Source organism: Xenopus tropicalis, chromosome 1, assembly GCF_000004195.4.
Source record: "Xenopus tropicalis strain Nigerian chromosome 1, UCB_Xtro_10.0, whole genome shotgun sequence".
Lineage (NCBI taxonomy): Eukaryota > Metazoa > Chordata > Amphibia > Anura > Pipidae > Xenopus > Xenopus tropicalis.
In genome coordinates, this window is record NC_030677.2 from 43,308,894 (window position 1) to 43,380,982 (window position 72,089).

The following is a 72,089-nucleotide window of genomic DNA, read 5'->3' on the forward strand; positions in this document are numbered from 1 at the left end:
CAGCATTAAGTACAGGACAGCCGTGCACCCACTGGCACTGCTTTCTTTAATCCACAAAGCACTTTTTAATACATACGTATGCTCTGGACACAATGAGGACCAAGGCATTAAATTTTGCCCCCTTAGTTCTAGCATTCTAGGGGAATTAATAACTGAGGCATGAGAAGCCTGTGGCATGGCTTTGGGCTTTCCTGTTTATCAACTACACACCCCCTGCAAAATAATAGGCCCCACTATGGTTATGCCCTTCATGTGATGCAGAGAAGTAAGGCACTGCCTAGTCACACAAAGCAATTGCTGTGCTGAGGAACAATGTAATTGTTGGTAGGCTGGAGACTAAACAAAAATACAACCATCAAGAAATAGCAGGCAGGTTACTACTACTACTACTACTACTAATAATAATAGCAGTAAATACAGCTCAATTATTATTTATCCACTGTTATTATGTGTTCCTCACAATCTGGAATTACCTTAAGTGGCACCAATGCAATGGTTTCATTTCTGTGTACTTTGAACTGTAAATGAAAGGAAACAAGAGCACCGCTGTAGGCAGAGGAATATTTTATTCAATTTTTTCCCTTAAACCAAAATAGTTGAAATGATAAGATATGGTGCCTACGAATTACATCGATTTACAGTCTAAAATATGACTTCTCAGAATTTCTTTACTTGAATTTTTATGTTTTAATTACTTATATCTTCACTGAAATCCTGTTCTTTATTTTTGCAAATTAGCACTTCCCCGGATGTAGAAATGGTTTATCTATGTAAGTAATTATCTGCTTTCATGTTAAAACACCCTTTTATTCCTTTTATGTAAAAGTGTTTTTCTCACATATTTTGTTATTTCATTTGAATCTTTTCAGCAGGGAACGTTCCGATGTTCTGATTGGTGACAGGGTGCTTGACCCTGTAAACATTCTTCTAATGATGACAAGTTTATCCTGGCAAGTTCTACCTTAAGGTTGAAAAATGAGGGCCTTGTAGATAATATTCCATGAGAAGATTTGGTTCAAGCTCGTTGGAGCCCAAGAGGGAAATGCCAGTGGCATACATTATCTTAAATGTTTCTAAAGCAATTTGTTAGTTTTCTGCTTTCCATTGATTCTCGTGTCATCCTTCCAGAAAAGTCAATTTCCCCTCCCTCCTTTATGTATTATCATGCTCATAAGCTCACAGCAGGCGCGGTGCTTCCTCAGTAATATATCCTCCATTAGACTGTCACAAACTGCAGGTTATTGAGATAAGGAAGGTATACACCCTGGAAAGCAGTGATGTATTCAGAATGGGGATAGACCCTTTATCCAGAAACCCATTATTCATAAAGCTCTGAATTATGAGAAAACCATCTTCCATAGACTCCATTTTATTCAAATAATTCAACATTTTAAAGTTGATTTCCCTTTTCTCTGTAATAATAAAACAGTACTTGATCCCAACTAAGATATAATTAATGCCAACTGAATGCAACACAATCTTTGTATGTTTATGTTATGTTTACATGATTTTTTTTAGTATACTTAGGGGCACATTTATCAAAGTACGATTGGTTCTGAATACAGGTATAGGACCCGTTATCCAGAATGCTCTGGACCAAGGGTATTCCAGATAAGGGGTCTTTCTGTAATTTAGATCTCCATACCTTAAGTCTACTAAAAACATTAATTAAACCCAATAGGATTGTTTTGCATCCAATAAGGATTAATTATACCTTAGTTGGGATCAAGTACAAGGTACTGTTTTATTATTACAGAGAAAAGGGAATCAGTTTTAAATATCTGAACTATTTGCTTATAATGGAGTCTATGGGACACCGGCTTTTAATAATTTGGAGCTTTCTGGATAGCGGGTTTCTGGATAGCGGGTTTCCGGATAACGGATCCCATACCTGTACAAAAAAAATTGTATTTTTTCTATTTTAGAAAACTGTGCGTATTTTCTGCTAATTTGCTCAACTTTTCTGTACTTTGCGACAAATTTTACATAACAAAATCATATTTTTCGGATTCGTTAAAACTTCATTATCGTGACTTTCCTTGGGCCAGGTTGGTTGGTTGGCTGCAGAGTGCCATTGATTCCTATGGGAGGCTTCCAAAATCATGCACTGAAGGATCAAAGTCGGAAAGGTTTTTCCCGCCACTTACGATTGTTCAGAAACGAATATATTGGATAGCCAATAAGATATTATCGTGACTATTTTGATTTTTTCATAAGCATTTTCGGACATTTCCGTTCATCAGTAATTATCGTATCTAATCTGAATTTTACCCATTTCGGGATTCAAACTCGTACTTTGATGAATCTGCCCCATTATGTATGGAGATCCAAATCACAGAAAGATCTGGGAAACCTCAGGACACCCTCTGGATAACAGGTCCCATACCTGTACAAACATTGTTGGGAACAGCGCTGGAGAATGGATGTGAAAGCAAAAAACTAAAGGTGGTTTCTCATTGGCTGATCTGTCTAATAAAAAAAAGCTTATGTACTATTACACTATTAATTCAAAGCTGTACTGAAAGATCCAGAAGGAATGGCACACCATCATCATGCCACAAAATCAATTTTGTTATACAGTACTGTGTTCTAGGAATATAGACTAGCAAGGTGTTGATATAAGCGTTAGATTGCTGCAATTTAATTTCTTTTAAATTTCCTCATGTTTCATGCACGGTACTCCAATATAATTCTCGCCACCCCATTATGTTTTTGTAGGTCACACCATACATTTGAATTTTATTTTCTTTGGGGGTCCAATAACAAGACCCTAGCATAAATGTTTTGGAAAATACATTCATTAAAGGGGAACTCCACCCAAACACAACTTATGCTTTTTGAAAAGAAAAAATAATTTCAAGCAAGTTTGCAATATACATCAATTAAAAAATATGCAGCCTTTTCATGGTGTTTAATGTAATAATATGGTTTGGAACAGTTCCCTAAGCCCCGCCCCCTGTTCTCCTGCTGATCTGGCTGACTACTTTGAAACTCAAATAAAATGTAACAGTAGTTGACTGTCCTCAGCCTGCCTTCAGCCTGCATCCTCCAAACCCCAAAATCCCCTGCACAGGTGATGTCAATAAGGACAGGGACATCACAGAGCAATGCTTTGTTGGTTATGTAGTTCCTGCATGCTGTTTGTAACTTTTGGAAAAGTTGTTACAATTTGCTACATCAATGTTTCAGTCCCTCCTCCTCTGCCAGGATTTAAAATGACTCAGAAAGAGAACTGTTTTGCAGCTGGATTTCAGCATATTCCTACTTTTTGGAGGAACAGATTACAGTAATAAGTATATTAGGGGGTTTTAGTGTTGTGTGGGGCTCTTTAACATGGTTGCTTTTCTAAGCGATTGTGCCCCCCGTCTTTTTGTAGCGCTGCTCTGAACCCCCCTATTTTTCCATTAACTTTGACAGGGAAGATTTTCAAACTGCTGCCACACTTACAGCTTTGAAGCTACACCCCCCAAACTTGAATAACATAATCATGGGGTCACGCCGAATAAAACAGCAATATTTGTTGGTTGACCCAAAGTGGGAGGGGCCAACAACAGCCAATCAAATTTCACCCATTGACTTTTATAGGGAAATTGAAACTGCTGCCAATCTTACAGCTTTGAGGCGACATTCCCCAAACTTAAATCACACAGTCATGGGGTCAGCCTGAATGAAAATATGATGATATGATGATCGACTTGGCAGAAATCCAACCTGCTGCCATTCTCACAGTACTAACCCCAGGGTCCCCAAACTTTGCAGGGTTAGGTACCAGGTAATTGCGGTTCAAGGTTAAAAAAAGCGGGTGGAGTCACCAGCAACCAATCAGACTTTACCTATTGACTTTCCACCAACAGCCAATCAGAAGTTTATTGGTTTGATGCCAGAGTTCCCAAACTTTGCACAATCAGTCACTGGGTGACTACGTACTCTAGGTTCAAAAAAGTGGGCGGGGCCACCAAAAGCCAATCACATTTCTTTCATTGTTTTCAGTGGGAACATTTTAATTGCTGCCATTCTCACATGTTTAATGTCAGGGTCCCCAAACTTTGCATAGTTTGTCATTTGGTGACTACATTCCAAGTTTAGAAAAGTGGGCGGGGCCAACAACAGCCAATCAGATTTCACCTATAGATTTCATACGTTTAAATTTAAACTGCTGCCATTCTTTAAATATTAATACTAAGGTCCCCAAACTTTGCAGAGCTGGTCACCAGGTAACTGCGGTTCAGAGTAAGAAAAAGTGGGTGGAGCCACCAACAGCCAATCAGATTTTACCTATGGTTTTTGAATGGGGAAATTTAACATGATGCCATTCTCACAGTATTAACACCAGGGTCACTAGGGAACTGCATTTTTAGGTTTTAAAAACTTGACTTTCAGTGGGGAAATTTAAATTGCTGCCGTTCAGACACTATTAAAACCAGGGTCCCCAAATGTTGCACAGTGGTTTTTACTATATAACTGTGCTCCAAGGTTAGAGAAAGTGGGTGGAGCCAACAACAGATCAGATTTAATTCAGTGACTTCATGTTTTTCAAACCAACATAAAGTTTGTTCTCAAACTTCCCTTTCTAGTTTTAAATGATTTCTAAGTGCACTTAAGATGGAGATCAAAAATTATAGAAAGACCCCTTATCCAGACAACCCCAGGTCCCAAACATTCTGGATAACAAATTCCAAACCTGTACTACATCTTTTTCCTGTTATCACACTGTTTATGGCCCCAAACAAGTCATTTGCTTAAGAGCGAGCTTACTAAATAGTCCTCTTTTCAAAATAGTATTTCCGTAAAGCTGTTGCCTCCAATTTTGCTCTTAATGATGTCATGGAATAATCTGTAAAATATGGCACTTGACTCAATTTTCCACTCTCTACAGCTCCATTTGTTATAGTCTTGGCAAATACAAGGAGATGAAGTGCTTCTCCAAGCTCAGCCTGTATTAATGCGTTGAAAGTCTTAGCTTAGTTCCATGACAAGACACTCTGTGATTTCATTATGCAATTGTAAAGCCCACTCACAGCTTTGACAGACATGGCTGGTTCTGCCAACAGAAGTGTTAATTAATTTAGATAATTGCTTTAGAAGAATAAGGCAAGTCAGACACACATGCAGGTCTGTGAGGTGTTTAAACATTATGAGTGAAAGAGTGAACCCCAACCAAAGGAGTGCATTAGTTCCTACGAACCTCCTGCCCCACCCTGTGTCCTGTAGGTTGAATAAAAATACACAGAGCAGGACCCTCCTTGCAGTAGATTTCTATAGCTTTACCCCCAACTACATACCCTATACCATAAAGGTTGTAATGTATGATAAATGAAAGACAACCCCTCTCTTTCCTTCCATCCTATGCTCCTTAAAGTGTAAGCCAGTGGATAAAGTAGAGGGCCATCAATGACACTTAACCCCAATTATGAACCCCTATGAAAAATGGTCATAATACATCATCCAATGATGCCTCTTAGTCAGTAGCTATTGCTGCAGGGTGTCTCCATCCTACTTATTGTTCCATAGCAAAATGCAACCAATATCTTTACTAATATAATTGCTGAACAAAAGAATATGTGCATGGATCGCAAAGGCCCAATTATATCACACACACAAGTTTTACAATCTACTGAATAATGATGAACATTACATTGTGAACTACAAATTTTAAATATCTTTTGTGCTTATCTGATCTATATTTCCCACCAGTATCCATGCCTAGCTCTACTTTTACAATCACAGCTACAAGTTCACTACTGTGTTTTTTCCGGCAACCTTTTCTGTTCTCAATAATTTGATCAAAAACTGTAAAAATGCCGAGCAAGTTGTTTATAAAACTTCATGTAATACTGTTCAGTAACTTCTGCTGCCCAACGAGTATTTCCCAGATGTATCACCGTTATGACCTTCTACAATTCTTCTTCAGTGACAGATCTCCTTATAACATCTGTTCCTTTCTTAGCTACTAGCAAATCAATTTTTTGACATAAGCATTTTATAGACAGCAAACAGACGTTTTGATATAAGGGGATTAGAATGCTAAAAAGTATGGCAATAGGTAATAAAATAACAACAACAATAACAATAATAGCAAGTATTATTATTAATATTAACATGTATTTATAAAGTGATAATATATTCTGCAATACTTTACAATAGTAAGGTGTATAATAAATAATATAATAAATCATACAGATTATATACAATACTGACCCATAGTGAAGGTAAAGAGGGCCCTGCTTGTTGGAGCTTTCAGTCTTGAAAGAGAAGGGTACTGAACTGGTACCATTTAGCACCTCTATTTGTAAATTCAGCCCCACTGAGTATGTTGTAATTCACTTAGCTGGTATAAGTGGCTTATGTTGTTTCATGAAGAAATGCTAGGCTAGGTGAGGGTGAGTTTCTTGTATTTTTGGAGACTGTATAAAGGCTAAAAGATTGGGATAAAGTCTGATGGGAAGTGAAATGGAGTTCCAGAGAAGGTGAGTAACTCTAGCAAAGTCTAAAGTGGGGCACAGTGGTGGATTGCTTTAAACATCAGGGTCAGTGGTTTAAAAGAAATCCTTATTAGTGGCAGAATCTATTATAGAAAGTGGTATAAGGGCTCGGCAGAGAAATAGTGGTTGATAATGTGCATGATCCTGGCAGTTCCATTTATTGTAAACTAGAGTGGGGACAGTCTCTGAAGAGCAGACCAGTTAATAAAGTTGCAGTAGTCAATCTGTCATAATATGAAATTGAATTAGAATGTTGGTGGCAACTTGTGTGATGAATGAATGCAAAAAAAAAAAAGGTTAAGTGACTGATTAGTTAATAATAAGACATTATTAAAGGCAAAGGCAGGATCATACATATCCCCAAGGCACTGGGCCAGGGAAAATGATTTATAGTTATATTAACTGTGATAGAGATTTCTGGGATGTTATGGGTGCTGGTGGTGAGGCCATTACTGCCTTAGACATGTTTGTTAAGGTATTCCTGGAACATTAAAAAAGATATGTGACATGAGACGTAAGAACTGGGATGAAGCAAGTAAATGTGAGATACATTTGAGTATCACCAGTGCAGAGGTGGTATTAGAAACCAAATGAATCAATTAGTTGGCCAGGGTATAGTGATGAGCGAATTATTTCACCAGGCATGGATTTGCTGTAAAATTCTACATTTTGCCATTTTTTTGTGAAACTGAACTCAAAAATTTGAGAGTGAGGAAAAAGTTGTGTTGCGTCAAAAAGGTCATGGTCACATCAAAAAGGTCGCAATCACATCAAATAAGTCACAGTCGCATAAAAAAAGCAGACACTGCAAAATAAGTCGTGTGTATCAAAAAAGTTCTGCGGTAGGCGCATTTCCTGGGTTTTTTGGGGGAAGTGAAATGGGACAGATTTGCTCATCACTAGTCAGAGAAGGAAATATTAAAGGAAAATAAGGGACCTAGGACCGAGTCTTGAGGAACCGCAACAGAAAGAGGGAACAATAAAGATAATACTCCACTGTAAGATGCATGATAAATAGATGGATGATGATTGATAGATAGATAGAGAGATAGATAGATAGATAGATAGATAGATAGATGATAGATAGATAGATAGATAGATAGATAGATAGATGATAGATAGATAGATAGATAGATAGATAGATAGATAGATAGATAGATAGATAGATAGGATTTCACCAGATCTGTATAAAGCTGGTTAACAACATCATTTTGGCTAAAGTTGCCATTCTAGGGCAAAGGAAAATAATAGTAGAAGCTGCATATTTATAAATTACACCACATCTGTCACAGGATGCAAGGAGTGTAAATGCACTTGTAGGCCCACATGATGGATTTGTTTACTGTGCTACAATCCTGTAGCCCTTCAACTGGTTTATTACAGTTCCTGATATACCTGGCAGCCATGGTGACAAGTAAGGAAAGATCTATAGCAGCACTGAGACTAGGGGGTAGCTAGAAAGGAAGAAGAAGCAGTGTGCATTTGTTTCTCGGGAAGCTGTTAAAAACTCACGCTACATTGATTGGGAGTGCAGGCTAGCTCTTTTGATTGAAGCATTCTCAGCAAGAGGCAAAATAATTTGCCAGGCATGGATTTGCAGCAAATTTCCACCTCTCACCTTTGGCAGATTTTTTTTGCGAAACAGACGACAAAATTTGCCACGTTAAATTAGTTGTGCAACAAAAAATTGTCGCCCGCGTAAAAAACGTGCACTTCATGTTTAGGCGAAGCGAAACAGAACAGATTCGCTCATGACTAGTTACAAAGATCGACAAAGCCATGATACATACATACTAAGAGAATGTCCTACATACCTTTAAACAGGTCCATTTATGTAATCATAGAGAATGAAGGGAAGAAAAGCAACAGAGTGGGAGAGTTCTTACTTCAGAGAGGAACTAGTGTATTTCTAAAAAGTGGAAGGAATTAAGGGAATTCAATAAAGTTGAAGAAAAGTAAAAGCAACATTATCTTAAAGATATGGCTATAAGTTAAAACATGAAGAACTTTAGGAAGAAATCATTTGTTTTTTTTCTTTGTATAAAAGTTTGCAATTTGTTTTGTTTGAAGTTTTGTAATGATAATTGTATCAATAAAGATTCCCTTCCCCAACAAGCCCCACTTTTTGTTCCTACAGCTTGTTCTACATCAAATAAAGTTATCCTAAGTGAGGTGGTCACCCCATCTTGGAGTGTTGGAGAAGTTTGCCTGTCATAGAAGCTGATGCTACGGGCTGATTCTAATACTGATTCGAAATGCACTGGTTTCTGAGCAGTATACAGTATATTGTGAGTGGGTCCCTGAGCTCAGGTAATTGACAACAGCACAGAGCATGTGCCCTACTTTTCTTAAGCTTTAGTTCTCCATTAAAGAGATTTTATGCATCATTTACAGCCTTTAAGGTAGTATTCAAAGTGCAAGAAACGGGTGCAAAAATGGGCCTGTTTTGCACTTTGCACACTGGTTTCCCTATTGCAGAATTCAAAGGAAGAAGTGCTGTCAGAATTAGCACAAAGCAGAGCCATATTTACCATAAGCACCACATGGGCCTGTTCCTAGGACAGCGTGGGTGCTTATATGGTAAAAACAAATGAGAGTAGGCACCCTAGGGTAGCACCAGAACAAAATACAGCCCTAAAACTAAGGGACATACTCTTGAATTCTTTCTCCAGTCTGTTGTAAATGAACCCTTTTGTTTTACAGGGACAAACTCTTCTGAAGGCTTTCTCCCTCTCTCTTGATGGGCTCTCAAAATGGGCCCAAAGATATCTTTACATAGTAACATAGTAAGTTAGATTGAAAAAAGACACATGTCCATCAAGTTCAATCTTTCACCTCCATTTTAACCAGAAATGTTTCTGGAGTATGTAACATTTTCACACCTTTTTGTGATCTAAGCATAAAATCTGGGCTTAACAGCAATTTGGACACTCATTATTTTTTTTACAATTCTGTTTATTGAGAAAAATGCATATAATGTACATACATAGATTAGTCAGTCATCATGCTTGTACAGGTTTCTCAAGGTTGGTTTAATACAAAACTAAATAAACAAACAATAAACATGACATTCTGCATTTCAATGTGTTTACCCTGTATTTATTTCGGGTGGTCCTATTTTATGAAGTGAGTTGTGCTTAACCATTCCTCGGTGAGGTGTGGGAAAAGTGCCCTGCGTAGTGCTTGAGAGTTTTGGGGAACCATGAGGGGGGTGGGGGGGTGCCCTATGCACATATAGGGGAAAGGAGGTGACAAGGTAACTGATTTCCCCGTGGCATCTACTCACATTCATCTGTGCTTAACCAGTCACCCCATACTTTCTGGAATTTTTCAGGGCAGTTCCTTCTCATGTATGTTAATTTGTATAGGGGGTATGCCTTAGTGACTACATTCATCCAGAATGCTATTGAGGGGCCTATGTCTGATTTCCAGTGTAGGGCTATAGCTTTCTTAGCGTACATCAACAGGATTGAAAGAAGGGTGCGCTGTTGGACACTCATTATTTCAATGTGGAACAGATCACAAGAGCATTTTGCCAGTTAAATACAATATACTGCCATTCCATTTACACTTTTATGCTGAAGGAGTAGAAATGAGAGATGTGCTCACTGTTTATCTTGCAGATCCACTAAGTCTGTATGTTCCTAGGCAGCAGGTCACATCCCACATTTAAGAGAACAAAAATCAATTTTGCATCACATCTACTTGCCGGGCTCTTGAATATAATCAATAGCTAAATGTATTACAGTATTTGCTGATTGATTAGAATGTATATCAAAGCCATTTACTTTCTTTAAAGAGAAACTAGGGAATTCTACCAACAAGAGAAACATGAAACAAAATATGTAATTAAGTACAATGATTTCAGCTCTAAATGATTTAAGCACATTTCAGTTTTGTCCATAATGTCTGAGGCAGCGACACATGTTTCAGGTACGTATCTCCAATGTTTGATGGAACAGAAGGAAGAAGGATAAGAGAGGTTTATACAGTTTGCTATAATGAAATGATGCGGTCATGCTCTGCAGTTGCAAAGCTTTATTGACATTGTACAAGTCATTAAAAGATTTTTAAAATCTGCTGAGAGCATAAAAACGTCAACTTTAATAATACATCTGATTACATAGTAATACCCTTTTGTCTTCTCAAAATCTGTGCAAATACAGCTCTTTCACTGTATGTCAGCTGGAATCCCTGGAAGTAATAGAAAACATTCTACTTTTAATGGAGCATGAGTTATGAATTTATCTTTTGAGACATCTTAATAATAGAATTAGCAATGTAGCATTGCCTTAGCTGTTGGTACCATAATAGCTTTAGGGACAATGGTGCAGATAGGCTTTTGTTGAGGGTTAAGGGTAATCCAAAAGATTATCAATTTTATTTGCAATCTGGTTGGTCTTGTACATGACTGTCCTCTTTGATCTTACATATCTAATCCTCTTAGCCATAATTCACTGCATCATATTGAAAAATGTAAGTGATGCTGCCACAGTGATCATTATCACTATCATCAAGTATCATTAGTGATGAGCGAATTTTTTTACCAGGCATGGATTCGCAGTTAAACTTCGCATTTCGCCATTTGTGAAATATTTAGGGAAAATTCAGCAAAATTTAGTCATGGAAAAATGGGAGACTTTCCTTGGGCCAGGTTGGAGCTGCAGAGTGCCATTGAGCCCTATGGGAGACTTTCCTTGGGCCAGGTTGGAGCTGCAGAGTGCCATTGAGCCCTATGGGAGACTTTCCTTGGGCCAGGTTGGAGCTGCAGAGTGCCATTGAGTCCTATGGGAGACTTTCCTTGGGCCACGTTGGAGCTGCAGAGTGCCATTGAGCCCTATGGGAGACTTTCCTTGGGCCAGGTTGGAGCTGCAGAGTGCCATTGAGCCCTATGGGAGACTTTCCTTGGGCCAGGTTGGAGGTGCAGAGTGCCATTGAGCCCTATGGGAGACTTTCCTTGGGCCAGGTTGGAGCTGCAGAGTGCCATTGAGCCCTATGGGAGACTTTCCTTGGGCCAGGTTGGAGCTGCAGAGTGCCATTGAGCCCTATGAGAGACTTTCCTTGGGCCAGGTTGGAGCTGCAGAGTGCCATTGAGCCCTATGGGAGACTTTCCTTGGGCCAGGTTGGAGCTGCAGAGTGCCATTGAGCCCTATGAGAGACTTTCCTTGGGCCAGGTTGGAGCTGCAGAGTGCCATTGAGCCCTATGGGAGACTTTCCTTGGGCCAGGTTGGAGCTGCAGAGTGCCATTGAGCCCTATGGGAGACTTTCCTTGGGCCGGGTTGGAGCTGCAGAGTGCCATTGAGCCCTATGGGAGACTTTCCTTGGGCCGGGTTGGAGCTGCAGAGTGCCATTGAGCCCTATGGGAGACTTTCCTTGGGCCGGGTTGGAGCTGCAGGGTGCCATTGAGCCCTATGGGAGACTTTCCTTGGGCCAGGTTGGAGCTGCAGAGTGCCATTGAGCCCTATGGGAGACTTTCCTTGGGCCAGGTTGGAGCTGCAGAGTGCCATTGAGCCCTATGGGAGACTTTCCTTGGGCCAGGTTGGAGCTGCAGAGTGCCATTGAGCCCTATGGGAGACTTTCCTTGGGCCAGATTGGAGCTGCAGAGTGCCATTGAGCCCTATGGGAGGCTTTCCTTGGGCCGGGTTGGAGCTGCAGAGTGCCATTGAGTCCTATGGGAGGCTTCCAAAATCATGCAAAGTCTGAAATGTTTGCCCGCCGTTTACGAGCGCTCAATATGAAAAAGTTGCGACAATATACGAGCAAATCGTAACGGCTACGAAAAAAGTCGCAACAATTCGCGCAAGTCGCGACAATTTATGAAAAAAGTCATAACGGCGACTAAAAAATCGCCAAAAATACGAAAAAGTCGCAAAATGTTCGTTTCCAATTCGAATTTTTCCCATTCGGATTCGTGGATTAGTAAATGTGCCCCTAGGTATCATTTCCCCAATTTATCAAGTCACCCCCAGCTCAACATTACTAAACAATGAGGACCTCTTTTGGAAGTAATACTGGAACAATTTCTACCATCGATAAATACGTGTTATCACCTTAAATATTGCTTTATTTAAAAGAATTTTAAATAGTAGAATTGTAATTCTACAATTAATTCTGTCTCCACAATGCAGATATCAGTATATTTGGCACATTTATCAATGCAATATGATTGTACATCTCTAATTCTGTTACATGTCTCAGACCCATTCTCCATAATGCTCGAGACTTCTGGTTTTCTGGATAAAATTTGGCTCTCCATTCCTTAAAAAAAATATTTAAACATTTAATAAATCCAATAGGACTGTTTTGCCTCCAATAAGGGATTTGTTATATATAAGAAAATAGAAGGTACTGTTTTATTATAAAGAAAAAGGAAATAATTTTTAAAAATCTGAATTCCTTGATTAAAAAGGAGTCTATTGAAGATGGCATTCCCAAAATTTTGGAGCTTTCTAGATAACGGGTTTCTAGACAATGGATACTATGTATGTATTGTGTTTACAGGTTGTTTGTTTCTGCATGTCTGATGAATTAGAGGCAAATCATCACAAACAACATTATTCATGTTTATCCTGTGAAGTTGTGTTTTTCTCCCAAATCTAAAAGTCTAATGGTTTTTGTTTAATTCATGATCACATCGCCTTTAGCATATGCACTGATGGGATTTTCTAAACCTTAATGGAATGCTTTTGTTACTAGTGACTGTCATTTGTTTCACTGAAATATTACATTTCCCATTGGAAAATTTCTGGTGTTGGAGAAATTCCTACTTAAACTTTCATACATATGATTTTGCTGTTGATATATAACTGAGGATATTTAAAATGACTGCTTTGCGAGTGATACTTTAGTAAAGCCATTTTATGGGCAGAATTGGCCTTTTTACTTTTTGCTAGCCTCAGTAGAAAATAGTTCTGCATTACTAAGTGAAAACCCAAACAAAGGGGCTGGTTTATTAAAACTCATGTTCAATTTTTTGCGACAATTTAAGTTAATCACAGAAAAAAAATCAAGCTTTCGTTTTTTTCCCAAAAAGTTGCAGTATTTTTTTTATTCCTTCTGAAGTGTATACTGGACAAATATTTGGAACACTGGAATGAAATAAACAGAATCAATGGTTACATCTACAGTATAAGGATGGTAAGGTTTTACCAAGCAGTAAATATCATTATCATTATATCAGCACTAATATCACCGTCAGTATGTACAACTTCACATCCCATGCTTGCTATCTTGTAACATTTGTAACATTTGTGTAGGGGTAAAGGAAGAAATGTGGTCATATAGGCATATGTAGATATATGCAAAATGGAACAAAACTGAATAAACCTGCTCCTATGTGCTTTTTTTTGCTCTGATGCAATGAAGTTACAATTCTATTGCAACATAAACAACATAATATAACATAAATAAGTTGTAGACTAAGAGGCAATACCTCACTTAATGTAACATTGGGCTTGGTCACCCTATATATGAAAGCATTATGTCCTGGTTTATACAGAGCACCTCAAACATCCATTATATTCTGCTGACACTCTCCAGCTTACACACTTTTCTCACTCATAGGTACAAACCTTTTCCTATGTTATAACCCTAATCCTTTGGCATTCTCTCCCTAATGATGAGTTGAAAAACTTGCCTCAGTCAGCAGTGCCCCTGAAGATACCAAAGGCAGCAAAAAGCTACTCCTGGTAACTTCTAGAGATGAAATTCCAATTATAAGATTTACTAGTGCTGAGAGGGCTATTGCTTTCAATGCACTAGCAATGCACCTCCCCACAGCCGCTTCCAGTGCAAAAAAAAGTGTTGAGGGGTGAGGGTGCAGCATCCCCTAGGGCACCTCAGGGTGGAACTAGGAGCCAGACGCCCTGCACCCACATTCACCATAACTATCACTAAAATGGTACTCTGATTCCTCGAAACACAAAGCCTAGAACATATGCAAATGCTGACTCACTAGGCATTTAAATCTTTCTTTCTTTCCAAACATAAGAAAGAATCATGGTGAAGTGCCAGTAATTTATTTGTAAGTGATTAAAACAATGAGAAATGTGAACTTCCCAGTGCAGTTAATCTTCCTGTTCTATAAAGTTTAAACCCAGTTCACATTGTAACAGAACAAGAGATAAGCAAATCAATTAATATCTGTTTTTCTCTTATTTGCAGCAGATTTGTACTGAGTCAACATGAATTATAGAACTGGGATTGATACAAATCGAGTGCTGAATCTAATCACAGTTGATCCAGCCATCTCTAACTGACACAAAAGCTTAATACGGACACGCATTAACCTTCTTATAAAGAGCTGAAAGCAAACATTTGCAATATTGCAAGCGCACAAACATTCAGCCAACAGACAACATGCCCTTAGAACTGAGAAACAGAGTGGAAACATCATACACTGTACAGACATAACTATGTGCTTAATCTATGTCACCGTAGGGAACTTTCTTTCACGCACGGTAATTGTTTTGCATCATAAGTATGTCAGTAGGGTCGATGTGATAAGTAAAACATATATGTAAAAATAAAAGATAATCTAATAAATAATTAAAACTAAATATGAAATGTGCTAAATGATTACATATTTATCTTCAAAGAATGTCCAATGAATTGTCCAAAATGGGTTTTGAGCAATAAACTGGGTTTACATTTCTACGGTATCACATACCAACTCTTTTGCTTATGGCTACGGCACTTGAAGAAGGAGGAGCAAAAACATCTGCAGTGCAGAGGTTTCAATAAAACTCATTCATTAATGGCACGTTGCTGTTAGTGTAGAGTGAATTATGGGGCTATTTATTGATGTGTCGGGCTCTTTAGGCAGCGGGTCACCATTACTATGCACCCCTAGAATGTTTACCTTCATTTTTCTGATGCAAAGAGTGAACTTTGTAATTGACATTAGTGAAGCACCAATTACTTAGAGATTTGTGTGAAAGCAAGCACATTGTGTTTAGAGATAACCCAATGAATGCGTTTCCTGATATAGCATATCTTTTTACGTAAAGTCACAGAAACTATATTGGACTCAAATCTAACAAAAAATAGCCTGTCTTGATTTTTATGGTATAGTTTTTATTACAATACTGCACTGTGTATGTTGCAAATAATTCATTCTACCATTTCAAAGGTTATTCTTGAGACAATAAATGCAGCTGTAATATTGGTGTGTAGTGCATTGTGCCTGAGTCTGAGCTTTCTGAAAGAGCCAGCACTACACAATGGAACTGCTTTCAGATAAGCTATTGTTTCTTCTACTCAATGTAACTGGAGGACGCAAGACTTGAGTGAGCTGGACTTGGATTTTTAGTGTTGAGTGCTGTTCTCATATCTACCACTAGGTCGGGAGCATGGGAGTATTTTCAGCAGTACAAGTGTCAGGGAGCTGTTATCCTGCTCATCATTCTTCTGCTAGGAGGGGGGGAAGGGGGGTGATATCACTCCAACTTGCAGCGCAGCAGTAAAGTGTGACTGAAGTTTATCAGAGCACAAGTCACATGGCTGAGAGCACCCGCAAAACCATGAATATGTCTATCCCATGTCAAATGTCAAAATTAAATATAAAAATATCTGTTTGTGCTTTTGAAAAATGGATTTCAATGAAGGATTCTGTTGGATTTAAAAAAATTTTTAAAAAAAACAAAAAAAACATGATTTCCCATGACGGAATACCTTTTTTTAAAATTTTTCCAACAGAAAAGACCTTTGTGGCTTCAGAATGCATTTAAAACCATAACATGGTAATACACTACGCTGATTTCTTGCGGTACAACACTTCTGTACTTAGGTAGTCTTAAATATTAAATGAGATCACAAATGTGGTAAGGTAATCAGTTTAGTATTCCTGCTAAACATCTCCATCCTAATCCTTCGTTCCCCTTGAAACAGAAACCGTTTAAAGACGCACTTTCATTCCTCAACTATGTGTAATTACATTATTTAATATTACTGTATTGGCACGGGTGTGTTTAATGCTGTTAACATGCATTTACTTGACATTATGGGTGCTTACTGAACGCAGCTATGTACCAATATTATTCTGTAATGCTGAGCAGTGCGCTTCTTTTTCCTGGATACAGTTCAAGCTCTTTTTACCATTCGATGCTCGAGCCTTTCTCATTGTGTTTATAGGTTAAATGGTGTAGATGCTGCTCAGACAATGAGCATTAATTAGAGATGTATCTGAACTCAATTTTTCCTTAAATATTTAGCCAGAACTGACACATACCAGATGCAAGGCAAACACATATGAAAAACATCTTCTTGTATTTATAAGCAAGCTCCAAACACATGTTTAGAGTTTGTGCGGAGAAATCGCTAATGTGTGTTGCATTGCATACGTTTATCATGTGTTTTGCTTGATGCACAGCCAAATATTATAGACACCCGTGATTACATAGCGTTGGTCTAATGACCCAAGCATTCTCCACCAGGTCAGTATAATACTCAGTTACATAGTTACATTGGGTTGAAAAAAAGACCAAAGTCCATCAACTTCAACCCCTCTAAATGACCCCCAGTGCACATATACACACAAACACATATATTAATTATATTAGGGATGCACTGAATCCAGGATTTGGTTCGGGATTCAACCTTTTTCAGCAGGATTCAGATTCAGGAGAATCCACAGTCCCGGGCAAACCAAATCCTAATCCTAAAAATCACGTGACTTTTTGTCACGTAGACACTCAAGTTGAAATTTTTTTGCAACATTTAACCCTTCCAAAACCAAATTAGCATATGCGGTTTGGTATTTGGGGGTTTGGCCAAATCCAAAAAAGTGGATTTGGTGCATCCCTAAATTATATATATACCAGTATCTATACTAACTGTAAATTATAGCATGACAATAGCCTTGGATATTATGTTTATTGAAGAAATCATTCAAGCCACTCATAAAGGCATTAAAGGAACAGTAACACCAAAAAATGAAAGTGTATAAAAGTAACTAAAATATAATGTGCTGCTGCCCTGCACTGGTAAAAGTTGTGTGTTTACTTCAGAAAGTCTACTAAAATTTATATAAATAAGCTGCTATGTAGCCATGGGGGCAGCCATTCAAAGGAGAAAAGGCACAGGCACATAGCAGATAACAGATAAAACACTATTGTATTCTACAGAACTTGTCTGTTATCTGCAATGTAACCTGTGCCTTTTCTCCTTTTTTCCAGCTTGAATGGCTGCCCCCATGGCTACACGGCAGCTTATTATATAAATTATAGTAGTGTTACTGTAGCAAACACACCAGTTTTACCAGTGCAGGGCATTATATTTTTATTACTTTAAAGCTCTTTTATTTTTTGGTGTTACTGTTCCTTTAACAGAATCTACCATCACAGATGGTCAAGTATTGACCATTATTCCTCCCAGCCACTGTCATTTACATAAATAATTGAGTAACAAGCCTTAAGACAGCTAGAGGTAGGTAAAGCTGGTGTATATAACATTAATCTTATAAATTTATGTTGACTTTGTTTTTGGAAACAAAGTACAAAAAGTTGTACTAAGAAAAGAATCCAATGTATTATTTTGTATTTTGCACCTTAAAATAAACCCCAGACCTTCCCCATGCTGAGTGCACCCTGCATAAATTATTACCAAAACACACATATTACCAAATTACAGTACTTAAGTCTTAAGGCTGAAGATTTAACCTAAGTTGTAGAAAATATACAAAATATACTCAGGAGAATTATTTATGTGTCAAATATCACACTGTGTTGCCAACGGCAACTACATAAAATTGTAATAAAAATATGGTTGTGATTGTGGCCTTCAGTTCCCACAGTTTCTGTACAAGTAAGGTCATTTATATAACTTTTTATAGACAGGCCCCAAACAGAAGGACAAATGAACACCCTGTTTGAGAGGTGCTCAGAAGAAGGACATGTGACCACCCTACTAATGGTCCCTCTCGACCAAGTTGTTCAACTGTGAGCAAAGCTGTGGGGCTGAGTTACACATCTAAAGTAAAACTACATTTAGGGAACACTATACAGTATTTAGTGTGGTGGTGGTTGTTGGTTCATTATGGCTTTAATTGTTCTTAAAAAGATGTCAAAAGTATATTCTATTTTTTTTGTTTCTTTCTATTATAGCTTGGTTCATTTTCTATACAATTTTTGCAGGTTTTGTTTAAAATTCTCATTCTAAAAATATTTATACTTTGAATCTAAGTTATATAATCTCAAGAAACAGTTTAAGTACATACTGGGGCGAATTTGCAACCCTTAGCAACCAATCAGTGATTAGCTTTTCTCAGCCAGCTGCAGGTAAAACAATTAATTTGGTTGCCATGGGTTACTGCCCATGGGCAAATTTGTCAGGTGTTGATAAATGATCCCCAGTAAGTTTCTGCAATGAAATACCCACCATTTTGTCTTAAAACCCAAGGCCTGAATATGTTTGCACAGAGATATACAGTATCCAACTAGGTTATTCTAAATCTGCCACATAATAAGCATAGTAATTAGTGATGAGCGAATCTGCCCCATTTCGCTTTGCAGAAAAATTTGCAAAACCTCAAGAAAATTATCAGCATGTCGAAAATTCTGTGAAATGTGTTTATCACGCTACTATTTTGCCGCCCACGGCTTTTTTTTTTTTGTCGCCTGTATCATTTTTTGCTGGGACCCAATTTGACACAGCTGCACCTATTTTGCAACAGCAAGTTTTTTTGTCGTGCAACAAATTTTTTCTGCAGTGAACTTTTGCGGAAGTTTTGCCATTGGCAAAATGCGGAAATTTGCTGCAAATCCATGCCTTGCGGAAAAATTCGCTGATAACTAAAGGTGGCCACACACCGTTCAGGGCTGAAACAGCAGATAAGGAGGTAGAAACAATAGGATTTCTACCTCGTTCTGCCGATTCAGCGCTGAAGGCAGATTTTGGTCAGGCGCCTTCTATGGCGCCCAATCAAAATTTTTTAACCAGTCCGATCGGCGAGTCGACCGATATCAGCAGCTTCCTGCGATATTGGTCGACTCGCCGACATGCCATACATGCACCGAATATCGTACGAAACGAGGTTTCGTACGATATTATCGGTGCGTGTATGGCCAGCTTTATAGTAATTGTTTTGCTTAGTCCACATAAGTACGAACCTTTGCTGCAAATCACTTTTATGGCATATGATGAACTCAGATGCTAGGTCTTTTTGAAAAGCAAATCCTAATGTATATGCAAAAGGTAAAACTCATTATCCAATTACTTGTGTTCACAACAGCCACATCCCTAATCCATTAGCAATCCGATTTTGGCTCATTCTGTTGAGCTGATTAATTAACATACAAATTAACTTAATTTCAGTAAGTGTGTTTTGGTTCTGCTAAAGCAGTTAAACCATAAAAGAAAGAAAAAATTGCGTAGACTACTGAGACCAGAGAAGGGTGCTAAAAATCCTGTATTCCGGTGGGAACAAGTGTTATACATATGTTACATGAAAAGATGTAGTCAAGTAATTCCTATATATCATTTATGCAATATATTGCTACATTACATCTTCACCTTCAGATTTTGCAGGCAAAAGAAAAAAAAGACATTTGTGTGTGTTGTTTAATCTTCATACAGGTATGGGATCCCTTATCCAGAAACCCGTTATCCAGAAAGCTCCAAATTACGGAAAGCCTGTCTCCCATAGACTCTATTTTAATCAAAAAAATTCAGATTTTTAAAATTGATTTCCTTTTTCTCTGTAATAATAAAACAGTACCTTGTACTTGATCCCAACTAAGATATAATTATCCTTTATTGGGGGCAGAACAATCCTATTGGGTTTATTTCAAGTTTTATTTATTTTTTAGTACACTTAGGGGCAGATTTACTAATCCCCGAACGGACCGAAAGTGCCCAAACGCGTTTTTTCGCAATGATCGGTATTTTTGCGACTTTTTCAGCGCCGTCGCAACTTTTTCATATGTCCCGTGATTTTTTTGTCGCCGCTACGACTTTATCGTATATTTTCTGCGACTTTTTCGTCGGCATCGCAAAAAAAATGGGATTGTTTTTTCCGCCGTTTACAATTGCTCAATATGAAAAAAACGCAACGGCGTTGAAAAAGTTGCGCAAAATACGATAAAGTCGTGACGGCGACGAAAAAATCGTGCAAAATATGGAAAAAACGCGGCAGCGACAAAAAAGTCGCAAAATTTTCGTTTACAATCCGATTTTTCCCATTCAGGATTCGGATTCGTGGATTAGTAAATGTGCCCCTTAGGGTATGGAGATCAAAATTACAGAAAGACCCCCTTATCCGGAATACCCTTGGTTCTGAGCATTCTGGATAACGGGTCCAATACCTGTACTCTCTAGCAAGTAGGGGTTTAATTAAATTGGATTCATATTTTGATATATGAATATATATTTAGATGTAAAAAGCCTTACCGTATTGATTCAGTTCATATAATTCAGTTTTATTTTATATACTTTGCAATGGAGGGGTCCAGTTCCAAGAAATATGTGCATTTAGTTATAGAAGGTAGTAGATACTGTAACTGCATTAGAAATTATTATTATGCTTAGATAGACACTGGTTTATATTTGAAATATTTTTAATTTAAAAGAGCACTGTTTCTATGGACACCAGACTGATGCCTGCCTCTTTGTGATTGGTGTCACTTCTGGTCCTATAATGTTTGGCATGCTTGCGATGTTACACAATTCCCCATTGCAGGGTAATGATCTGTTCGTTGGCCTAGTTTAAGAAAGGGTATAGTCACAACCCTAAAGTTAGGCAAATATATATTATACTGCACATCATATGCTAGCCCTAAAGTTGTTATTAAATCATCTTGGGGATGAGGTCTGGAAAGTATGGAGGGAAAGCCATACAAGCTAAACACTATTCTGTTTCCCTAAAAAATACTCATCATTAATAGGAAGGAATGGCATGCCCCTGAATAACAGAACGGTGCTTTTCTTTGCCAGTTACCAAAATAGCCAAAACATCCCCACAACCCACAATATTTCCACCACAATGTTTGACTGTAGTTTAATTTATTGTATTTATAACCTCTCATATGACCATCTGCTCAAATAAGCTCTCCAGTTGTTACTGTAAACTTTGAATTGTGATTCATCTGAAAACAAGGCTGTCTTCCAGTCTTCAGCATTTACAGTTTGGCCCATGTTACATTTTTACACTAGTTTGTTGTTGAATACGTGGTTTGGAAACTGCTAATCCCCACTTGAAGGCTGCAGTTTGCCAATTGCCTTTAGACGGTACTTTTACAAACTGTGACAGGGTGTTTTGTTAAACTGGCTTTGACTCTTGGACACAGATTCTGCTATGTCTCCTAATAAAGTTACTTGGATATTCTGGTATTGAAATGCCGTGGTCACTTTAGGTATAACATTTGGCTGTGGGATACTATTCTTCACTCAGGCCTTAAACTGTTCCAATAAGATACTTTGACAAAGTAAACAACAGTCTAAAAATAGTTTTCATTCAAAGTCATACAGATTATACAAAAGACAAGCTGATTTGCCAATAATAACTGTATGTTTATGTGGAATATAGGAAAGGCAGGAACTATAGGCAAGGCAATTGCTTTAAAACAATATTTCAAACCCAAAAAATGGAACAAGGTTCTGTTAAGGGGGTGTACATGGTAACATTTCATATGGTAAAGGCAGTTCTTGTAGTAGATAGTAATAATAATTAAATAAATAAGGTATTATTTGATTCTAAATCAATTAGTGGGTCATCAGGCTGATTCTCCAACTAAACCTGCATCCCCAGAAAAACGCTGCTTTAAAGCAATATAGCATAGAAATTAAATATAAACCACTATTTAAAAGTAGCAATATACTCAAACAAGTTTATATTGTTATTAAGACATTCCTTCTATGTACAGCATGTCTACAGTAAGTTTATTCTTATATCTGTGCACAAGGCACACACAATACACCATTCATTTCCAGGGTCGGACTGGGCCAGCAGGTCACAGGGAAAAAACCCAGAAGGTAAGTTTAATTTATGTGTGTTTGGGGGAAAGGTGGGTGGCAGGGGCTCCTGCAGGGGGTGTGGAGGCCGCGGGGTATTCATTCAGATTTTGGGATGATGCAAATCTGGCCTTAATAACAGTGTTTACAAAATGGCAGCTGCCTGCTTGGTGTGATTGTGTTCATGCAAGACTGAGGGAAACGAGATTTATAGAATTTATGTAGTGTAAGTAAAGTTTTTTTCTTAACTAATGTGATAAAAAAGGATTTGGAATTTTTTTTTAAGGTAACAGGTCCCCTTTAATGTAAATTACAAACTATAAATGCAAAGGGCAAGAGTAACTATTATGCATCATACAGTACAGCTAATATATGTTATACAGAAACATGTTATCTAGAAAGTTCCAAATTATGGGAAGGCCATAGACTCCATTATAAACAAATATTTCTAATTATTAAAAATGATTTCCCTTTTCTCTGTAATAATAAAACAGTACCTTGTAATGGAGGCAAAATCATCCTATTGGGTTTACTTAAAGGAACAGTAACACCAAAAAATGAAAGTGTATAAAAATAATTAATATATTATGTACTATTGCCCTGCACTGGTAAACGTTGTGTGTTTGCTTCATAAACACTACTACAGTTTATATAAATACCCTGCTGTGTAGCCCCGGGGGCAGCCATTTAAATTGGAAAAAGGAGAAAAGGCACAGGTTACTAAGCAGATAACAGATAAGTAGCATAGATTCCCATTGTATTCTACACAGTTATCTGTTATCTTCTTATGTAACCTGTGCCTTTTCTCCTTTTTTCAATTTAAATGGCTGCCCCCATGGCTACACAGCAGCTATTTCTATTAACTACAGTAGTCTTTCTGAAGCAAACACACAACTTTTACCAGTGCAGGGCAGCAGCACATTATATTTTAATTATTTTAAAACATTTTTATTTTTTAGTGTTACTGTTCCTTTAAAGGAATACTATCACATTGAAAGGGTTTTTTTTTCCGTTAATAGAGCTGCTTCAGCAGAATTCTGCCCTGAAATTCATTTTTTAAAAGAGCAAATAGATTTTTTTGAAGGGAGCGCATGTATAAAGTGAAACAAAACAACTGATAGTGTGATAATGTTTTGAAACTTTGTTCAAATAACTAAACCAATCACCTTATTGTGTGTGAAACAAATTACTATATCCACCACTGTGTATAGTGACTCAAAAGGCTCACCAGAGGTGAGTCACTATACACAGTGGTGGATATAGTAATTTGTTTCACACACAATAAGGTGATTGGTTTAGTTATTTGAACAAAGTTTCAAAACGTTATCACACTATCAGTTGTTTTGTTTCACTTTATACATGCGCTCCCTTCACACTTTTCTGGACACGCTTGAGACCCGGTCAAAGGGGTTATATTCGTAAGAGGAGCAGCAGTATCACAGCCATTACAGTACTTCACTGGAACTTTATCTAAAGCGCTGAGGACCGTGGTATGTTTCATACCTTTGTGCATCTGTATAAATAGATTTTTTTATTCTACATTTTTAAATTTGACATGGGCTGGACATTTTCTTAGTTTCCCAGGTCCCCTTAGCCATGTGACATGTGCTCTGATATCACTCCCCCATTAACAGAACAATGGGAAGGGAACAAGATAATGGCTCCATGACATCTGCATTGCTAAAAATGCTCCCATGCCCCACCTATTGGTAGATATGAGAATAGCACTCAATAAAAACAAAAAAAAGTCCTGCTCGCCCAAGTCATGAGTCCTCCAGTTACATTGAGCAGAAGAAACAATAGCTTACCCGTAAGCAATTCCATTGTATAGCGATGGCTCTTTCTAAATGCCAGAATCAGATATAATGCACCAAGATGGCGCCTACACACCAATAGTACAAATTAAAAAATATATTTGTAGGTTCAAGAATAACTTTTTAAATGATAGAGTGAATTCTTTGCTACAGAAATAAAAACTACACCATAAAAATCATGACAGAATCCCATTAATGTTTAAATGACTTAGGTAAAGATCCTTTATTCAGAAAACCCCATGTCCCAAGCACTCTGAATAACAGGCCCCATACCTGTATCAGTGATTGTGGTAAACAACTCACAAGTGTATTTTCCATACCTTCCACTACAGAGGTGTTACACAAGTGTTAAATCTGCAGCTCAGGGCCAACAGGAGTGAATACCAACAGTAAACAGAGGAAAATTGATCCAGACTTGTTTATTCTGCTTTCAGTGTTGGTGCTTCTCCTGTGGGTACATAGCCGCTGTGTCGAATTACATCAAATAACACATAGCAGCGCATTATAAAGAATAAAGCAGCGCCAATGACAACACACTTATAAACGCTGTATGGGTACAGAGACGCAGAGCGGGGAAAAGTATCATCCAGCTGACAAACAAAATTAGAATAAAAAATAGGAGGTGAGAGGTAGCAGTGTTAATAAATGCTTTATTTGCAAATACATGTTCACCAGACTAATTAATTGCCTCATATCATCCCCCCTTCCCCTCAAGATGTTGTAAGTCCTCTGTAAAACTGCTGGGGCGTTAAATAAACATAGTTCAATTACACAGAATGATTTAAAGGACAGCCTTGAAAAAAATCATATCACTTATTATTTTATATATATAAATAAAAATCCCTTCTAGCAAGCTAGCAAGAGAGGGCCTTGCATGCAAAGCGATGTGGATTTCAGGAGTAAATTGACTTTAACAAATGTATGCGCTATTTTATGTTAATTACCTCTATCTGCTAGAGGCCGTACTAGGAAACATCCGCGCAGCATCCAGTCGCTAATAGGAAACCAACAAGCAATTGAAAAACTACAAATTATTTACTGAAAAGTGAGTGAGCAATCGTCTTCCATCATTTCTTCATTTTCAGGCTAATAATCCAGGGATTATTTATCAAATAGCAGACAAGCATATGTTTCATGAACATTTGCATCTCTTTCTATAGTTTCATATTCCACAATCATTTATACAAATGAGACTTAACTTTAAGCAGTTTCTTGTTGTCGTTGCAATTTGAACATCTGAAAATAAAGATAAGCTCGTCTTCTGAGGGCTCCGTGCTGCCGCTGCTTACAGTTTGCTCACGTTGCGGAAGTTTGATTCAAAGTATACAAAAACAAATTACATCACATTAAAAATTGCTAATTGATTTCTTCCTAGCACATTGCTATTTTAACCATAATATATATGTATTAAGCTACCAAAAAATGCCCTCCCCTTTAAACAAAACAGGGATTGTTGGTCCATATATTGCAATATATTTAAGCTGGCCAACTACATCAAAGTCATCCCTGGTCTGGGGACTGATTCATTAAGAATTCTACTGCTTTGGGATACATTTTTCACAAGTTTTACCTGCAACTTACTTGCTTCCAAGGTTAAAACTCCCAAATGGTTGCTGTTTTTAATGGCCACTAGTGATGAGTGAATTTTTTCGCCAGAAATGGATTCGCAGTCAATTTCTGCATTTCGCCATTGGTGAATTGTTTTGCAAAACTTCAGTGAAAATTCGCCAGGAAAAAATTGTCGCACAGAATTTTTTTTGTCGCGCGTCAAGTTGGGTGCAGTCATGTCAAATTGGCGCGGTCGCGGCAAAAAACCTGTGGGTGACAAAAAATAGATGCGGGCGCCAAAAAAATAGTTGTGAGCGACAAAATACTTGTGCGACAAATGTGTTTCGCAAATTTTTGGACGTTTCATAAATTTTATTGCCGTTTTGCGAATTTTATGCCGAATCGAAACGTGACAGATTCGCTCATCACTAATGGCCACCACAGGGATCACCTGACTGTAGCTGGGAATGATGGGAGCTACAACATGGAGTGGCCAATGCTCCTATATAAACTATAGCAAAAAAGGGAAAGCTGTGCTTACCAGACAAGGGATTATTCTGACATAGTTGGCCAGTAGTGATGAGCAAATTTTTTCACCAGGTATGGATTTACAGCGAATTTCTGCATTTCGCCATTGGCAAATTGTTTTGCAAAACATCAGTGAAAATTCGCAGTGGTTGCATCAAAAAAAGTGCGGGGGACAAACAAAAGACGCGGGTGACAAAAAAAACATGCGACAAATGCGTTTTGCGAATTTTTTGCCGTTTCGCAAATTTTCTTGCCATTTCGCCAATTTTATTGGCGAAGCGAAACAGGACAGATTCGCTCATCACTATTGGCCAGCTTAAATATATTGCAATATTTGGGCAAACAATCCCTGATTTGTTTCAAGGGGAGGGCATTTTTCAGTAGTTTCATGCAGTGCTTAATTAGTGTCCTACATATGTGGCCACACCCAACTTGCACACCCTAAAGATTTCAAATTTAGTGGTGAGCATAACGTTCCCTTTTTTGCTATAGTATATATGAAATACACAAGAGCCATGAACATATTATAAATGATATCCTTATAAACAATGTTTAGTGACGTTATCAGTTATAACTGGTGCAGTGTCATTTCTGTTACATAACTCACTGAAACATTGGTTTTATAATAAATATAGAACCCCCTGTTGTACATTATAACCATAACTTGCTTCGGAGTTCCATGAACTATATCTGGTCATCAAAATCCTTGGTGACTTATAATATCCTTATATATTACAATAGGGGGTACAATATTCACTTTAAGTTACTACTTAAAGGAGACATTTCATATCACCTTCATATTCAGTTATATAATTCATCTTTCTTCAATCTATGTAATCTTGCAGAAAAAAAACGATTTGAATGCATTTTACCTGCTAAAATCGTTTTTATATCAGAGCTGCAGAGAGATCTTCACTCCTCTGAAGCTAAACTGAAATGAGAGATGGGAGTTTCTCTTCATTCTCCCACAGGAAATGGTCACAGCACTGACTGACAGGCTGAACTCTGCTGTAGCCCCTCCCACCCCCCTGCCTGTGTATCTGTTACCAGTCTGCACATAGCTGTCCTGTGCTGCTGCCTGATCTTTGCAAGTTGCAGGGAGTTGTTGCAGGGGAAAATACAAAAAAAAAAACAGTTTAGGTGTCAAAGTACAAGTTGCAGGGAGTTGTTGCAGGGGAAAATACAAAAAAAAAAACCCAGTTTAGGTGTCAAAGTACAAGTTGCAGGGAGTTGTTGCAGGGGAAAATACCGAAAAAAAAAACGGCCAGTTTAGGTATCAAAGTACAAGTTGCAGGGAGTTGTTGCAGGGGAAAATACAAAAAAAAACCAGTTTAGGTGTCAAAGTACAAATTGCAGGGAGTTGTTGCAGGGGAAAATACCAAAAAAAAACCCAGTTTAGGTGTCAAAGTACAAGTTGCAGGGAGTTGTTGCAGGGGAAAATACAAAAAAAAAAAAACGGCCAGTTTAGGTATCAAAGTACAAGTTGCAGGGAGTTGTTGCAGGGGAAAATACCAAAAAACGGCCAGTTTAGGTATCAAAGTACAAGTTGCAGGGAGTTGTTGCAGGGGAAAATACCAACAAAAAAAAAACCCAGTTTAGGTGTCAAAGTACAAGTTGCAGGGAGTTGTTGCAGGGGAAAATACCAAAAAAAACCCCAGTTTAGGTGTCAAAGTACAAGTTGCAGGGAGTTGTTGCAGGGGAAAATACAAAAAAAAAACCCAGTTTAGGTGTCAAAGTACAAGTTGCAAGGAGTTGTTGCAGGGGAAAATACCAAAAAAAAAAACCCAGTTTAGGTGTCAAAGTACAAGTTGCAGGGAGTTGTTGCAGGGGAAAATACAAAAAAAAAACAACCCAGTTTAGGTATCAAAGTACAAGTTGCAGGGAGTTGTTGCAGGGGAAAATACCAAAAAACGGCCAGTTTAGGTATCAAAGTACAAGTTGCAGGGAGTTGTTGCAGGGGAAAATACCAAAAAAAAAAAACCCAGTTTAGGTGTCAAAGTACAAGTTGCAGGGAGTTGTTGCAGGGGAAAATACAAAAAAAAAACCCAGTTTAGGTGTCAAAGTACAAGTTGCAGGGAGTTGTTGCAGGAGAAAATACCAAAAAACGGCCAGTTTAGGTATCAAAGTACAAGTTGCAGGGAGTTGTTGCAGGGGAAAATACCAAAAAACGGCCAGTTTAGGTATCACAGTACAAGTTGCAGGGAGTTTTTGCAGGGGAAAATACCAAAAAAAAACCCAGTTTAGGTGTCAAAGTACAAGTTGCAGGGAGTTGTTGCAGGGGAAAATACCAAAAAACAGCCAGTTTAGGTATCAAAGTACAAGTTGCAGGGAATTGTTGCAGGGGAAAATACCAAAAAACAGCCAGTTTAGGTGTCAAAGTACAAGTTGCAGGGAGTTTTTGCAGGGGAAAATACCAAAAAAAAACCCAGTTTAGGTGTCAAAGTACAAGTTGCAGGGAGTTGTTGCAGGGGAAAATACCAAAAAACAGCCAGTTTAGGTATCAAAGTACAAGTTGCAGGGAGTTGTTGCAGGGGAAAATACCAAAAAACGGCCAGTTTAGGTATCAAAGTACAAGTTGCAGGGAGTTGTTGCAGGGGAAAATACCAAAAAACGGCCAGTTTAGGTGTCAAAGTACAAGTTGCAGGGAGTTGTTGCATGGGAAAATACAAAAAAAAAAACAGTTTAGGTGTCAAAGTACAAGTTGCAGGGAGTTGTTGCAGGGGAAAATACCAAAAAACGTCCAGTTTAGGTGTCAAAGTACAAGTTGCAGGGAGTTGTTGCAGGGGAAAATACAAAAAAAAAACCCAGTTTAGGTGTCAAAGTACAAGTTGCAGGGAGTTGTTGCAGGGGAAAATACCAAAAAAAAAAACCCAGTTTAGGTATCAAAGTACAAGTTGCAGGGAGTTGTTGCAGGAGAAAATACCAAAAAACGGCTAGTTTAGGTATCAAAGTACAAGTTGCGGGGAGTTGTTGCAGGGGAAAATACCAAAAAACAGCCAGTTTAGGTATCAAAGTACAAGTTGCAGGGAGTTGTTGCAGGGGAAAATACCAAAAAACGGCCAGTTTAGGTATCAAAGTACAAGTTGCAGGGAGTTGTTGCAGGGGAAAATACCAAAAAACGGCCAGTTTAGGTGTCAAAGTACAAGTTGCAGGGAGTTGTTGCAGGGGAAAATACAAAAAAAAAACCAGTTTAGGTGTCAAAGTACAAGTTGCAGGGAGTTGTTGCAGGGGAAAATACCAAAAAACGGCCAGTTTAGGTGTCAAAGTACAAGTTGCAGGGAGTTGTTGCAGGGGAAAATACAAAAAAAAAACCCAGTTTAGGTGTCAAAGTACAAGTTGCAGGGAGTTGTTGCAGGGGAAAATACCAAAAAAAAAACCCAGTTTAGGTATCAAAGTACAAGTTGCAGGGAGTTGTTGCAGGAGAAAATACCAAAAAACGGCTAGTTTAGGTATCAAAGTACAAGTTGCGGGGAGTTGTTGCAGGGGAAAATACCAAAAAAAAAAACCCAGTTTAGGTGTCAAAGTACAAGTTGCAGGGAGTTGTTGCAGGAGAAAATACCAAAAAACGGCCAGTTTAGGTATCAAAGTACAAGTTGCAGGGAGTTGTTGCAGGGGAAAATACCAAAAAACGGCCAGTTTAGGTATCAAAGTACAAGTTGCAGGGAGTTGTTGCAGGGGAAAATACCAAAAAAAAAAACCCAGTTTAGGTATCAAAGTACAAGTTGCAGGGAGTTGTTGCAGGGGAAAATACCAAAAAACGGCCAGTTTAGGTATCAAAGTACAAGTTGCAGGGAGTTGTTGCAGGGGAAAATACAAAAAAAAAAACCCAGTTTAGGTATCAAAGTACAAGTTGCAGGGAGTTGTTGCAGGGGAAAATACCAAAAAAAAAACCCAGTTTAGGTATCAAAGTACAAGTTGCAGGGAGTTGTTGCAGGGGAAAATACCAAAAAACAGCCAGTTTAGGTATCAAAGTACAAGTTGCAGGGAGTTGTTGCAGGGGAAAATACCAAAAAACGGCCAGTTTAGGTATCAAAGTACAAGTTGCAGGGAGTTGTTGCAGGGGAAAATACCAAAAAAAAACCCCAGTTTAGGTATCAAAGTACAAGTTGCAGGGAGTTGTTGCAGGGGAAAATACCAAAAAAAAAAAACAGTTTAGGTGTCAAAGTACAAGTTGCAGGGAGTTGTTGCAGGGGAAAATACCAAAAAACGGCCAGTTTAGGTGTCAAAGTACAAGTTGCAGGGAGTTGTTGCAGGGGAAAATACAAAAAAAACCCCCAGTTTAGGTGTCAAACTACAAGTTGCAGGGAGTTGTTGCAGGGGAAAATACCAAAAAAAAAACCCAGTTTAGGTATCAAAGTACAAGTTGCAGGGAGTTGTTGCAGGGGAAAATACAAAAAAACGGCCAGTTTAGGTATCAAAGTACAAGTTGCGGGGAGTTGTTGCAGGGGAAAATACCAAAAAAAAAAACCCAGTTTAGGTGTCAAAGTACAAGTTGCAGGGAGTTGTTGCAGGAGAAAATACCAAAAAACGGCCAGTTTAGGTATCAAAGTACAAGTTGCAGGGAGTTGTTGCAGGGGAAAATACCAAAAAACGGCCAGTTTAGGTGTCAAAGTACAAGTTGCAGGGAGTTGTTGCAGGGGAAAATACCAAAAAACGGCCAGTTTAGGTATCAAAGTACAAGTTGCAGGGAGTTGTTGCAGGGGAAAATACCAAAAAACGGCCAGTTTAGGTATCAAAGTACAAGTTGCAGGGAGTTGTTGCAGGGGAAAATACCAAAAAAAAAAACCCAGTTTAGGTATCAAAGTACAAGTTGCAGGGAGTTGTTGCAGGGGAAAATACCAAAAAACGGCCAGTTTAGGTATCAAAGTACAAGTTGCAGGGAGTTGTTGCAGGGGAAAATACCAAAAAACGGCCAGTTTAGGTATCAAAGTACAAGTTGCAGGGAGTTGTTGCAGGGGAAAATACCAAAAAACGGCCAGTTTAGGTGTCAAAGTACAAGTTGCAGGGAGTTGTTGCAGGGGAAAATACCAAAAAACGGCCAGTTTAGGTATCAAAGTACAAGTTGCAGGGAGTTGTTGCAGGGGAAAATACCAAAAAACGGCCAGTTTAGGTATCAAAGTACAAGTTGCAGGGAGTTGTTGCAGGGGAAAATACCAAAAAACAGCCAGTTTAGGTATCAAAGTACAAGTTGCAGGGAGTTGTTGCAGGGGAAAATACCAAAAAACGGCCAGTTTAGGTATCAAAGTACAAGTTGCAGGGAGTTGTTGCAGGGGAAAATACCAAAAAACGGCCAGTTTAGGTATCAAAGTACAAGTTGCAGGGAGTTGTTGCAGGGGAAAATACCAAAAAACGGCCAGTTTAGGTATCAAAGTACAAGTTGCAGGGAGTTGTTGCAGGGGAAAACACCAAAAAAAAAACCCAGTTTAGGTATCAAAGTACAAGTTGCAGGGAGTTGTTGCAGGGGAAAATAATAAAAAAACGGCCAGTTTAGGTATCAAAGTACAAGTTGCAGGGAGTTGTTGCAGGGGAAAATACCAAAAAAAAAACCAGTTTAGGTGTCAAAGTACAAGTTGCAGGGAGTTGTTGCAGGGGAAAATACCAAAAAACAGCCAGTTTAGGTATCAAAGTACAAGTTGCAGGGAGTTGTTGCAGGGGAAAATACCAAAAAACAGCCAGTTTAGGTATCAAAGTACAAGTTGCAGGGAGTTGTTGAAGGGGAAAATACCAAAAAAAAACCAGTTTAGGTGTCAAAGTACAAGTTGCAGGGAGTTGTTGCAGGAGAAAATACCAAAAAAAAACCCAGTTTAGGTGTCAAAGTACAAGTTGCAGGGAGTTGTTGCAGGAGAAAATACCAAAAAAAAACCCAGTTTAGGTGTCAAAGTACAAGTTGCAGGGAGTTGCATGTAAAACAAACATTTCTTTTCATTAGGTACAGTCTATAGAATAGACTCCTTTAGTATTAAAAACGTTTTTTTTGGCAAAATATTATTTTTCAATAAAGAGAGTGAAGAGGCTTACTTACAAGGATCGAGTCACAGACGCTGCCAGCCAAGTGAACAGCTTTTCAGGAGGGCTGGGCGGGGCTGGGAGCAGCACAGTGAGCAGGACCCCAGCGTGACTGATGTGGGCGGGGAAATGACATCACCAAAGTCCCCGCCCACATCTCACGCCCACTCCTCTCTCACTGGCTGCAGCGTGTCAGTAGGAAAGAAGCTGGGGCCGGCGGCCCTAGCTGAAGACAGAAACTTTGTTCTGGCAGGAAGCCCTGTGGATGGGAGGGGCTGCAGCGTTTCAGCAGGGATTTAACAGCCTTCTTGAAGAGTAAGTAGAAAATAAACTTTATTGTATTCAATTTTTCTGTGTTAGCTGCTTTTTAAGATAAAGTAAAAAATTATTGTATATGTCTCCTTTAAGTTACACTTCAGTAAAAGTTTTTTCAGGTGAAACCTTCACCTACCAATCATAAATAACCCTTTTTGTGTTTGAATTTAAAGATTTGATCTTTTAAGTAGCATAGTTCAACAAGTCTGTTGGTTTACTTACCTTTCCTGGGGGGGGCGATCAGTGATAGTGATGGACAAAATAATTTCCAGGCATGGATTCATGGTGAATTTCCTCATTTCACCATTGGTGGTTTTTTTCCGTGACATCACTACTAAGTTACACAAGAGCACGCCCCTTAGGTCTTTATTACAGAGAACTTGCTCCTCAGGGGTTGCTGGTCTCTGCACATAGATAGGCATTGAGTTGGGGGACACCTACATGCCCCCCCCCCCCCCCGTGCACCCCTCTTAGATCTAGCGCTTACTAGGGGAGGGGAAGTTACACAATGTGCAAAAAAAGTGAAAAAAAATGAATCTGTTGCCATTTCTTTTTTTTTTTTCACTCCTGCATTGTAAATGAGATCTTTATAAAGGTAACAGAATTCCAAGGTAAATTCTAATATCATTTATAATATTTAAAAGAAACTTTAAAAGAAGTGGCAATTTGTCTAAATCCTCTGTATTTTCTGCAGGTCTATAAAATCTAAAGTGGCACTTTATATGAGCAATGTGCCACCTGAACCCTGCTGGAGGACTGCGGGTTTGTCTCAGATCATTAGAAATTGCAGTGGACCAGATTCGATTTGATGAGATGAACTTATCTCAGGCTTTATTTCATGAAAACACCATTGCAGCCTATGGGGAAATCTAAAGAATTAAATCTGGAGATACGATTTCCAAATACAATCTAATTAGATGCAGTATATGAGTGATGTCACAAATGATTTCAGTTGGCAGACTGCTAGGGGTTCTACTTCTGTAATACCTGATGGAGGCCTGATCTGGTTTTACTGTATATTGTTGGGAATATGTTATTGTTTACTGCTAATTTTGACTTGGAACAGGAATGCAAGAGAATCCACCATTAATACATATTTATTGCTAGTTATCATGTAGTTCTCTAGCATAGAAAAAAAACAGATGTATGGAGAAATGTATTTGGGCTTTATCTGTCCTTTAAGAGAATATTGAATTTATTTTTCTCTGCTTGTTCTGAGTCCTTGTACTTTTCCCTTTTCAAACTAAATGCACAAATCCTGTTATGGCATTGTGTCAGTAGCTCATCCATCACTGCGCTGTATGCTAGCCGGCTATCTATCATGCCGGAGTAATTCAACTTTACGTATCTCTGTTCATCTCCCTATCTGCATCCGCACAATGCTTTCTCTCCTATAAAATAACTTGCTTATGGCTCCTAAAATTTCAAATGTGCCACACACTGGATTAGTGGCAGAACTTTAAAACATGGCTGATTTACATTAGGATCGCATTGTCTTTGACATCCGATAAAATGAAATGAAGAGCACAAATAAACTCTGTGCCCGAGTATCTGTAACAGAATTTTACACAGTAACAGCCAGATTTGGCAACTTTACTATATGTTCTTTTCCTTTATGATTCACATAGTTAGAATGAAAATAAATGGCACAGTAAATATGGTTACTGTATCAATTAAAATAAATGCTCAAGTGAAAACACAAAAGGCATACTCAGGCAGTTCTAAATAACAAATGCATTACTGGTAAAGGATCCATCATGTGGAAACCCATTATCCAGATAGCTCCAAATTACAGAAATCTCCCATAGACTCTATTTTAATTAAATAATTCACATTTTTACAAATGATTTTTCTTTTTTTTGTAATAATAAAACCGTACCTTGTACCTTAATCCTAATCATTAGTCCTTATTAGAGGTAAAACAATCCTATTAAGCTCTCTTACTGATTTACTTCTCAAAATATCATTTTCATTACTATTTCTAGCTTTGCTAGAGCTGCACCTCATTTTGTTGAGTTCCCTTCCATGTTCCATCAGATAGACAATCTCTTATAATACATGTATTATGTGAGCAGCTCACCCCCACCTAGCTTTGCTGAACCTGTCCAATTGCCCTGCCCCCACACCTTAAAGGAACAGTAACACCAAAAAAATTAAAGAGTTTTAAAGTAAAAGAAATATAATGTACTGTTGTCCTGCACTGGTAAAAGTTGTGTGTTTGCTACAGTAACTCTACTATAGTTTATATAAATAAGCTGCTGTGTAGCCCTGGGGGCAGCCATTCAAGCTGGAAAAAAGGAGAAAAGACACAGGTTACATAGCAGATAACGGATAAGCTCTGTAGAATACAATAGGGTTTTATCTGTTATCTGCTAAGTGCTGTGCCTTTTCTCCTTTGAATGGCTGCCCCCATGGCTACACAGCAGGGTGTTTATATAAACCATAGTAGTGTTTCTGAGGCAAACAACCCAGTTGTACCAGTGCAGAGCAGCAGTACATTATATTGGAATTTCTTTTATACACTTGAATTTTTTGGTGTTACTGTTCCTTTAAGTCTCCTACCCCCATCTCCTTTCAAACTCTAAGAACCTTCTGAATAGGTCAGTTTTTGTATGTAATCTATATGTTTCATGTATGCACCCTTCTATTAAACAGCACTATAGATTATGTTGGCACTTTAGAAATACAATAATAATAATAATAATAACACCGTAACTATTCATACAATACCTATTTTAGTATCTTTCTAGACTATGCTTTTTCCTTCAGTTGCTTTTAACATTACTACTAATGCATAGAAATGCTTTTTTCATCCTCTCCACACAAAGACCTTGTTCGATGCAATACCTTTTGCATTTCCATTACTATTATATTCCAATTCCCACAATGGATTCCTATAGCAACCAAATTTCAAATGACAATCTATTACCTACTTTGCTCTTCCCATTCTCTGGTTCATCTCAGAAATTACCCTTTTCAAGATACTTGCTTTTGTGCCCTCTTCTTAGCTCTTTACATCTTCTCAGTCATGCAGTGTTAGACTTTGCTCAGCGTTTATGAGTATTGGACAACCATAGGAGCCATTTAGAACCAGAGGAGCAGTGTGAAAAGTGGACTTTCAGACACAAATCATCAAGTTTTATGCAGGTTTTCACACCAGCCAGAATTGTAGGTGATGCTTCAAAACAAACACAATTGGATTTTGTAGCAAACTAGATGCAAGTTGAGTTGGGATATGTGTTACTTCAGTTCCCAACACTGTGTGTTTGATTCTTTGGACCCAAGTCTGTTGCCTGCAAACACATCCCTAGAATTTTCTTGTGTCAATAGTCAGAATTCCGCAGAAGAGTCAGTATAGATACAAGGTTGTTCATTATGCTTATGAAAGAACAATGAGCGTGTTCATGTTTAGATGCAAGTATCTGTAAGGGGTTATTAGTCCCTATAGCTTTAGACTCTTTACATTTTGTATTACAAGAGAGAAGCCACTGTTTACCTAGCTTTATTATTGGCCCTTAATGTAGTGACAACTTCCTGTAACACTTTAATATGGTATTTGAAAAGGGGTGGTGTTTCCTCTTTGGCCTTTGTCTGTTGAACCAAGTGAATGTGTTCAGGGACCCTGGAATCAACAAGGCCCAGTAAAGTGTTCTGCTCTAGAGGAAGAACACGTCTAGTGAAAGTTGGGGAGCAGGAACCCTGGAAACCAGGTTTAGTCAGTAACAGGATAGCATTTGTTATAGTATGTTCTAGGAACATAAGATAGTCAGGAATAGCTAGAAAAACAGAGTGTGTTCCAACATGGATTGATAGTTGGATGTAGCTCTCACCAAGGCTCTGAAGGATCTGCAGAACTTAAGAGGGATTCAGGTTATATTCTTCTTCCTGATCTATTTCTACTGTGAGGAATGCAGGCCACAATCACTTGAATCTTTAATGGTGAACCTTAAACCTACCAGGCTATCTCCACAGGGTTTCACATTGCTGTCTATGTCTATGATTGATCGCTCTTATTTCAATACTACCTCAGTCGGATTTGTGAATATAATCCTGTGGCACTTTGACAATAAAGTTCGGTGTTAACTTTGTTTGCAAGAACCTCTGGCATCCTCGACCTTATTTTATACAACAGCAAAAGAGATGTAGTGCCATAAAACCCTCATCTGCCTCTTCCATTTAGTAAAGGCCTACTCTGAGTGAGAGAGTCCAATGTAACCCTATATAGCCCACGAAGCACAGACATAACTATACAGAAATCATATAATGCATATGTTATAGTATTTAGTAGTATATTATAATATTATAACATTGTTGGAATCATTGCTGCATATTTTCTTGAATCAAATAATCATTCTCTACATACATACAGTATTAAGTAAAAGTACATCAAGAACAATATACAGTTAGAAAAGGAAAGTCATTTTACAAAGTAAGAAGTTAAATGTTATTTTTAGAGTTCTGGATTAGCTAACCGAACAAAAAAGCCTATTAAAATTCTTTGTGGATACTTTGCTTCCCTGGTAATTCATTACCTGCACATTTCTAATTGGTATGGGAACATTCTACAGTTTTTGCAATTGGAAAATTTCAGTCTCGTTTACAATATTTTTTCTCTGCCAAGCTGAAGGCCATTTTTTGAGTTTGATTTATAACACAAGTGTGAACTTTGGCTTATGTTGCATTTGTCAGATGATTCTACTTGGACAGCAAAAATAATAAAACCTGAACCTGTGGTTTGTGTAATTTTAGCAGAAAGGAAGCTGAAAAAAAGTGAAGAAATGTTGCTTTGTAATGAAAAGGTGTGTTATAATAAAGGAAACTACAACTGTAATTGCAAAAATACAAAGATATATATAAAAATGTCTGTGTCCTTTAATCCATTTATCTGTCGGTCTTTCATTTTACATGTCTGCAATGGCAGCCTCTGATTCTATAGTACATGCAGAAGGAGGCACCTCTGCTAACTGGAAGTGGTAGTAGCATCACGGTTGTTGAGCAGCAGCTGAGCTGTATAAGGAAAAGCTATGTTGTGTAAGCAATCAATTGGCAGGATGACATTTGGAAATCCCAGATGATTTATATTTGCTGTGACTGCTCTGTAGCATGATGCTCTAGCTTGACACTTATAAGAAAAATGCTTTATGGGTCAACATGGGTTACTAAGCGGGCAGATTAGTTACGGTGCCATTGCTCTTATCTTGCCTTGGTGACGACGTATTATAACCACAAATGAAAAGACAAAGCTAAATAATAGTTTTTTGCAATCAAAATTAGCATATGTTTTAACATTTTTAATTTCTGAGCATTCAGCATTCATCCAATAACGAAACAAGTAAATGATAAATTAAATCAACGGATTTGTGAAATTCAAAGTTTATATATTCAAATAAAATAGTGAGTAAAGAGGTAAATGAAAGTGAAAAATGTGAAAACAATCTTTTATTATATATTTTATTATTTTACTTATTCAATCAAATGTGTGTAATAGATACAAATCTTAATGTAACCTAGTAAGTTACTGAAACTATTCAGGAACATGTATGCCCCTTAGACACTAATGGTAGTACATACCAGGCCCAGAATAGCAATCTGCGGAATCTGGCAAACGCCAGAGGGGCTTCTGTAAAATACCATAGACAATAACTGTTTAGTCGGCTGGTAGAAGGCTGTTTGGGCCTCTTCATAATTGATATGACAGGCCCTATTTTAAATTCCAGTCCTGGTCTGATACATACATTTTATAGTACTGACTGCATACATACTGGATTATGAAGCAGCTCAAATACCCAGGTTATTCCAAATGATGTCTTCGAATATCCCAAATAGTTACATTTCTTAAGTCAGTTTCCAGGTAGTTAAATATAAAAAATGCATATAAAAATGTTGAACACATTTGGGATAGGTAGCTATAACAATCCAATAATCATAGGATATATTACATCACCTATGAATAAAGTCTAGGGCTTAAAAGGAACCATACACCCAAATGAAACTCAAGGAAGCAACGGATGCAAGAGTTTAGACTGAAGACATATTTTGATGCTGAGAGAAGTATGTGCTTCCTGGGGAAAGAAGGATTGGTTTAATAAAAAATAAATTTTTTGTTCTCACAAAGCCTGGGTTTGGATCCTATGTTAGTGGTTTGTGCCTTATACTTCTATATACTACTATAAAGCTTAGTGATAAGCAAATGTTTTAGGTAAACATGGTCTCAGGGCAAATTTCTGCATTTCGCAAGCAGTATGTATGTATGTATGTATGTATGTATATCTTTATTTATAAAGCGCTACTTTTGTACGCAGCGCTGTACAGTAGAATACATTAATACAAACAGGGGATTATTAAGATAATAATAGATAAATACAAAGTACAACAATAAATACAGATAGGTACAAGATAAATACAGTTGCAATAAGGGTCAAAGACACAAGAGGATGGAGGTCCCTGCCCCGTAGAGCTTACAATCTATATGGGAGGGTAACTTACAGACACAAAAAGGCAAATGCAGTATACTGTAAGTGCTGTAGGTCACAGTGGGTGACATAGCAGTGATTTTTTTTTTTGTGAAACCACAACAAAAATTTGCAGTAAAAATGTTTGCCACAAAAGAAAAGTGAGAAATTCACTTCAATGAATTTGAGAAAATGAGAAAAACACGCCTCTTGACCAATGCATTTAGAGTGAGAAAAAACTCCCAACAGATTGCCAATAATCTGTCCAGAAAAAAAATGCATAAAAAAAACCCATTGCATTTCGCAATTTTTTTTTGACGTTTCACAAATTTTTGCTCTTTACTAATAAAGCTGCTTACGGATATGGCACAAGGTGCATATTCTCTGCCTGTACTCTCCAGAGCCATTGGCTCTCCACCTTATATTCAATAAAATAGGAATTGTGTAATAGCAGCTGTAGCTTTTTAGTCAGTTAAAGCTGAGTGTGACGCTGAATCAGTTTACTGGTCCTTATTTCATATATTCAGGGTTTTATAGTCCTAATTTCATATATACAGAGTTCTATAGTCCTAATTTCATATATACAGGGTTGTGCATGATAATTATTATTATTCTCATCAAAAATGTATATGCAACAGATAAATAGTGATAATACATATCTGAAGACTTAATTCAGTGTCTTCCACAGGCATATTGCACTATACAGCTATACATAAGAGCCATACAGGACTCTGTAATACTCTTCAAGCAATGATTTTTACACAAAAATTGCAAATCAGATCTACAGTAGCTATTATACTATACTTATAAATGAAAAATGTAATCTCCAGTTCTAGAAATTAACTACAAATAACAGTCTCTAAGATTTCTTATTTTTTCTCATCAGACTTTGTGGTTGTTGGCATAAATTGATGCGATATAAGAATAAATGCAAAAGAGCAGCTGAGGCACAAAGCAGCCGCTGCACAAGCTTTATTAGTTGGCAAGGAAAAATTTGTGACTTGTTAAGCATTGTTAAACCTGACATGTTTAATCATTTCTACAGTATTACTAATGCTCAGGCTCCTACTAAAGATTTGCATGGACTCTAACAAGCTCTCTTTACTGATCTAATTTTTGTCACAGTGTTATAACCCTTTCCTACACTTATTTGTCCTAATATGAACAGGATTTTAGATAATTTTAAATTATTTATAACATTGATTACTTTAAAAAGAAAAAAATGTCTGATTCAAGTATCCAGATTGTATGGGACCTGGGGTTTTCTGGATAAGGGATCTTATTAACATTTAAACATTAAATAAATCCAATAGGATTGTTTTGCCTTCAATAAGGATTATTTATATCTTAGTTGGGATCAAGTACAAGGTACAGTTTTATTACTACAGAGAAAAGGGAAATCATTTTTAAAATTATAATTATTTTCTTAAAATGGAAGCTATTAGAGATCGCCTTCCCATAATTCAGAGCTTTTTTCAAAAAAAGGTTTTTGTATAAGGGAAGCCCAGCCTGTACTTTCTTTAAGCATGACTCTTTTACTACTGAAACCAAAATAAAATAATGTTTTTCAAACATACTGCTTTATTATCCTTTCATTTAGACTTTAAAATTGTATTTCTTCTGAAGAAAATTAATATACATTGTCTGGTATTGCAGTTAGAAGTTATATTTATATGTGAGGGTTAGTATGCAAAGATGGGGAAAGGGTTAGTAAGCGAGAAAATTTAGATAAGAGGGGAGGGTGGGTGGCTGGGATAGGGTGAGGGAGGGTGGTGTGGTGGTTTAGTTAATATAGTTATGGTTCCTTCTACTTCTTACTTCTGCTGCTGTCAGCCGCATAGTGGGTCTTTGGTTGTTGACTTTCGTGTTACCAGTAAGTAGAACTTCTTTCTCTATTCTGTCCAGATGGCCATGGACTTTGTGCTAAGTTTGAGTCTATGAGACAGACTCATCCTGCTGGTACAGTATGTTGGGATTCTATTGGTGCAGGAATTTTGGTGTTTCAGTCTGATTTGTGCGCTTAGAGTATTCACCATTGTGATCCAATAAGCTAACGGTGCTCTGATATTTGGTTTGTTTTCCATTTAGTACAAGTGTTGGTTTTATTTATGTGTTTTCTTCTGTCAGTGCTTTGTAGATTTTGGCAATGCCTTTACAACTGCATTGGGTTTGAAAGCACATCTTTTTATATGTATTTGATTGTGTTTTTTAGGTTTTGAGTGTTGGCGTGAGTAGATGCCTGATTTGCACATATTTGTAAAAGTTCTGTTTATGTAGGTCATATTCTTTGGATAGTTTGTCATATGGTATCAGTAGTGATGAGTGAATTTTTTATGCCAGGTATGGATTCGCTATGAAAAAAGCTGTAGTCACATCAAAAAATTGTGGTCACATCAAAAAAGTTGCAGTTGTGTCATAATAGTTGCAGTCACCTTAAAGTCATGCAGTATTTACATTTGTGAAATTTTTGCAGTTTCACAAAATTTTCAGCAAAGTGAAGTGGGACATATTTGCTCATCACTAGTTATTAGTGTTGTGCCATCCAGTAATTGGCTTATCTCGGTGAGATTTCTTCTCCGCAAACAGATTCGTTTAAAGTTTAGAATTCATGATTTGAAGGTCTCTACTGGGGTCTTCAAGGAGGGGAAATTAGATTGCATATACTTCCAGCACTGTTGTGGCTGTTTCTTACATCTATGTGTCAATAATGTGTTGGAGGGTAAGAGGGGAGATTGAGTCTTTCTTGAAGAATAAAAGGCAGTAGACTTGAAGAGGTGGTGGAGGTCTGACAAAGTGCATAACGGAGCAATTATATCCTATGATAAGGGGACGAAAATAAAATTGCCAAAAAAAGAAAAGAACCTCCTAAGTTGGAGCTACAACCCAACATTAACAAGAATACAACAAGAATTATTCCTAATGTCTAATTACCAAAAAAGAGAAGGAAACAATACATTATGATTATTACCCAAAATGGACTATTATTTTTGCAGGCGGTGGGGACCAATATTCGCTTTAGTATTTGCCCGGTGTTCCTGTAATATTTGGTCAGTGTGCCATGGAGAGTCAGAGCAGATGATGGAATGAAAATATACTGTGCCATAGTACAGTGTGGCCTACTCAGAATAACATCGGTTTTGGCAGGCTTGCTGACATAAAAGTGAAGAACTTCTAAATGAACACGAATCTCGCCGCTCATTAGTATATGAGAAGCTATCAATTTCAGAAATAGATGAGGAATTATTACATTTGACAGGGTTTTTATTAGTACTATGCTCTTTTCGAACATCAATAGGGTTATTGCCAGTATGAAGCTATTTTCCTCTCATAAACATTTGTCAAGAACCTGTTAAAAGCAATCTGTTACTTAATGCAGGAACATCTTCTAACTTGGTATTTTGATAAATTATACAGTAAAATCACTTGGAAATCTTTTAAAAACTGCATTAACTTGCAGAAGTCCCAGTGCAGGACAGATACGGATGATCTGTGCGAATGCAAAGCAAGCGGAATGATGGATTTACCTGAATGAAAGTAGAGCACAAATCAGAGAAGGCTGTCTTAGGTTCACAACAACATCTTTGAATTATTATCTTTATACCTTTTTACTGCTGAAAATTATAAACATAATATTCTTCCCCATAGCTTCCGAGTGAATTACTTAAAGCCGCAAAGAGTTCCCACAGGAGTCACCACAGATATCAAACCCAGGACTGTCTCGGATGCTGTGAATGGTAGGAAAGGGGCTAACATTTATTTGGTATTAAAAATCCCAGTTGGTATCAGTTATTCAGCTTGCTTCAAAGCTCATTTTCAAGCTCTCTTTATGATTTTGAGCTTTATCATCTTTCTTATATAGTGCTAATAATATACACAAGAGAATTTGTCTGCCAGGCACTGACAGTCCTTCGCTTTTAGGCCTTAGAAAAGATGGTGACCGAGGCACAGGGATAATGATTGACTACAAAGAGATTGGTGGGATTGTAATTACATTTTTTTAAAAAAAAAAAAAGGAAACAATGCTAAATAAAGAATATACAGTATGTATTTATTGCTTGTTTTTACATTGCACATGTTTAATTGGGGAAAGTGGCAATAATGACTTTTTCAGCTTTTAATACAAACACCATGCACTACACCAAATGAAAAAAAGTCCAATTTCTTCTCTTCCATCCCATCTATGTTCCAATCTGGTCAATCCATTCCCTCATTATTAAATATATTAAAAATGGCATTCCTTTAAAAGTCAAAATTCATGAAAACACCTCAGTTGATTCACTATTGCATTGATTCATACAACTTTCAGGGCTGCCTTTAAATTCTCCCATCAATATTTGTAGTATACAAAAAAGAGAGGGTGATTGATCAATGCACATTCCCTGGTCCCCTGTTTCATAAGTAAATTGTTAAGTATTGACAAAAGGGGTTTTTATTTACAAAATTATGATCATAAGATTGGTAAGCCACCATACCACGTCAAGGTAAACCCCGTATGGTGGCCCTATCTATTTACCTCTGGTCATATTTTTCAAAGGCTGGCACTCCCGTGCACAGTAGCCATTCTTGACCTGGGGGCTGGTTTGAGTCAGAGGGCTTAGTCCACCCCCCATGCCTTTAGCTTTTATAAAGAGATTGCCAAGATCACTGCATTGGTTCTACAGGCTTAATCCTCCCCCGCTTGAGGCTTGTAAAGGAGAAGACTGCCCATTAACCAACACCCATTTTTTTAAAGACATAAGACCACAATTAAAGGGATGGATGTGGGGGTGCTGCAACCACATGGAAGTTTGGCCATTCTTCCTGCAGAGTGACTCTGCTGAAATAGATATTTGTATACTCTATTTAGCCTTGGGGTGCTCCCACAACCCCCTTCTATGTATCTAAATATTTGTAGTAATAAACATTTTTATTACTACATATGTGTTCAGTCCCTATGGATATAGGGCTTGAAAATGTCAAAGTTATTTTCAATATTAGAAGTCTTTTCCCTGGGGACTGAATCAATAACAGGAATATTAACCAAAGACAGAAAGAAAGGTGCAAAGTGCAAAAAGCATATTAAAAGGTAAAATAAATAATTTAATAGTTAAGGTAATATGCAGATTCAGCCAGCAGGGGGCAAGAGACACTTGCAGAGCCTATATATAGGGCAGTGCCTTGCTAAGACACTTCCTTTTCTGGCCTGGTAACCTCTGCAGAGAGACAGACGCTTCTAAGTTAAACCAGGTGAGCACTTGTTCCTTGCTAGGCTAATCAAAGAGGCAGAGGGTGATAAATAGCTCACTCAGCACATTGCTGTCACCCCCTCTGAGAAACCTGAAGTTCTTGCCAAATGGCAGTGGCGCACAGCACAAACCGAGGAGCAGTGGTGAGTGAGGCCTGAAAGGCAACAGCGAGTCACCACTACTGATGAGCAGGATGGGGAGGCAAACCCATCAGTTTTCAGGGCCATATTCAAATTACAGAGGATTGTGACTCTCCAAATGTTCAAGTTGCATGGCTACTATATGCTATATGCCCTGGAGTGGGTGTACGGCCAAACTGGAGAATATTTTGAGGAGTGGGTAAAGACTGACATTATCAACACAGAAAAGATGGACAATCACAGTCTCACCTGCCCTGGCCATGATAAAAGGCAACAGGCCCAGGAAAGAGTTAAGGCTCTTACCAAAAAGAAGTGGTGGAGCCATGTAATCTTGAAAAATGCTGGATGCAGTGGTGCCAAGAGAGCCCATACAGTTTTCAGTGTTGACATTGACTTTCCAGATATGACTCCAGTGGAGAAGCCCCACCCACAGTATTACATATCTTATAAGGGTCACCAAACGTGACTTCCATCGGATGGTGTGAGAGTGCCCCAGGAGACACTTGCTGTAACTGTTTGTTTGGCCCCGTTGGCTCATTCTTATTGCCGTGGCTGGGGCTAGTATATAGTTAATTAAGATTTTAGGCCTTGTGGCTGGAGGACCGCCCCATCCAAGTTTCCTCCTTCCCTTTCACTGTGTGCATATTACTTCAAGAAATGACTGTTTTCTTCAGGACACAAAGCATTTGAAAGTTAAAGTTCATTTTATGTAATGATGAGTAAAGGTTAATGGTGTTTTCTTCTCACAGCAAGTCATTAAACCCTAGTGGACTGACTGGTCACCGACAAGTGATATGCAACTTGTTTACAGTAACAATGTGTGTGTAGGAGGTGACTGAGCTGTGTATCCGGTGAGAATAGGAGTGGATGTTGGAAAAAGGTAAAAGTAAAAGGTTATGTGAAAAAAAGATTTGTTTATTGATCTAGTATTTACAATTATAACATTAGGATGTATTATTTCAATGTTCTTTTGCAGCAGCCATTGTTCCATGGTAGGTCTCCGGAGAGACTGTAATAATATGGTAGAGATAGGATGCAAAGTGCTATATTGATAATACTGTGCAGAAAAGTAAAATACTGTATGTGAATTGAGAAATAGTTACATATAGTTACATAGTTACATAGGGTTGAAAAAAGACCATTGTCCATCAAGTTCAACCCATCCGAGTAAACCCAGCACACAACCTATACTAACCAATCTATACACTCACATACATAAACTATATATATACAACCAGTAATACTAACTGTAGATATTAGTATCACAATAGCCTTGGATATTCAGCTTGTTCAAAAACTCATCCAGGCCCCTCTTAAAGGCATTAACAGAGTCTGCCATTACCACATCACTAGGAAGGGCATTCCACAGCCTCACTGCCCTCACCGTGAAAAACCACCTACGCTGCTTCAAATGGAAGCTCTGTTCCTCTAATCTATAGGGGTGACCTCTGGTGCGCTGATTGTTTTTATGGGAAAAAAGAACATCCCCCAACTGCCTATAATCCCCTCTAATGTACTTGTACAGAGTAATCATGTCCCCTCGCAAGCGCCTCTTTTCCAGAGAAAACAACCCCAACCTCGACAGTCTAACCTCATAGCTTAAATCTTCCATCCCCTTTACCAGTTTAGTTGCACGTCTCTGCACTCTCTCCAGCTCATTAATATCCTTCTTAAGGACTGGAGCCCAAAACTGCACTGCATACTCAAGGTGAGGCCTTACCAGGGACCTATAAAGCGGCAAAAATATGTTCTCATCCCTTGAGTCAATGCCCTTTTTTATACAAGACAGCACTTTATTTGCTGTAGTAGCCACAGAATGACACTGCCTGGAATTAGACAACTTGTGATCTACAAAAACCCCTAGATCCTTCTCCATTAAGGATGCCCCCAACACACTACCATTCAGTAGATAGTTTGCGTTTATATTATTCCTACCAAAGTGCATAACTTTGCACTTGTCAACATTGAACCTCATTTTCCAGTTTGCTGCCCAGTTTTCCAATTTTGTCAAATCGCTCTGCAAAGCGGCAGCATCCTGCATGGAACTTATAGTTTTGCACAATTTAGTGTCATCAGCAAAAATAGAAACAGTACTCTCTATGCCCACCTCCAGGTCATTAATAAACAAGTTAAAAAGCAAAGGACCAAGGACTGACCCCTGCGGTACTCCACTAACCACACTGGCCCAATTAGAAAATGTTCCATTTACCACCACTCTTTGTACTCTATCCTTCAGCCAGTTTTCTATCCAATTACAAATATTATGTTCTAGGCCAATATTCCTCAATTTGATCATTAACCTTCTGTGCGGTACTGTATCAAACGCTTTAGCAAAATCTAAGTAGATGACATCAACTGCCATTCCAGCATCAAGGTTCCTGCTCACCTCCTCATAAAAGGCAACTAAATTAGTCTGGCAAGATCTGTTACGCATAAAACCATGCTGGCACAAACTAATAGTATTGTGAACTGCAATGTATTCAACTATCCTATCCCTTATTACCCCTTCCAGAAGCTTTCCTACTACTGATGTCAGACTAACAGGCCTATAGTTTTCAGGCTGAGAACGAGATCCCTTTTTAAATAACGGCACCACATTAGCAATCCGCCAGTCTCTCGGCACCATGCCAAACCTCAATGAATCCTGAAAAATTATGTGAAGAGGCTTGGCAATCACAGCGCTCAGCTCATTTAATACCCTGGGATGAATCCCATCCGGTCCTGGACCTTTGTTTACCTTTACATGTTCAAGTCTCTTTTGAATTTCCTCCTGAGTGACCCATGCGCCAGTAGCTAAATTACTAGCACTGGGTTTATTAAAAGGGAAGCCTTCATTATCTGGCTCCTCAGATGTATAGACAGATGAAAAATAAGAGTTCAAAATTTCAGCTTTTTCCCCGTTCTCATCAACCAACGTACCTCCCCGTGATAATAAAGTTCCCACCCCTTCTTGCTTCATTTTTTTACTATTCACATAATTAAAAAATAATTTTGGATTCTTTTTACTCCTAGCTGCAATATCCCTTTCCATCTCTATTTTAGCTTGCCTGATAGCTTTTTTGCATGCTTTATTTGCTTCCTTGTACCTGATGAAAGTTTCCGCTGTCCCAGCTAACTTGAATGCTTTAAAAGCACGTTTTTTATTACCAACCTCGACCTTAACTCTTTTATTCAGCCATAAGGGTTTTGCTTTGCGATGCCTCTCCTTGCTTACAAGGGGAATATACTGTTGTGTATACCTGCAAAGCAATGTTTTAAAGATGTTCCATTTTCCTTCTGTGTCTAACCCCATGAAAAGCCTTTCCCAGTTGACACATTGCAGAGATGCCCTTAAACTGGCAAAGTCTGCACGTCTAAAATTGAGCGTTTTAGTTACTCCCTTATAGAGCTGTCTCTGTAGCATTATCTCAAAGGAGACCATGTTGTGATCACTGTTCCCCAAATGCTCACCCACACAAATGTTAGAGATAAGTTCAGTATTATTAGATATTACCAGGTCCAAAATAGACTCATTCCGAGTAGGTTCTTGAACCACCTGAAATAAAAAGTTGTCATTTAGCATATTTACAAACCTACTAGCTTTTTCTGACTTAGCCACCCCATTACTCCAGTCAATGTCCGGATAATTAAAGTCCCCCATAATAACAACTTGACCCAATTTTGAAGCCTCCTCCATTTGCAAAAGTAGCTGGGCCTCATCCCCCTCATCTATACGGGGTGGTTTATAGCATACACCAATGATCATTTTCTTTGTGACCTTCAGCCCTACTGAAATTTCTACCCAAAGAGATTCAACGTTTTCATTGGTAATGTCTTTATTACATGGCTTTAAATCTGACTTTACATAAAGACAAACCCCTCCACCCTTTTTAATCCCTCTGTCCCTCCTAAAAAGCGTATACCCATTTAAATTCACTGCCCAGTCGCATTTTTCATCCCACCAGGTCTCAGTGATACCAATTAAGTCATAATTTTCAATACATGCAATAGCCTGCAGCTCCCCTATTTTTCCCGACAAGCTACGCGCATTAGCCAGCATGCAGCGGAGATTACTACTTCTTCCTCTACAGCTTCCATTAGCTAAAGGACAGTTAGAGCCAAGGTGAAAATTAGTCTGTTTCCCTTGTAACAATGGAAGCTCCTTATCTGATAAACTATATGCCCCCCTCACTCCTCCCCCACAACCCTTTACTGGTCCCACTGCCCCATCTACACTAGCTCTCCCATAAGAATCTAGCTTACCAACCCCCCCCTTGTCTAGTTTAAACACTCCTCCAGCCTCTTAACCATTCTCTCCCCTAGCACAGTAGACCCCCTTCCATTGAGGTGCAATCCGTCAGGGCTGTATAGATTGTACCCCAAAGAAAAGTCAGCCCAGTGCTCTAGGAACCCAAACCCTTCCTTCCTACACCAAGACTTTAGCCACGCATTTAGCTCCCTAAGCTCCCGCTGTCTCCCTAAACTAGCACGCGGCACCGGCAAAATTTCCGAAAAAATTACATTGGAGGACCTTTGCTTAATTTTAGAGCCTAGATCCCTGAACTCACTCTTTAAGGTCCCCCACCTACCGTTCATTTTGTCGTTAGTACCGATATGTACCAAGACAGCCGGGTCATGCCCAGCCCCTCCCAATAATGTGTCGACCCGATCAACCACATGCCGAACCCTGGCACCAGGAAGACAGCAAACTGTCCGGTTGAAGCGATCCGCTCGACAGATTACCCTGTCCACTTTCCTAATGATTGAATCCCCTATAACCACCATCTGTTTAGGCCTAGCTCTGCTCTCCTCCCCACCACTACTAGAGAAACTGGTCTCCCGGCTGTTAGAGAGATCAGCCTCACCTAGAACCGCCAATCCAGAGTTCACACTCCCATCTTCTTCACACAATCTGGCAAATCTGTTGGGATGCGCAAACCCTGGAGCAGCCTCCCTTTTTCTTTTCCCCACACTCGATTTTCTAACTGTCACCCAGCTTACTGCCCTATCATCCTTTCCTTGCTCCCCTCCCCCCATACTATCTGACCCCGCTAGTTCTTGTTCAGTTAGCAAGAGACTTCTTTCAAGATTGTCAATAGAACGCAGTGTTGCAACTTGTTCCTCTAGTGCTCTAACGCGAGCCTCTAAAGTGGCAACTCGCTCACATCCACAACAGAGGTATGCACTTTGGAACTGTTGTTCCACAACTGCATACATGCGGCAGTTGATAGAGATAATAAAGGAGTGAAAATGGTGTTGCACGGTGTGTAAAGAGGTAAAATAAAGAATTTATTTTAGTAATATAAATAGTACATTACACCAGGTGGGCACCTGTTCCTTGCTAGGCCAGGCAGAGTGGAAGAGGACGATAACTAGCTCACTGTAGGAACAAGGACAGCTGGCAAGGACAGCTTGATTCCCCACAAGGAGTCAGTATTTGGGGTAGAGCACCAGGGCAATTGTATGCCAGACAGGAATCGTGAAAGTGTAGGATTAGGGTAGCAGTCTGGTAGTGGAACTGTAGAGAGAGAGAGACAGTTGGGTTAAAGCTTGAAGACTGTAAGGAGACAGGGGTCCTGGAGGCTTTAGGGAAAATACACTGTATGATAGTGTGTGTGCCTCATACCTGTGAAACTGTACGTTTCTGGTTGTTTTACTCCAGTCTGTCCTGTTCTGCATTGTGAGAAGTCTGAAATAAAGTTGGTTGTGGTTCAATACATTACATTGTGGTCATGACTACAGTTCTCAGTAAAGTCCTACACTGGCCCCGGGAAGAAAGGCTGATAGCTCCAGGTACCAACATTACAAGCAGATTAAATGTTTTGCACTTTGCACACTGCTTTCCTCTTTCTTTGAATTGTCACAGGTATCTGTACTTTGTTTCAGAGAGCATAGATCTGTGGCTACTTCTGCCTGGGGGCCTTGTAAATGACCCTAGAATTGTCTTACCTGTGTAAAATGTAATAATGTAGTGGAAGTAAAAGTTTGGTCACTGTTAATTTTTACTAATATGATCTATGATACATTACACAGAAACATTATAAGGTACATGACATAGCCTGATTCACAAGTTGAGTAGTCTTTAATGTCAAATCTACATCCAGAATAAGGGTACCTGAAATTATAAGTTTATGTGAAACTTAAACATTGCACAAAGACTCTTGATGTTGTGAGAAGTGCATAAACAAACTGCCTCCAACCTCAATTTGACATGGAGGTGGTCAAGCTGTGCAGGTCTAGTTGGAGCAAGCATCACACAATTCATAATTTGGACATTACCCTACCAGTCTGAGCAAACTACTAGTATCCATAATGTAAGAACAGGTGTTGTTAGTAGTTTCACTAGAAATGTAGCCACCAACAAAACCAATAAACATAAACCTACCTCACTCATGCATTCAGATGGACCATCTAGATGTCTGTAGACTTTTATGAATAAATAGAAAATTGATGTAAATAATTATGTGTGTTTGTTAGTAATCCATCAAGTGACTAGATAAATCCTATAGGATATGCACATTTCTCTATTAATTCTGTATGAGACACAGCAGATGGAGTGAACTACAGCTGCAGGAATTTACTAGTTATCACCTTGGAATAAAAGGAAGGGGCTCCTGTCCTGGAAGTGGGGAATGTGCTTGTGCAGCATAGACCTGAGGGGAAATGGGTGTGAGTATAATGCTCACCATGTTCTGGATTAAATAGCATTAATAGTGGTTGAGGGAGGTATACAGTCTGTGACCAGATTAGCCAATCACCTATGTTGTGGAAGAACTCTGCCATGAATATAACACAGGTGCTTACCTGCATGAAAACTACATTGGGTTTGCTGTATTGCCTCTTCTTCCATTTGAGTGATCCCCCAAAGCCAGTTTAGCTTTAATGGGAATCAATTTATCCTTTGCAACTTAAGGGCACGTTCACACAAAGTGTTGGCTCCACTGCTCTGCATTTTGAGGAAGGTGGAGAGAAGTGGATCCGTTCCCTTCCACAGCTCTGTTTATCTGTACTGAAAAGTACAGTTTCCATCTGAGTGCAGGTACATGGAGCGGAGCAGAAATCGGGCAGAAAAACACAAAAGCAGGCATTTTTGGGCCGATTTCCACTCCATGTACTTGCAGTTACCTGCAGAGGGAGTGTCAGTTCTTTAATATAGGGGGAAAGTGTTATTGAGAGAAAGAGAGAGAGAGAGAGAGAGAGAGAATCCCCCTCAAGGACTACTGGCAGTCTGCTATTGCTTGCCCACCCGACAGGGGCTTTAGCGGCTTCTGTATAGAGAGAAAAGGAGAAAACGTGTGTGAAAAGAAGAGAGAGGATATTCTGATCATTGTTTATTGTGTAACTGAAATATTCCGGAATACTCGGCAACCGGTACTCCAGTCTGTCATCATTCCACCTGTGAAAAGCTGTCAATAACTTGGTTCATCACATTGACTTGTGACATGCCTACTCTTTGCAACAAAGGCCTCCCAGCTCCCCTTTACCTTATTGGGGATCTAACAGTTCCAGGTTGCACTGTTACAAACTGAATTGTTAGAAACATGAAGTTGTAATTCATAAAAACATCCATCTTGTTCCATTTATCTTTACATTTACTTCTCAAATAAATAACATAGTCACTGTTCAAATAATCCTTCATGGGTTTTGAGCAAACAGGCTCTAGGTTGAAGTTAAACAGGGGATAAAGTTCCAGATGAGAAGATTATAATTTTTTCCAGTTACCCAAAGTTTGCATTTCATAAAAAGTGTAAAAAGTGCAAATAAATGACTAATGGTTTACTCTGGGAAAGATAAACTTAGGAAACCCTGACAAATGCACTTTAACAAAAAGTCATTCTAATGATTACTTCTACGTTACGTGGCTGCAGAAAGTCTCACAATACACTGACACAACCCTCCTGTAATTGAAGGTTCCTTACATGCATTTCTTTAATACTTTGGCAAAGTGAACTTTTGCAGGCTTCCAACTAAGAATCTCATAAATAATATGTAATTATTACAAATAGCTATTATAAGTAGGCAACTCCTGACATTTCACCACAAATATTTAAGCATATTGTAAGTTTGTTTCCAGCCAGCAATCTTTTCCATTGTTTTTTTGCAATTGCTGCAGGGTTTTTATTATACAGAATGCACCAAATGTGTTTCATCCTCTGGATTAGAGGAAAATGCCATGTAATTGCAGCTTTTCCATATTAATAAAAAAAATAGCAGCAGATAGGAAAACCTACTGACAGGGGTTCCAAAGCTGCTGAAAGTTTACTGCCTAATAACGGTTATTAAGGCTTTATTGTTCTGATAACAGTTCCCTTTGAAGAAGAGCTTTCCTGAATGTAAAAGTTTCGGCTAGGTGCTGGGCAAGCATAATGATTTAATCAGGAACCAGTAAGATGATGTAGGGAGTCAGGGATCATTTGTCACTCACAGCTAAGTCTCAGTGGCAGGTGTGTGCAGTGGATTAGCTCAGCAGTCATGTGCAATGAACAAGTCCTGGCACTGGGAGCTGGGGCAATGCTCATGTTTATTAGTCTATGTGCTTCTGTATTCATAATATTTATAGTTATTTTCTTCATTTATATATGGTAAAGGGGTCCTCCCCTTTTAACATTCATTTTCACACATAGGGGCACATTTATGAACACTGGAGCCTTCGGGCTCGAGCATTTGTACCCCAAAGGCAGGTTTTAGGTGCCAAGCTTTTTATTTTTTGGTCGAGGAAAAGAAAAACTCGATTCATATGAATCGGGCTATTCGGATGAAGAAACCATGCAAGAGTTTGGGAACTCCCACGTGGTTTTGGGATACCTATGCCAAGTACGGTGCACACAAACAAGCCAAGGCACACATACATGATAGATCACATCAGCTAATTAATGGACAAAGTTCTGTCTTTTACTCCCACATATATACAGTATATTGTGAGAGATACAAGCAGTAAGAACTGCCATTGTTAAAGGTGGGATACATGTAGCACCAGGGAAAATGCCTGGTTTAGCAGCAGTGAATGCTGTATTCATGCAAGCGGATTAGGAAAAGCCGGATAGGTGAGTCCTGGAGTAAATGGAGGGTGAGTATCTTAGGTCCTCCATTCCATACTCCTGTTTAACATTTTGATTTGGCCAGCTGTAAGTAGCTGCCTTATTAGGATGCAGGTGAGCAGCAAATAAAAGGGCTGTGGGATTACACAGTAGGAGGTGATAGGTGATATAGTGATAGGTGACTGGTGATTAAGACTGGGGACTCAGAGGGGTTCACTCTCAGAGCAGGGCACAGGGTAGGAAGGCTGCCTGCCTGTGTTAGGAACTCCCAGAGGAGCTGGGGGTGAAACCTGCCACTGCAAGGAGCAGAGGGAGCAGTAACCAAGTGAGGAGTCACCCAGAGAAGTGCCAGCAGTCACTGAGAAAGGTCTCTCAGAGTAGGGCACAGGGCAGGAAAGTTGCCTGACTGTGTGAGAAACTCCCAGAGGGGCTGGGAGTGCTGCCTGCCACTGCAAGGAGCAGAGGGAGCCGTGACCATGTGTTTGAGTGGCAAAACATTGACTTTTTGTGAGAAGCCTAAGTGTGCCAGAAGCTGGTGAGTTGGTATCCAAGGAGAGGAGAGACAGCAGGGCTGAGTGAGTAGCCCAGAGAGTGTGAGAGTCACCGTGGATGTGTGAAAGCCATTGGGGATGGTGAGAAGCCCCGGGAAAGTTACCCTGGAAGGTGAGAGCCCTGAAGCAGGGACAAATCATAACGATTTTTGATGAACTGTTTATGAACTGACTGTTTTGTTGGGAGGAGTTTACCCCAAATAAACTTTAGGAAAAAAAGTTATGTCACATGTGGTGTCCCTGTCTCTTCCGCTCCTAATCCTCTGCATACCTGCCTACCATAGCTAATTCCCCCAAAATTACATGTGCAGGCAGTCAGCATGTCACTATATATATATATATATATATATTCCAGTTTGATAAGATTCTTTAATAGGCCATGTAATATCAAATCTGTTGGTTACATATTCCTTCTGAGGGTTTAGTTATTTCTTTTAAAATGTTCAATGTTTTTCAAATTACGTAAATGTAAATGTAATTGCTGTTGAAGCCTCACTGGCTCTGTCACAAGAGTCATTTTTCTTTCTCCTTGCCCTGATTCTTGAAACAATGTAGCAGAAACCAGCTGATTAACAAATCAAAATCAGAAAACAGCCGCATTTAAATTGAGTTACCTCCCTTTATGCCAATTCAGATTTTGGGTTGAGGGTCCCTTTAGCCAAATTATAAATCAGAATTCTGTCATTAGGTGGTGCATGCACTGCAAACTCACAAATGAGGAAACATGCTGCTAAAACCTTGGAAAATAGCATTCATGCAATGGCTGCAGGGAAAACAGAAGCCATCTCCACCACTTCTTTAGGGCTTATTTATGACTCCAGCCGCAGTTGAGGTCCTGCAACAATGGACACAGTTGTTGCTGCATTTGAGAATATTTGGACCATACACAATTGTGTTGGGCACCTTTTGGCACAGTGAAACCATGAAGCTACTGCCACCTCAAAGATGGTGATAATTCCAGGGTCCCTACTGCAGGTAACATCAGCAGGTAATGCGGAGTCGTGCCTTAATAAATCATGAGCAGACATTGTTTTAACAGAACTGACCCAATCCCCACCCCAAAAATGTACAGCCTAAATACATCCATATTATCAAAACACAGAAGGACAATTGCATGCCTTTTAATTAGTGATGGGCAAAATAATTCAGCACACATGGATTCATGGCAAATTTACGTGTTTCTCCATTGGTGGATTATTTTGTGAAAGGGAAGACAACATTTGCCAAGTAAAAGTTCACCGCGCGGCAAAAAATTGTCGAGTGCATAAAAAAAATGTGCATCAAAAATAATTGTTGCACTCCCTATTTTTTTGATGCACGCAACAATTATTTTTGACGCATAACATTTTCACTGTTTCGCTGATTTTTCGCCATTTTGCGAATCTTTTCAAAGCCAGTTACAGTAATTGTCAGATTCATTTGTCAAACAGTAAATTTTGATTGAATCGTGACTTTTTTTTCTGCAACTTTTAGCACTAAAAAAATTGAATTGGGGGAAAAAATGTGAACATTACTATATGGCCCCCTATATCTAATATACAGTAAATAAGCATTGATTTATTGAAGTTAAAGTAAAATGCACAATTAGGGGCAGATTTATGAAAATATGAGTTTAGAGCATACTACATAAAACCTCACCCATGTCCTTTTTCCATTCCCATTCCATTTCTAAGGGATTTTTAGAAGTGCATTTATCAATGGATGAAAGTTAGAACTCACAATACAGAACAATACTTTTAATAATAATTCTTCCCTTAACTGGTCCAAATGTTCCTTTTTGATAACAATAAGACATATCGGGCCAGGTTTATCACGTTAAACTTATGGACATGATTCAGTTTGAGGAGACAAAACTTTTTTCCTAATGCAATTACATTTGTTTTCCTATAGACTTATTTATCATGCTGTGTAAAAAGTGGAGTGAAGCATTACCGGTGATGTTGCCCAGGGCAACCAATCAGCAATTAGATTTTAACAGTTACAAAATTAAAGCAAAGCATCTGATTGGCTGCTATGAGCAACATCACCGGTGATGTTTTTTTCCACTTTTTACACAGCATGATAAATATACCCCTTAGAGTTTTCACATGATAAACATTGAGATAAGTTTTCCGAACTGATTTGTATCTCAAATCGAATGCGTCATTTTTCGACGTGTACAACATTTTTTTTTAAATAAGGCAACATTTTTTCCGCGTTGAATTTTGTTGCCCGTTTCGTGACGAAAACCACCAATGACGAAACGTGAAAATTCGCCACAAATTCATGCATGCCAAATTATTTTGCCCATCACTAGTGATAAACCTTTTTCTTACTGAACGGATTCTGGCCCAAAATATCAAAGGCTATTGTTACACCTAAACCTACAATTAGGGGCACATTTAATAAAACTCTAATATTTATCATTTTTTATTTTTAAAAATTCGAATAAACTTGCGTCCATGAATGTCTTACATTTATTAAAAAGTCCACGCATAAAAAGTCGCAAAGATCCTGAAATTTTCAACGTGTTCAATGAAAAACTTTTTCGAATTGACGCACACAAAAGACAGCGCCAAAAATCAGAAACTTCTAAACTTTCAAAACAAAAGAAGGATCCTCCATGGAAGGGAATAGACATCTGCCATTGACTTTTACACGATCTAGGCAAGTCTATGAGCGCTATTGATTAGGTACTTACACACAAAAATGCTTATTTTACTTCAACGTAGTTGCATACAACTACATGAAGAATTATGCACCCAAGAACCTATTGACGCTGGGTAATCCTGCAGCTACCAGCACCCTGGATGTGGCAGGAATTCCAAAGTTCCCACAGCAAGTTAAGTCAATAGACACTACAGATTTATGCCCAGCAAGTCATAACAATGTTGTTAACAAGCACTCCTGAACTGAACCAATCCCCTCTCTGCAATTGCAAATAGTGTCTTTAAACCAAGTGAAAGAATTCTCCTGAAAATTTGACAATCAAATGGTTAAATATATTTATGGAAGAGCTGGTATAATTTATTAATAATATTTAAGACAGTTATGCCATTCATAAAGTGATCTACTTCTGGTGGAAACTAGTCATGTAATGCATTTCAGCTAATTACAAGAAAATGCTCATGATTAATTGGGTACTTTGGCAAGTTCTTCACCCATTAAAATGTGTCTTCAGAAGAGAAACTGAATCGTTCCCAATGATCCATTCCCTGAAGTTGAAAAGTAGTAGCTTGAAAGTCGCACAGAATGTATGTTCCAGGTGGAAAGGACATACACTGGAGGTTGTAAGTCATCCACACACTGACTAAGTACTGGCACTATGAAATACTCACTGTGACAGCTCATAATATTTTACACTGCAATGACAAGATTTCTTCTTCATTTGTCAGTATAAATAACTCAAAGTTTGACATACAGAGTTAAAGTACAATCTACTGTATATACTGAGCTAATTATCAAAGTTTAAAATCCCCAGGTAAATGCTTGAAACATCCATAAGCTGAAATGTGTCGCAGAGCCACAGTAATTACTCAAAATGTTCTTATGTTGTAAGGTAATTGGTAAACCTGGATGTTTTGATGGTGTTACTGTAAAGAGAAAATGGTGCAAACTGTTTAATTAGTAGGTCCATGGATCAAAGATGGTAGTTTCCCAACAATCTAACAAATTGTTATGTCTTCTGAAAATCTAAAGCTCTGAACTAGTAATGAGCGAATTTTTTCATCAGGCATGGATTCGCAGCGAATTTCCGCATTTTGCCATTGGCTAATTGTTTTGCAAAACTTCCGTGAAAATTCGCTGCAGAAAAATTTGTCGCGTGGAATTGTTGCACGTCAAGTTGGGCGTGGTCGCGTCAAACTGGGCACGGTTGTGTCAAAAAAAGGCCATGGTCATGTCAAAAAAGCGTGGTCGACAAAAAGACGCAGATGACAAAAAAAAATGCATTTAGCGAATTTTTCAGATTCGCTCATCACTACTCTGGACTTTTTAACCTATGATATTTTTTGCATCTAGTACATAAATAATAATAATAATAACACCTCATAGCACCAATCATGCTAATACTATCAACACCTTACCTTCATGAGATCCCTGACCCCTTGATAGTTATGATAAACAGATTATGCTGATTGGAGAAACATTCCAGAAAGATCTTTGTGCAAGTCATTCTGAACTGAGAAAGCCAGTCAGTTGATTGGCAAAAAATTGTCAAGAAAAACACACAGCAAGTTCAGTTGATTTGACTCCCTCCTTTGTCCAGCCATGACATTGGACAACCCTTAAGGAATGTTTGACATCAGAGAATGTCGATATAGCTGTCTGTTCCTGGGAAAGAGAGACGGCTGCTGATGGCATCATTATGACACCACTTGCAAAATGTAGCTGTTTTACACTGACATAAGTACCACATATTTAAAGTATGAACATTTAACATCTGGTAAAAACAACTGTGGAGCGAGAACCCCAATAAGGCAGCTGCCAAATGTCTCCCTCCTCTGTGCAGCATAAGAAACCCTTCTAGCATTAGTTATCACTTTGACATAGTTGGCCAGCTTGAAGCATATTGCAGTATATGGACAAACAATCCCTGTTTTGTTTAAAGGGGAGGGCATTTCCTAGTAGCTTAGTGCATAGAATTTCTTAATACCCTAAATATACGGATCATGGCTGAGTGCAGAGGACACCTTGCCTTGCAATATATGAATTTTGTGGTCACAGCCTCACTGACCTAACATGTCTCATTAGGGCTGCCTTAAATCCTTTCTCGCAACAGACAGTAGACATACAGTGAGCATTAGTTATAAAGGAGGATTCTAATCTATTTATACTGCAGGTAGCCATGAAGGCTTAAAGGAAGTACCAAAGACACGTATTATATGGGATGGATTCATCCAGTAACTCAAAAAGGTGCTAAAAGTCATATTTGCAGAATCCCATTAAAATGATAAATACAAATGGCTTCTTGCATTAGTTTGTACATTCTGATGCTGTTTTTGCATATATACCTATATAACTGGAGGATGAAACATACAACTGTTAAAAAAACACACTAAAAGTTCAGATTATTGTTCCTGCAAATATTTTCTAAATACCACTAAATGCTTTTCTATGAACATTGACTTCTTTGGGTTTCTATTCATGAAAACCTAATTAACACATCGCTAAATAAGGTCTTTATGGGTTTTAACTATCCCATTACATTTAACCACCTGGCGTAATTAACAATTAGAGACTTACTTAGTGTATTTCATTAAAATTATTATTGAATTAATGATGAATAATTTGTTACAATTAAATACCATACATCATTAAGTATGCTGACATTTTTTCTTTGTATTTTTCTGGAAGAATTTCTAAATGACTGACAAACAGGTATGAATTAAAGAAAAGCATAAAAATGAAATGTTACAGCACTGCTCATACATGACAATATGGCTTATACAGTTAGCAGCTTAAGTTTCAAATGGTTCATTGTTAGCAGATCGCCAGAAAAGCCATGGCAAGGGGACTCCTCAATTGACCCTTTGCTTTCAACCATCCCTCTGAACCCCATTGTTACATGCCATAGTGAAATACCAGGAGCCAGAAATGGGTAAAATGGTCACAGTATTTATTCACATTTTATCAAATAAATAGGACCTTGCCAGCCTCACCCCAAGGCAATATTCAAAGCCAGAATTCTATAAGAGATCGCTACTATGCTTAGCTGTTCCTTACTGAAGACTTGAGATCAGCACTATGTCATTATATCCACCACTGAATATTTGGCTGCCTCTACCTACTGAGAGAATTGCCCGAACCTCTGCTACCAGCAGAAGCTGCATCTCCTACCAGGAGAGAAGTTCAGCAGCCCTGCTGCCGGTCCTGAATCTGCAGTGCCTTGATGATAGGAAATCCAAGCAGGCTGTCACCTAGCACAAGCAGTAGTAGCGTCTGTATCAATCAACCCACCGTGCAATCACAGGAGAGAACCTCCTTTCTCCCTCTTCTAAATCCCTCTTCAAAATCTAAAATTGCCTGTGCAGTACTCTGGCAAGGTCCTACTGCTGCTGTGACAATACATTATCATATATCTACTGTTTTGATCCAGAGGAATGCCTGTGCTAATTATGCCTCAAGAGGGAAAAAATTCCTTCCTGACCCTAATGGCATTCGGAAACATTCCCTGGATCAAGGATTTGACATTCATTTAACATGCATGATACCATACAGACGCTCACATTTATACTGTATAGCAAAACCACAATATAACAGTGAGTGCATACAGGAAAACATCCATATTCTGTTATTAATAGATAATATGAGAACAGAAAGAAGAGAAACTCCTGATATTTTATAAAATATGCAGAAAAAGAGGGGAGGGTGGGATGTTTCTACCTGCTCAGAAGATAGAAAGTGAACTGCTTCTCTCATGACTTCACATCCCTATCCTTCTCCTCCCCCAGCCCAGCTTTCCACCACCTTGAATACTTGCTTCACATCTAAACTACATCTGATTCTGACAATCTGTAAACATAAACCAATAATCTGGCTGCTGGTCAGTCAGATCCCTTGTCATGTAGACCCTTCATTTATAGCTTCAGGGCTTTCCTTTCTCTTTGAGTGCCTCCTACATCAAAAGCTCTGTGTTACACTGGGCCCCCAGAGCCAGTGCTTCCTGTGTGTTTTGTACAAGAGTTTAGTAGTGATGAGCGAACCTACGAATTATTTGATGTGACTCTTTTCTCACTTGCAAAATTTTTGTAGTGCCGAATTTTCGTAGCAGTACCAATGGCAAAATGCGGAATTTTGCTGCGAATTCTTGCCTGGTGAAAAAATGTGCTCATCACTAGTGTTTAGGAATCTAATGCTACTGGCTAATCATTTACTCCAACACCTGGTGGGAATCAACATGGTATTTCTTACTAACTCATGTTACATAGTTACATAGGGTTGAAAAAAGACCAGAGTCCATTAAGTTCAACCCTTCCAAGTAAACCCAGCACCCACAAACCTATACTTACCAATCTATACACTCACATTCATAAACTATATATACAACCACTAATACTAACTGTAGATATTAGTATCACAATAGCCTTGGATACTATGCTTGTTCAAGAACTCATCCAGGCCCCTCTTAAAGGCATTAACAGAATCTGCCATTACCACATCACTAGGAAGGGCATTCCACAACCTCACTGCCTTTACCATGAAAAACCACCTGCGCCAACCCTTTAGATTAGAGGAACGGAGCTTCCTCTGGTGCGTTAATCGTTCTTATGGGAAAAAAAGAACACCCCCTATCTGCCTATAATCCCCTCTAATGTACTTGTACAGAGTAATCATGTCCCCTCGCAAGCGCCTCTTTTCCAGAGAAAACAACCCCAACCTCGACAGTCTCACCTCATAGTTTAAATCTTCCATCCCCTTTACCAGTTTAGTTGCACGTCTCTGCACTCTCTCCAGCTCATTAATATCCTTCTTAAGGACTGGAGCCCAAAACTGCACTGCATACTCAAGGTGAGGCCTTATCAGGGACCTATAAAGAGTGCCCCTGATCTAATCCCTGTCTGAGACTCACATTATGTTTTAGTTTTTCGCTAGCAAAGCAAAAAGTCTTAGGTTGAGGGATATTGTCAGTAGTCAGTAACCAAGCATCTTTAAGGGTTAGTTTACTTTCAATTAACTTTTAGCATAAAGTAGAAGCATCAGTTTTGAAAGGTGCATTCCTATTACATATATATAAAGCACTGGGGGTTAGAGTAGAGAACATAAGTGTAAGTGTAAGTGATGAGAATGAAGCCTAGCTACTATTAAATTCAATTACATTGGAGACTTAGTAGTGTGAAAGTGCACCAACCCATCCACAGGTCCTACAATGTATACATAAATTGAAAAATATATTATGGGATCGGATACACCATGCAGTTCTGCTGTCTCCCCCAGAAAAGAATTCACGTGGCAGGATACCAATTAACCATAAAATAGTCTTTGCACTAAAACTTAGATTTTATTTATGTAAATAAAAGTTATTTGCCATTTAATATCATATACCACTATTTCACACATGATTGGAACGGCGCTGGGCTGTCCCCATAAAATACTTTGGAATCAGAAGTATCGTAGTTAAGTAGATCAGTTCCCCTTTTGTAACCATTATCTTTTTTACCCCAAAAAGAACTCACCCAACCAGTCAATACTGCCTGCCTAGTTGGGACTAATGGGGGCTAGCCACAACCCACAGTCTACTATGTAGTTTTATTTATGATTTTTTTGAAATAACTCAAGCATATTCTGTTGCTATGCTAAATAGCAACTTTTGACCCCTTTTTTTAAGAAACAAAATCAGAGATGTGATCATTTGATTACTGTAATCATTAGTAATGTTTCTACAACAGTTGTTTGGGTTAGTTATTGTGAGCAGGGACCCCATTGGGATTATGTAGCAGACAACTGAGTAAAGAAGTAAAACACACACACACACATGGATTATAATGAAGGCTTGGGGAGGGTAAACCTGGAATGTGCACTGATTGTATTATGTTAAATGCCATGGGGTGCATGGAACTGACCCTGGGTCACTAAGAAGGAATTTGTGAAGAAATAGCCTCTACAAACACTAAAATCAGCCTTTGCACAGACACACATGCACAGACACACATGCTTAGGAGCAGATTTATAAAGCCTCAAGGCTCGGGTTCAACAATTGCAGAAACTGGGTGTTTGCAAAAATAAAGCTTCCCAAGAATCTGCCATAACATCATTATCTAGCAGAGTATCACTTGCCTTATCATTGTCACAGTGGATATGACAAAGCCTTCCCCTTGTCCCCTCCTAATGGCTCCTTGTTCCCCAGCTTGCTAGTCTTTGAAGCTTGATAGTGAATAGCATTTCAAAAAGGTAGACATTTTTAATGGAGGTTCCATAATTTAAATTAGAATGGGGAAGATATCATGTCAGTGACTGACTGCTTACAAACTGGGGGTATAGTTATCCCCATGGAAGTGAGGCAGAAGTTTTAGATTTATAATTAATACATTAATACATAGTTCTTTAAAAGCCCTTAGTGTGGCTTTAAGGTGAGTGCTGTTTTCATATCTACCACTAAGTGGGGCATGGAAGCATTTTCAGCAATACAGGTGCTTGGGAGGTGTTATCTGGTCACATGGGAAACTAAGAATATGTATAGCCCCACATCAAATTTCAAACTGAAATTGAAAAATGGATTTCAATGTTTTTAACCATTGCATTTTGTAAAAAAAAAACATGTTTGACATTGCAATTCCTTCCTTTATGTCAGATCTAATCTCCAAATGCAGTCCTTCACACACCTTAAGCTCCTATTCTGATCTGCACCTCTCTTCTGCTCTCATAAGCTCATTTTACTCTTGGCTGCAAGATTTACTTTCAAGATTCTTTCAGTCAGTGAAAATCCCTGCCATGGGCTGTAAGTGTCAGACGCAGCCACAGGTGGGTGGCTGGCAGGTAGGAGCTTATATGCCGTGTAATATGGGTACAGGGGGTACTGCGCTTGTGGATAGCCAGGAAACAAGTTATGTTGCTGAAACATGATTTATTAATGAAAATTGAGAAATAACAATATGGAAGTCCTTACAACAGGCCAGTGGTCAGAGGCAGGCAGAAGACGAAACAAATCCGTAAAACAGGCAGAGGGTCAGGACTGGCAGCAAACAAGGAGGGTCCGGAATAACGGGCAGTGGTCAAAGGCAGGCTGAAGGCAGGGAGAGTCCAATAATCAGGCCGAGGTCAAAACCGGGAGATCAAACAGAGGTAAGGAACAGGAGTCGTAGAACAGGGTAAGGTAACGGAATCAGGCAGGTATGCGGGCAGGAGTCAGGCAGGAACAGGGACTGGAACAAGCAGGTAAGGTCACTGGAACGTAAAGGGCTTAATGATCAAGCAACCAGGGGTTGCTTGTGACATGCTTATAAAGTCCGTTAATTGACCGATTGGAACCACCTGGGCTAATTAAGGGAGGAGAAGGAGAACATAAACACAGAAGCAAAGAAGAGGGGTTAACAGAATGTTCAGGCTGGATGCCCAAAGTCTCCAGTGGCTCAGTGAGGTAATGCAGAACCTGCCTAACATACAGTCCAGAGTTCTGGTACAGGCAGGTCCTGACAGTAAGACTCTCCAAATACCTCCAAACCTTCAAACTTTCCCTTCAAAGTTCCAATATGATGAACCTGGATTATCTGAAATCAACTCACCATAAAGGATAGTTAAGAATTGTCCATTCTCAAAAAAAATATATTTGTGTCTATCATCCCCAAATGTTATTCTATGAATATGGGCCCACTAATTCTCCTGTTAAATGTTATTACAGGTATAGGATCCGTTATCCGGAAACTCGTTATCCAGAAAGCTCTGAATTACAGAAAGCCATTGACTCCATTTTAATCAAATAATTCAGATTTTTTAAAATGATTTCCTGTTTCTCTGTAATAATAAAATTATATATTATTACCGTAATCCTTATTGGACGCAAAGCAATCCTATTGGTTTTAGTTAATGTTTTATTGATTTTTTAGTAGACTTAAAGTATGAAGATCCAAATAACAGAAAGACCCCTTATCCGGAAAACCCTTGGACCTGAGCATTCTGGATAATGGGTCCTATTCCTGTACCTTTTTTTTTTGCAAGTCCACTATTTATATAATAATACTACAGTAAAGCTCTGCATACCTTGCTGGTGCAATATTAATAAAGCATGAGGATGAACAATGCAATACATCTTTAAATCACTGTCAAAATGTTGCAAGGCTAGTACTTTATTTGGAAAAAAATGTGAATATGCCCAAGTGCCAGAACTGACAGTATTTTAATTTGCTGATGACACTTTAAAACTTACATGATAATACGAGACTGGTACAGTATCAAATGTGTAAGATTTCAGTTTTACACCATTCAGTGGATTTTCACAAAATTGTTAACAGTTTTCTAAGTCAGTAGTTTGGCTTGTTAGCAGAGAGAAATGCACAGATGGTAAAGTGCAAAATAACATTTGACGAAGAGAGGAAATGATCAATTTCTCATGAAATAATTACAGTGGGCAGCAAAGGGTTCCGGTAGGTGAGGTCAGAATCACCTTTTCTACTTGCATGTTCTTCTCTGGTGTATTTTCATAATTACTGGTCTGACAACACATGTTACTGATGGATAAGGATTTAATATACAAATAAGTGGACATTTTACTAAATGATCTCCTTACAAATACTAAACAGATATACAGTCTTTCTATCTTTGCAGATAGATCTGTAGGCCCAGATCCAATCCCCCCGTACCCGGGAGCTCCCGTGATCCGCCATCTCTCTCCCCCGACGTGCCGCAGGTAAGTTTCTTTTAGGAGCACTTGGGGGAGGGAGTCGGTGGGTATTAGGGGCCTCTGCAGTTCCTGCCTTCCTGCTTTTATTCTCTAGAACACACTAAGATAAGTAGTACATCAGATTTATATATAACTTTTATTGTATGACTGGCAAGTTCTTAGCAGTTTTTATGCAAGTTTTACCTCTGTACTAAGCACCATAGCTTTTCTAAAGTCCTTGCAAGCTCCAATCTCTCCAGTAAGCACTGAGAATCTTTCTGGAACTGAGGAACCCAAATATGATCAAAGCATTGATTCATATATCTTGTCTCTTTGCTCTACAAACACATATTGATGTTGCACTCAAAGACAAAAAGGGTCTATAGGGGGGATAATATATACCTGGAGGTAAAAAGGTACATTTTCTTTCAAGCATGAAAGATTCAACATCTGTCAATAAATTATGTGACATATATTTAGTGGTATATCTAGCCTGCTGCGCGTCATTGCAAATTATTTATCTTTAGTAATGCTTATAGTGACTGGGAATGTACATCAAGGTCAACCTTTCATTCAACTAAGCAATTATTACTTTCTAATGAAAAAATAAAGTAAACGTGACATTTCAAATTAAAACAATATACAACAAAACACTTGTTTCTAATGCAATTAGACTGGGTGACAGTTAGAAAATCGAGTGTGGGGAAAAGAAAAAGGGAGGCTGCTCCAGGGTTTGCGCATCCCAACAGATTTGCCAGATTGTGTGAAGAAGATGGGAGTGTGAACTCTGGACTGGCGGTTCTTGATGAGGCTGATCTCTCTAACAGCCGGGAGACCAGTTTCTCTAGTAGTGGTGGGGAGGAGAGCAGAGCTAGGCCTAAACAGATGGTGGTTATAGGGGATTCGATCATTAGGAAAGTGGACAGGGTAATCTGTCGAGCGGATCGCTTCAACCGGACAGTTTGCTGTCTTCCTGGTGCCAGGGTTCGGCATGTGGTTGATCGGGTCGACACATTATTGGGAGGGGCTGGGCATGACCCGGCTGTCTTGGTACATATCGGTACTAACGACAAAATGAACGGTAGGTGGGGGACCTTAAAGAGTGAGTTCAGGGATCTAGGCTCTAAAATTAAGCAAAGGTCCTCCAATGTAATTTTTTCGGAAATTTTGCCGGTGCCGCGTGCTAGTTTAGGGAGACAGCGGGAGCTTAGGGAGCTAAATGCGTGGCTAAAGTCTTGGTGTAGGAAGGAAGGGTTTGGGTTCCTAGAGCACTGGGCTGACTTTTCCTTGGGGTACAATCTATACAGCCCTGACGGATTGCACCTCAATGGAAGGGGGTCTACTGTGCTAGGGGAGAGAATGGTTAAGAGGCTGGAGGAGTGTTTAAACTAGACAAGGGGGGGGTTGGTAAGCTAGATTCTTATGGGAGAGCTAGTGTAGATGGGGCAGTGGGACCAGTAAAGGGTTGTGGGGGAGGAGTGAGGGGGGCATATAGTTTATCAGATAAGGAGCTTCCATTGTTACAAGGGAAACAGACTAATTTTCACCTTAGCTCTAACTGTCCTTTAGCTAATGTAAGCTGTAGAGGAAGAAGTAGTAATCTCCGCTGCATGCTGGCTAATGCGCGTAGCTTGTCGGGAAAAATAGGGGAGCTGCAGGCTATTGCATGTATTGAAAATTATGACTTAATTGGTATCACTGAGACCTGGTGGGATGAAAAATGCGACTGGGCTGTGAATTTAAATGGGTATACGCTTTTTAGGAGGGACAGAGGGATTAAAAAGGGTGGAGGGGTTTGTCTTTATGTAAAGTCAGATTTAAAGCCATGTAATAAAGACATTACCAATGAAAACGTTGAATCTCTTTGGGTAGAAATTTCAGTAGGGCTGAAGGTCACAAAGAAAATGATCATTGGTGTATGCTATAAACCACCCCGTATAGATGAGGGGGATGAGGCCCAGCTACTTTTGCAAATGGAGGAGGCTTCAAAATTGGGTCAAGTTGTTATTATGGGGGACTTTAATTATCCGGACATTGACTGGAGTAATGGGGTGGCTAAGTCAGAAAAAGCTAGTAGGTTTGTAAATATGCTAAATGACAACTTTTTATTTCAGGTGGTTCAAGAACCTACTCGGAATGAGTCTATTTTGGACCTGGTAATATCTAATAATACTGAACTTATCTCTAACATTTGTGTGGGTGAGCATTTGGGGAACAGTGATCACAACATGGTCTCCTTTGAGATAATGCTACAGAGACAGCTCTATAAGGGAGTAACTAAAACGCTCAATTTTAGACGTGCAGACTTTGCCAGTTTAAGGGCATCTCTGCAATGTGTCAACTGGGAAAGGCTTTTCATGGGGTTAGACACAGAAGGAAAATGGAACATCTTTAAAACATTGCTTTGCAGGTATACACAACAGTATATTCCCCTTGTAAGCAAGGAGAGGCATCGCAAAGCAAAACCCTTATGGCTGAATAAAAGAGTTAAGGTCGAGGTTGGTAATAAAAAACGTGCTTTTAAAGCATTCAAGTTAGCTGGGACAGCGGAAACTTTCATCAGGTACAAGGAAGCAAATAAAGCATGCAAAAAAGCTATCAGGCAAGCTAAAATAGAGATGGAAAGGGATATTGCAGCTAGGAGTAAAAAGAATCCAAAATTATTTTTTAATTATGTGAATAGTAAAAAAATGAAGCAAGAAGGGGTGGGAACTTTATTATCACGGGGAGGTATGTTGGTTGATGAGAACGGGGAAAAAGCTGAAATTTTGAACTCTTATTTTTCATCTGTCTATACATCTGAGGAGCCAGATAATGAAGGCTTCCCTTTTAATATACCCAGTGCTAGTAATTTAGCTACTGGCGCATGGGTCACTCAGGAGGAAATTCAAAAGAGACTTGAACATGTAAAGGTAAACAAAGGTCCAGGACCGGATGGGATTCATCCCAGGGTATTAAATGAGCTGAGCGCTGTGATTGCCAAGCCTCTTCACATAATTTTTCAGGATTCGTTGAGGTTTGGCATGGTGCCGAGAGACTGGCGGATTGCTAATGTGGTGCCGTTATTTAAAAAGGGATCTCGTTCTCAGCCTGAAAACTATAGGCCTGTTAGTCTGACATCAGTAGTAGGAAAGCTTCTGGAAGGGGTAATAAGGGATAGGATAGTTGAATACATTGCAGTTCACAATACTATTAGTTTGTGCCAGCATGGTTTTATGCGTAACAGATCTTGCCAGACTAATTTAGTTGCCTTTTATGAGGAGGTGAGCAGGAACCTTGATGCTGGAATGGCAGTTGATGTCATCTACTTAGATTTTGCTAAAGCGTTTGATACAGTACCGCACAGAAGGTTAATGATCAAATTGAGGAATATTGGCCTAGAACATAATATTTGTAATTGGATAGAAAACTGGCTGAAGGATAGAGTACAAAGAGTGGTGGTAAATGGAACATTTTCTAATTGGGCCAGTGTGGTTAGTGGAGTACCGCAGGGGTCAGTCCTTGGGCCTTTGCTTTTTAACTTGTTTATTAATGACCTGGAGGTGGGCATAGAGAGTACTGTTTCTATTTTTGCTGATGACACTAAATTGTGCAAAACTATAAGTTCCATGCAGGATGCTGCCGCTTTGCAGAGCGATTTGACAAAATTGGAAAACTGGGCAGCAAACTGGAAAATGAGGTTCAATGTTGACAAGTGCAAAGTTATGCACTTTGGTAGGAATAATATAAACGCAAACTATCTACTGAATGGTAGTGTGTTGGGGGCATCCTTAATGGAGAAGGATCTAGGGGTTTTTGTAGATCACAAGTTGTCTAATTCCAGGCAGTGTCATTCTGTGGCTACTACAGCAAATAAAGTGCTGTCTTGTATAAAAAAGGGCATTGACTCAAGGGATGAGAACATATTTTTGCCGCTTTATAGGTCCCTGGTAAGGCCTCACCTTGAGTATGCAGTGCAGTTTTGGGCTCCAGTCCTTAAGAAGGATATTAATGAGCTGGAGAGAGTGCAGAGACGTGCAACTAAACTGGTAAAGGGGATGGAAGATTTAAGCTATGAGGTTAGACTGTCGAGGTTGGGGTTGTTTTCTCTGGAAAAGAGGCGCTTGCGAGGGGACATGATTACTCTGTACAAGTACATTAGAGGGGATTATAGGCAGTTGGGGGATGTTCTTTTTTCCCATAAAAACAATCAGCGCACCAGAGGTCACCCCTATAGATTAGAGGAACAGAGCTTCCATTTGAAGCAGCGTAGGTGGTTTTTCACGGTGAGGGCAGTGAGGCTGTGGAATGCCCTTCCTAGTGATGTGGTAATGGCAGACTCTGTTAATGCCTTTAAGAGGGGCCTGGATGAGTTTTTGAACAAGCAGAATATCCAAGGCTATTGTGATACTAATATCTACAGTTAGTATTACTGGTTGTATATATATAGTTTATGTATGTGAGTGTATAGATTGGTTAGTATAGGTTGTGTGCTGGGTTTACTCGGATGGGTTGAACTTGATGGACAATGGTCTTTTTTCAACCCTATGTAACTATGTAACTATGTAACTATGTAATATAAATATTAGCTGGCATCCTCTTCCTTTTCAATGCTGGATAATTGAGCTTTGTTCTGTGATCTTCCAAGGGTTGCCACCCTTGCTGGGTTATAAACCCTGACAAAGTCAGTGTAAATCACGGGTCAAACACAAGGCCCGCGGGCTGAATATGGCCCTTCTGGCTGTTTTATGTGGCCCCTGGTGACTGCACCTGACCATACAGTATCTTAATAAAAAAAAATTGGCTTGCGACTTAGCCTGTGTTTTAGATTTCTGACTTATGTGATTGAGTTTGGCACCGCTGGTGTAAATAATGATGCAAGTGCCGTGTGGTGCTAAAGTCCTCATGCAATGTGAGCTTGTGATGACATTTCTGGTGGTATGATGATGTCAAGGGCAGAGATATTGTTTCCACCGGATGCAATTTTCTGCCCAGGTTTCAGAATGCTGAAAACTGGGCAGAAGGTTTTGACCTGGACAGAGCCTTGAAAAAACGGGCTGTCCAGGTCAAAACCAGACAGGCAGCAACCCTAGTTGTTTGCCACCTGCTTTAACCACTGACCTACTATAAGGATGTGCCTCTCTTACTGCACCTTGCACAAAATCTGCTGTTTGTTTCACTCTGTTTTTTTATAAAATCATCTTGTTTTCACCATAACCATGGCTTCTGGTTTCCATGAAGCCACTAGCAAACTTTACCAAGGTTACAAACCCCATGGGCTCCTACCAACCAATCACAACGATCTCAATCACAAATCACAAGACAAAAAGAAAGAAAGGTAAAACAAAGTAATGAAAATGGCTCCATTCTAATGAAATCTGTAATGCAGAAGTGTGATAATATAGATAGTGACCACTACACAAATTAATAGATTCAGTCCTTGAAGAGTCAGCACTCGCTTGTAGATGATGCCCATAATTTATGCAATTAGGTTACAAGGTGCCCCTATTCTTCCATGTCCTTCCTCCCATTCAACATGATCTAATAGCCTACTAACCCTAAAGGAATAACTACCCTGCAGGCTATGTTCAGGTCACTCTTCAAAAGCCGAGGGATCAGTCAGAAGCCATATGCAGAAGCTATAGGTAGAAATGTGAAGGAGATGGTGAAGGACAGCAGACCAAAAAAACAATATTTAATTAGAGTTTAAATTCAGAGCATTAAGACTGTCCTGGTTTACTGTAGAAGTAAAACATTATCAGGTCACACTCATGTCTGTTAGAAAATAATTATCTTGGGTAATACATTTAGAAGATATAATCCTTACTGGAAGCAAATGTGGTCTTTCTAGCAAGAAGATGCAATGTGCCTGCAATGCCTGAGGATGTGCATGTTCTCTAAATAGACCAAACTTTATTGCATCAAGGCGTCACAAAAAATGCAGAATTCAAATGACAAATGTAAACTGATTACCACTGTAGATGGGCAGAAAGACACACTCACTTGATGTTATTAATGTAATATAAATTCATGTGTTTTGAGAAATGCAAACAAATTCTTTTTATCTTAATATAAAGTGAATCTTAGGAGTTTTCAAAAGAATATGAATTGTTTTTTGAAGTGTAAAGAGTTTGAAAAGGGTTTCATTAAGGCACAAAATGACATGGGACAAGACGAGGAAGAAGTTATTCACTACGAAAGTCTTGAAAGCAGTGCACTTAGATCTTAAATAAATGAACGCTTTACAGATCAATTATAAGCTGTAATGTATTTTCAAAAGGCGTTGTTAAGAAAATGCCTGTAATTATTCATGAAAGCGTGTACGCTAAGCCATTGTCTCGCTAGCTCTCACTTTGCAGTGTTTTGTGAAACAGCTTATTGGAACAGTCGCTCGCTAACAATACCCCTACTGTAAGATCTCAGAGTATTTACATGAGTTCCCATATACTGCTTGTGATATTATTTTCTGTATTGTATTATAACAGGGTCGAGAACTACTTTCCATGTACCTTGCTCTTTAGTGGCCACAGTAAAGGAATAGATTATAGCTTCAGAATGGGATCATTTATCAATGTGTCTGTTAAAGCTATAATGTGCTCCCAATGTCCTTTAAAGCAGTGTAGGCAGGTTTCATATTTTTAGCACTCTAATTAACTTTGCTTTGCATGGCAAGGTCTATACACAATTGGCATTAGTATCAGTAGGGTAATGCTAGTACTAGTAGAATGCCAAGCTTGTCACATTCAGACATCCTAGTGATTAAAACCTGCTATATGGAGCTGTAATTGTTTTGT